The sequence below is a fragment of the Nicotiana tabacum genome, chromosome 19 (assembly GCF_000715075.1).
Source record: "Nicotiana tabacum cultivar K326 chromosome 19, ASM71507v2, whole genome shotgun sequence".
NCBI lineage: Eukaryota > Viridiplantae > Streptophyta > Magnoliopsida > Solanales > Solanaceae > Nicotiana > Nicotiana tabacum.
The window spans coordinates 116507426-116579514 of NC_134098.1; the positions used below are offsets into that span (position 1 = coordinate 116507426).

Here is a 72089-nt window from a genome sequence, read left to right on the forward strand (position 1 = left end):
TTCCTAAAGGTGGGGCTCCGCCGCAACCTCACTACCGGCAGGTCGTGATGAAGAAGCAGCCTCTTTTTGCGGTACGGTTTTGGAGGTTTTTGCCATTGATGAACAAGGGAAAATAGAATTAGGATGGTATGCGGTTTGATTAGAATTCTAAAAATTTGGGCGTGCAAATTATGAAACAAAGGGATTTTTTTGAAGAAGAGCTATGAGTGTAAAGTTTGAAGGAGGAAAGCTAGGGTTCTTATAGGTTGCTGGTGACGGTTTGGAACCGGTAATGGCCGACCAACAACTGACATGCATTTAATGCCTTGGTAACTGGACCGATGGGACGTTTCATCGCATACGTCATAATCGGGCTTGTCGCTTACGTCATCACTCATCGAGTCGGATTTTGGAAATTCATATCGTTTCTCGCCATCTTCTTTCCGAGAAACGAGGGGACTATCTGTATACGGTCAAAACCGAGTTTGCCCTTCGTATGACTAATCGAGACTGGAACATGCTAGACCAAGGTTCAACCTCGTGTAATATCGAGCCATGATGCGAAGTTAGGTTGCCGAGCCCGTAACCCAGAAATCGATCAAGATCAAGATCGGCCAAGATCGAGATCGAGCAAAATAGAGACCAATCAAGATCGGGATCGGCCAAGATCGAGATCGAGCAAAATAGAGACCGATCAAGATCGGGATCGACCAAGATCGAGAACGAGCAAAATAGAGATTGATCGAGACCAAGGAAAGTTTATAGAGCCCAAAAAACAGAAAAGCTGGAATAATCGCAATTGGGCGAGAATCTCGGCGAAAATTCCGGCGCATATCAAGGAAAGACCAATTAATTAACCTATCATGAGATTCCTTATTGTATTTAGAATTATATTAAGAGTAGGGCTTCCCTTACTATATAAGGGGGCCTTATCATTTGTAGAGAGATTCATTCATGCAATATAAAGCAATATACCGCCTTTCTTCTGGTTTTCAATATTTAGTCATTTTGTTATTGTATGAGTTTATTCTCCACTTGGTTTGAGAGTGATCAAACTCGAGGGCTAAGGCTAATTGATTCATTCGGTCTGCAGTTATTTCGTTTACAATTAATATTGAGAATATATATTTGCATTTATTTTTCTATTGTCAATTTCAATATTAATCTATCTTCTTAATTTGTGCCAAGTTATATCACGTATTCTTAAAACCACGTATAAATTCAATTGTTATCCATTTTTAGGGTAAACAGTTTGGCGCCCACTGAATTATAATTAGTTAATTAATACACATTTTAAAGTTTATTATTTCACCGTTATAAATTGAAGTAAACACCTAATACGTATAAATTTCTAACGGAGATAATCTATATCTGGAGTAGGGCCAGCTCGGCACCTTATCAGCTCCAAAGTGATAAGCGAAATGGAGAACAAGAAAAGGAAATAATAAATGGGGATTTGATAGACAATGACAATTACACTTGTTAATAACTAGAACAAGATAGGAGAGAATTATAGATAAGAGCAAAGACATTTCGTGTTGAGCTCTCTAACTAGAACTAGGATTTTTGTTAATTAAAAAACAACTTAGAAAAATGAATTGAATTGAAAAATCGAGGAATTGTTCAATAGTAAAGTTGTTATCTTGTATGCAATATTCGATTTTTATTAAATTGAGTGAATAGTATGCTATTAGTACATTTACGTGTCGTTTGATTGAAAAGAAATTATCCTATGATTAATTATCACAAGATTAGTTATTTCAACTTTTTATGGGGATAAAAAAATACTACAATAATTGGGCTCAAACACAATGGATTTTGATATGTACTTTGTTTATGAACTTGAATATATATGTTTACCCTTAAAAACAGATAACAATTGGATTTATACGCGATTTTAAGAATATGTGGATTAATTCAATATAAGTGATCAACGATGTTAGATTAAGCAACTAAAAGACGTAATAAATGGTCAAACCAATGATAAGAGTGAGTCTGAGCTTTGTTAATGGCTTAACGAGGAACGTGCCTTCAGTTCCGCTTGCACTTATGAAGAACTTATGAACAAAAATAAGAACTTTAAATAACTTTTAGAAACAAAGAGAATAGAAGTGTATTGCCTTGGTATCCATGTTATAATATGTCCAATAAATAATTAGTTTCTCCTTTATATAGTAGGAAAGTTTTACCCTAAGTATAATTCTAAAAAGGTACAAATCTTCTTTTTTCGCTAATCACTGATTTTCTGCTGATACGGGCTGAGATTCACGTCGTGATATCCAATTGGGTACGGATATCACGGCCCTTTGTTAGTCGTGTGCAGTGTTTGGTAATGTTCTCCGAAGTCTTGGGACCCGAACCGAACCTGGGGGACGTGGTCCCGATGGCTTCGAGGGTAGGTGTTTTGCTCGAGACCTGATACGAGAAGCTCCTGGTTTTGATTTCGATTCCTTACAGTCACGTCCTTTCTCCGTTTGCCTCACCGGGAAATCGGGGTGCTTGTTGGACACGATTTTACCCGTATACAGATAGTCCTCTCGTTTCTTAGAAAGTAGGTTTGCCGAAACGATGGTAGACGACATATGTTCTCTGGTTCCTTCCTTCGTACGTTACGACGAAGGAGCCGAAACGTCCCATCAGCCGCGTTATTCTGACTTCGAACACGTGTCGCTCATTGGCTGGTTACCTCCGAATGCGAAGCGTCGCTTGTTTCCCTATAAAAGCTTTCATCCTTTGTTCTTTTTTTACTTTTCGACCAAGCTATTACATTCGAGCTTTCCAGCTATCATCAAACCTCTTTCAAAACTTCATATCCTCATCTTTGTTCTTCAATTTTCATAGTGATTTCTAGGTTTCTACCCAGATTTCCTTCAAACCTTCATACTCTGTTCATCATCTCCAAAACTTGTTCTTTCAAAACTTCGCATTCTTTCTTCAAATTTTCAAATCTCCCAGATAACAATGGCTAAAACATCAAATTTTGTTCCTCAACAAGTTGCCTTTTCATCTTCCCAACCGGTCGTCGGTACTGAGGCGGTTGCCCCTGAAGTAGTTTTTTTCGAAAAGGCTTTCCCCAAGGTGGCTCTTGATGAACCAGTCCCCGAGCCTCCCTTGAAAGTGTTTATTCCCCAGGATGCTCAATTGCATACGACTTTAAGGTCGAGAAACCTTCATGCAAAAAGGACCGGGTGAAGGAGCATCAAGGTACATATGCTCCGTGACCGAAGACTTTCTTCCCATGGTCCGAAAGGACTGCAATTAGGAATAGGGATGCTTATCGGGCGGATCGGGAGGCTAATTACGCTTAACAGTTCGGCTTAACGGTTATCAGATTATAAATGTAGTAATCTGCTAGTCATCCAATAAGACAACGGGCGAATTGATATCGGATTAACAATTATCGGGCGGCTTATCGGCTAAACCAAATAGAAATTTTTTGAACAATCATTCAATCAATACCAAGCAGTTTCAAATCAATACCAAATTTTTAATACCATCTAAAATCTAACCAAATGGTATTTTTTAATTGAAGAGTCTTTAAGACTGCTCATACTGTCATACACGTATTAACCATATTTTTAATACCATCAAGACTACTCATGCAGACATACACATATTAATCATTGAGATTTCAATTTTTCGACTTCTCAGTTTTCAGTTCAAGAGAGAGACGAGACTGACGACTTCTCTACCTCTGGTGGCTGCAGAAAATTGAGAATTAGAAAATAGAAATTAGGGATTAAGCCATTTAGGGTTTTAATAGTACTTTATATACATAGGGGTAAAAGTATAAATATAAAAAATTTTAACGGGTTAACGGTTTACCCGATAAGAGAATTGAGTAATCCGCCCCCAAACCGTTAAGTCGTTAATTATAAAATCTCAATCCGTTCACCATCCATTACCCCGATAATCCGATACCAATAAGCCAATAAGCTATCGGTTCGGTTCGGTTAACGGTTTCGGTTCAGTTTTGAACAGTCCTAATTGGGAAGGCAAGGATGTAGCAGTCCCGATTACTGTAGCCTCGATCATTCCTTTTTTCGTTTCTCGCAGGGTTACGCCCAGAACCGTTACCCTTTCGGTCTCCATTATACGGTTGATACTGATCTATGTTCAGTCTCGGTTTGTGATCAACAATTCTCTTAGACCTGTCATTAGTTCTAACGGGATAAACGGACCCGGTGGGCCCCCTAAGTTGATTGTCCTCGACTCTGATTTTTGATTGGTACATGTTATGGACATCGGCCCAAGTTACCGCCGAGTATTCTATCAAATTTTGTTTCAACTATTGTGAAGCCAAAGAGCGTCAGGGGTTGAGCCCTAAGGTGAATGCCTGAACGGACCAATCGTCCGCGACCGGAGGCAGATCCATTCTTTCCATTTGAAACCTCGACACAAATTCCCTCAATATTTCGTTCTCCCTTTGTTTTACTTTGAAAATATCCGATTTTCTGGTCTCAATCTTGATGGCCCCGACGTGCGCTTTTACAAAGGCATCTGCAAGCATAGCAAACGAATCAATAATATTAGGGGGTATGTTGTGATCCCATATTATTGCTCCATTTGATAGGGTTTCTCTCAACTTTTTCAGCAAGACCGACTCGATTTTATCATCCTCTAAGTCGTTTGCCTTGATGGCACACGTGTAGGAGGTCACGTCTTCGTTTGGATCCGTGGTTCCATTATACTTCAAAATTTCGGGCATACGAAACTTTTTCGGTATTGTCTTTGGGTCTGCGCTGGGGGGAAAGGCTTTTGGACAAATATCTTGGAGTCCAATCCTTTCAATATCAGGGGCGTTCATGAGATTTGATCAACTCTAGAGTTATAGGTTTCTACTTTTTTGTCATTAGCCTCAATTTTCTTTTTCCTGATTTCACCCGCTTTGTCAGCTCCTCGATCATCTTAATGTTTTCGAGGTTGGGCCTGGGCTCAGCTTCACCCGGTCTCTCCATGACTTGCTCATTTCTTCAGGTGTTTTCCCGGGATTGTTCGGGCTCAACTCTGTTGGGCGTGCGCGGCTTTGGTTCTGTAGTTGTGCTATTGCCGCTTGTTGAGCTTGTAACGTTTTGAAGATCACCCACAAATTAAGCTCGCTGCCTTCACCTTCTGGCATAGCTCCAGTGGTTGGTCGGGCTCCCCCGCGAATGCTGCTCTCAGGGTTGGTTGGAAGGTTGGCGTCGATGGCCACATGCGAGTTGCCATCGATTGGGTCTGCGACTCGGGCTCCGTTGGGATCAGCAGGAGGTACCTCGTTGTTAGGTGCTACATTATTATTTTCGCTATGATGGCCAGACTCAATATCAACGTTGAAGTGAGCAGACTGAGAGTTCGACATCCTTGGGTAGATCTGAAATTAAAATCTTAAAGAACAAGCGTAAAATATAGTGTGTTATGGAAATTTGTATCAAACTACCACTATTATCCTTAGCCCCACGATGGACGCCAAACTGTTTACCATTAAAAATGGATAACAATTGAATTTATACTCAGTTTTAAGGATACGCGAATTAATTCAATACAAGTGATCAACGACGTTAGATTAAGCAAATAAAAGACATAATAAATGGTGAGACCAATGATAAGAGTGAGTCTGAGCTCTGTTAATGGCTTAACAAAGAACCTGCCTTCAGTTCCGAGCTTGCACTTATGAACAAAAATAAGAACTTTGAATAAATTTTGGAAACAACGAGAATAGAAGTATATTGCCTTGGTATCCGTGTTATAATATATCCAATGAATAATAAGTTTACCCTTTATATAGTAGGAGAGTTTACTCTAAGTACAATTCTAAGAAAAATAAAAATCTTCTTTTTCGCTAATTACAAATTTTCTGCTGATACGGGTCGAGATTCACATCGTGATATCCGATTGGGCACGGATATCACGGCTCTTTGTTATCTTGTGCGATCGTTTGGTAATGTTCTTCGAAGTCTTGGGGCCCGAACCGGACCTAGGGGACGTGGTCCCGATGGCTCCGAAAGTAGGTGTTTTGCTCGGGCCCTAATACAAGAGGCTCCTGATTTTGATTCTGATTCCTCACAGTCACATCCCTGCTCCGTTTGCCTCATCGAGAAACCGGGGTGCTCGTTGGACTCGATTTTACCAATACACAATATACAATATCAACACTTTATTTTTCGCAACTATTTATTATATCTTCTTGATAACTTAAAGAAGATAGTTGTGTTTTAGACAAATTGGTCCACTTAGGCCTCATTTGTTTGCACTTAATGAGGGTCTGAATCTGTATCAATCAAATCTCAGCCCATTAAGTGTATTTGTTTTTTTATTTTTAAAAAATCTGAATAGGTCTAATTGGGTCTGTTTCGGTTAGACCTTTAATTGAGTCTTAATTTCGTTCAGAGGCTAAAAATACAGAAAATACACGCCTCTTTTTTTCGGTGCTCCTTTTCTCTCTCTTGAAATCAGGCTATTTCTTCTAAACCCAAAACAACTTTCATCCTTCACGTGTCTCTCTCTTCAACGATCAAGCAGCCGCCGAATCTTTTTCTTGGTAAGATTTTTAAAATTCTACTTGGAATTCTCCATCTTGTTTCTACTTTTCTAATGGTAAATTTCAGTTTCGAGTTTAGGGTTTAAAAATACCCCTTTTAAAATACGTTTGACTTGTGGCAAAAATAGAAAGATGTATTAATAAAAATTATGGGTATGGATGGGATGGGTAAATCCCAATACAAAGAAAAGCATTGTTGTCCTTGGCTTCGTTCTGTTTGGGTTTGTTGGAATTTTGTTTGATGAGGAGTGGTGGAATCTTTGCATATATATGGTCTGTATTAAATTTTTAGGCTTCAATTCTTCTTTTCACTAAAGCAAAACTTTGTATGTATATATGGTCTTTACTTATGTTAATGCTGGATGGGAAGGGGTAGCACATGATGCACGTGTTCTAACGAAAATTATATCCAATCCATAAAATGGCTTTCTATTCCCCCAGCTAGTAAGTGATACAACTTAAGCAATTGAAATAATATTTTAACTTTTCAATATGATCACGTAACTCTTTTTTCTTAATGTCAGACAAATACTATATATGTGATGTGACATATCCTAACACTCGAGGATTTCTAGCACCATATCGTAATATTCGATATTGGTTAGGAGATTATCATCGCAGGCGTGCTATAACTAAGGAGAAAAAATTTAATCATACGCATACACAAATTAGAAATGTCATCGAGCGTGCTTATGGAGTGTTGAAAGCAAGATTCCCGATATTGGATAAGATGCCTCCATATCCTGTTGATATCCAAAGAGATGTTGTTATTGCATATTTTGTGGTTAATAATTTTATCAAAAAGGAGCGCATCAATGATGATTTGTTTAATCAGTTTGATTTGCCTCAAGTAATATTTGACGAAGAACAACAACATGAAGAAGTATAGGGTAAAACTTATGGACTTAGCTGGACAGTTGAAGATTCTCAGATGATGAATGATATGCGCGAGCAACTCGCACTCAAACTAGTACAAAGAAGAGGAAATACTTGAGAGTTTTTAATTTTTAGTTATTTAAAGTATTGTTTTTTCCGGTGTTTGAATGTTACAACTTGATCTGATTATCAATTAGTTCTTCAAATATTCTAATATTTGTGCATTTAAATTATAACTAGTTTTGAGTTTATTATTTTAATTTGTTGGATAAGTTTGATTAGAAGATAAATTTACGTTCAATATTTTTGTTTTGGTTACATTTCGTCACTACAATTGTTGTTATTGATATATAATTTTCATTTATAGTTCAAATAGTTTAACAATTGGATCAAACATAAAATATTGATTTATATCTTATAATATTTCAATTTATCTCAAATAATAACTTTTTTGTTCAAGTTAATATTTTCACTAATTGATACAGTATTTAATCACTTTTTTTTAAATGTATATTTTTTATGTTGAAATATAAATATATTATACGTATTCAGATATTGAAAAACAAACAATCTTAATTATTTAATGTTCAAATCTACATACCATATTTTAATATTCAGACGTGCATTCAGATTCATACGTGTTAATGTTAAAAAAATAAAAAACAAATGAGTCCTTAATTTGTTTACCTCCCTTGGATTGTCAACCAAACGAATTAGACCCGTGACAAAACGACAACTGGTTAACTAGAAGTTAGAACACGTCACTTGAATACTTTTTTCATTGATTTAATCATTTACTTTGACATGACACGAGACACCTCTTATTGTTTGTTTGGTTGGTGAATAAGAGAAAACAATCCCCGATAAAGTATTAATTAGTTATCACATACAGAAATAATTAATTAGTCCCGCAAACTATTTTGTACTAAAATAGTAGAATTAGTTATCACATAAATTTTTTAAAAAAAATATGTTTGTCCATAAACTTTGCAAGTTTTTGAATTTTTTTTAAAATTAGGTTTTAAAAAATCAAAAAGTGATTTTGATTACATTTTCAAAATTTTCAGAAAAAAAATTTTTCCACTCACAAAATTGCAATATTTTTTCAAGTGATAATTTTAAATTCCAAATATCATTTTTCAACTTAACTCCAAATATTATTTTTTTTCAAAAATTATTTTTAAGTCCAAACGCCTACCCAATGTCATAGAATATCCCAACCCTGTCTATTCCATCCCAGAGACCAAATGACCCCTTACAGTTTACATATGGCATAATATCATTTGATGTTATATTTGAATAGACACCCAATGTGTCATTTAACAAGTGACATGAGCTTGAATTTAAGGATGAAGTAACATCTTAAGGGGCCTAGGCCAATAAAATAAATTCATAAATGATTTGAACCAAAGAATCTTTTAAGTTGCGGTCTTATGGATCTAAATATTTTGGACCACAAACTTATTTCGGAGTAATATTTCTTGAGCTTAATTTTTGGAATCAAAATTTATATTAGTTTTATTAGATTATATTTAAATATTTACTGAATGATAAATCTTTTTTAATACTATGAGTACCTATGAATTAAATCATCTCAAGTGCCCGCCTAAAAGGCCATTCAACCTAAAAGTTTGACGCATTTGATTACAAAAGAGAAAAACCTAATATTATATACGCCGTATATATAGAGAGAAAAAGAAAAAGAAAAAGAGGAAGTCACGGTATTCCCGGATTTTTCTATTTCTCTTTCTAGAAATTTCACGCTTCTCCTGTAACCATTCTCTCTCTCTCTCTCTCTCTGCTCTGTTTTTTTCTCTATTTTTCTTTCGCAACAAAAATTCAAAGCAGAGACATTTAGTCTTTATTTCGCGGTTTTATGTTGGAGAATTTTCTGGCTTCAGAAAGTTTTCAGGATTCTAAGCTTTTGTCTGCTCTGTTTCTGGCCTTTCTGCATGCAATTGCATTCGTGAGTATCTTAACTTCCAAAACCCTGAATATTGCATTTTTTTTCCCCATTATTCTTATTGCCTTTTGTCTGTAAATCGTTTTGAAGTCTTGTAATTGAGTGGAAAATGATATAACTTTTTCGTGTTTGACAAAGAAAGTTCAGAAAACAAATGGAAACAAGCGGCGGTGAATTTTTAGGAACATGAACATTTTCATATAGTTTTGTCTTTGTTTTCTCTCCCTCTCGCGTGATATTAGGTTTTTCTTTGTTCTTTTTGCTTATCATTGCTGCGGAGAAATTTTTGATAAAACTAAAGTTAGAGAGAATTACACAGGATTTTCCATAAATGAAAGATTCTCGGTGAGAATTTGAAATTGGAAGAGAGGTGATCATTACTTGCTAATTTGACATAGAAAATCCAAAAACAAAAAAGGATACAAACAGTAGAAAATTATGGAAAATATGAAAATGTTATCTCTATTTGTTTTTGCATTTCAGTTCGTTAGATTGAACTGCGCAGACCTTTCAGAAAAGACTTTTTTCTTCGTTAAATTTGTCTCTAACAGAAGCTTTTTCAAAAAAAATTCTCTCTTTGTAATTATAGGTGGAAGGCACTGGAAGCTTTTCTCTTTGCATCGGTAAGAATCTATAATGTCATAGAAATGGTCTTGATTTCTGTTTGATGAAAGCTGCAGAAAATTTTCTGAAACACGAAGATTTTGTTTTTCCATTTACTGGTTTTTAATGGAAGTTGCTTACTTTTTTATGAAAGTTTTTTAGGCTTAAGATCAACTAATTGGAATCATGGCTTAGTTGGTGTTATTCCATACACATTAAGTTTGATGTTTCCCAGGAGTCCTATTAGAATATGTGTAGGTATAAGCATAAGAGTTGGAAACATCTCTATTGTCTTAAGAAATTATTTAATATTGAAATAATTGGCCTAAATTAAGTAAAAGAGGACCCTAATGTTGGGAATAAACCCGAAATAATATTCACAGTAATAAAAGCGGAATAATAACGTAGCACCGAGATACGGTAATTAACAAGAATAAAAGAGTGACAACGACACCAAGATTTTTACGTGGAAACCCTTTTGAATAAGGGAAAAAACCACGGCCCCGAGACGAGCAACTGATATCATTATAGCAGGGAATTTTACACTTTGTAGGTCCGAGTAAAATACTCCAAAGACCACTACAACACTCAAAAGAAATAACCCTCTTTTGATATTCCCACGTCACTACAATATCGTTCACTCTCTATCTTTCTCACAGACTATTTTCTTATACCCTGTCTGTGAAACCTCACTTTTTCTTTCTCTCTTTGTTGGTGTGTAGAAATGAGAGCTGGAGCTCTCCATTTATAGCCGAAGTCTTACTCTCTAAAGCCTACTATATTTGACAATTTGCACACACTTTTTATTCTTTTTCTTCAATGTTGACAATTCAACAAAGTTTGCTACCAAACCAAAGAAATTCAACAAAGTTGGCTCCAAATATTTTCTTTAGGCACATGCATATTACTTTGGCTTTTGAATGAGATGAATCCCATCAATCTACCCCTCCAGTCTCATTCATCTAAAGGAGGTAACACTGTCTTCTAGTTTGAGTGCATGCTGACAAGTTCTTTGCATAACTCGAACTTGTCTCTTGGTACCACCTTGGTCAACATATCAGCAGGATTTTCACTCGTGTGAATCTTTTTGACCTGTAAAGATTCGTTCTCCACCTGCTCATGAATCCAATGATATCTCGCATCTATATGCTTTGTTCTTGCATGGTACATGGAGTTCTTGCTCAAGTCTATTGCACTTTGACTGTCACAATAGACGACATACTCCTTTTGATGCAATTCTAGCTCTTGAAGAAACCGCTTGAGCCATACCATCTCCTTGCCAGCTTTTGTAGCGGCAATGTACTCTGCTTCAGTTGTTGAAAGTGCAACACACTTCTGCAATTTAGACTGACATGATATGGCTCCCCCTGAAAAAGTAAATAGATATCCAGTAGCGGATTTTCTATTATCAGTATCACCGGCCATATCAGCATCCATGTAGCCCTTCAAGATTGGATCAGATCCTCCAAAACACAAGCAATCTCCTACAGTACCTCTTAGGTACTTGAGTATCCACTTGACTGCTTGCCAATGTTCCTTTCTAGGATTTTCAAGGAATCTGCTAACAACACCAACTGCATGAGCAATATCAGGTCTGGTGCATACCATTGCATACATCAAGCTTCCGACTGCTGAAGAATAAGGAACTCTAACCATGTTCCCTTTCTCCTCCACTGTTGTAGGGCACATCTTCTTGCTCAACTTTAGATAGTAGCAAGAGGTGTGCTGACTAGCTTAGCATTCTTCATGTTAAAGCGTTTCAGTACACCTTCAATGTACTTTTCCTGAGACAGCCACAACTTTCTGCTTGTTCGCTCTCGAACTATCTTCATACCTAGAATTTGTTGTGTTGGGCCCAAGTCCTTCATATCAAATGACTTGGACAAATCTCCCTTCAACTTTGCGATCAACCCCTTTTCTTTTCCTACAATTAACATGTCATCCACGTACAACAGCAATATAATAAAGTTATTCTCAGAAAATCTTTTGAAGTATACACATGGATCAGAATATGTCTTTGTGTAAGTTTGACTTTTCATGAATGAGTCAAACTTCTTGTACCACTGCCTTGGTTCCTTCTTCAATCCATAAAGACTCTTATTCAATTTGCACACCATGTGTTTCTTTTCAGCTACTTCAAATCCTTCTGGCTGCTCCATATAAATCTCCTCTTCCAAATCTCCATGAAGAAATGCAGTTTTCACATCCAACTGCTCCACTTAAAGATCTAGGCTAGCTGCTAAGCTCAAAATTGTTCGAATAGAAGTCATTTTGACAACAGGTGAGAAAATTTTGTCAAAATCAATACCTTTTTTCTGTTCGAAGCCTTTAATCACCAATCGAACTTTGTATCTGACCAGCTTGCCATTTCCATCTTTCTTGAGTTTAAAGACCCACTTACATTTGAGTGGTCTTTTACCCTTTGGAAGTTCAACCAGCTTGTGCGTGCCATTTTTCTGCAGAGATTCCATCTCTTCTTGCATGGCTTCCATCCACTGGTTTTTTTCTGTATGGGACAACACCTCTTTTAGACTTTCTGCCCCACCCCCCCTCCATTAGTGATGAGGACATACTCTGTGGCAGGGTACCGACTCTACCCTTGGCCTTTCTTATCTCCTCAGAGGTTGAGGTTGTTCTTCTCCCTGAATGGGGTGCTTCACTTGCTCGACATCATCATCAAGTTGATCCCCCTGCTCAATAACCTCATCAGGTTGCTCCCCCTGCTTGGCAACCTCGTCGGTCCTACTTTCTGCACGTGTGGGATTGTTAGAAGTAGAAGGAATAGTAACAAGGTTAGGAATTATACCATTCTTTGCTTTCTCTGGCATATCATCAGCAGTTCCAACTTCACTTTCTCGGAAGACCACATCTCTGCTTCTGATGACCTTCTTCTTTACAGGATCCCACAATCTGTATCCGAACTCTTCATCTCCATATCCGATGAATATGCAGGGAACAAATTTATCATCCAGCTTTGTTCTCTGCTCCTTTGGTACATGTGAAAATACTCTGCAACCGAACACCTTCAGATGCGAGTAGGACACCTCCTTGTTGGTCCAAACACTCTTTGGGATGTCAAAGGCCAACAAAACTGATGGACTCCTATTGATCAGGTAACATGATGTCTAAACTGCCCAGAATGACTTAGGCAGTTTAGCCATTCTGATCATGCTTCTCACCTTCTCCACAATGGTGCAGTTCATCCTTTCGGCTACGCCATTGTGTTGTGGGGTTGCAGGAACTGTCTTTTCATGTCTGATCCCATGGCTCGAACAGTACTCTTCAAATTCCCTTGAAGTGTACTCACCTCCATTGTCACTTCGGAGACACTTTAGCTTTTGGTCTGTCTCCCTTTCCACCAGAGCATGAAACTTCTTGAAAACATGAAGCACCTGATCTTTGGTTTTCAAAATATAAACCCATATTTAATTTTCTTTCAGACGATGTCTGAAATGAGACTTTATGCTACTTACCAAATAAACAGAAGTCACAAGGTTTTACCGTTGTACCTTTGGCATAAGAAATGAGTGATTTCTTGGCAAGAATCTGCAATCCCTTCTCGCTCATATGACCCATTCTTTTGTGCCACAAATCTGCAAAAATTTCATCTTGTGCTGTGTTCAATTCACCTTGGCATATTTTTGCATTTGTCTTGTGTAACGTGCCACGAGCTAACTCCCTTTGCAATCACCAATGATCCCTTGGTGAGTCTCCGCTTTTGATTTGCAAAATAGTTCTCGTATCCATCTCGGTCTAAAGCAATTCCCGAGATCAAGTTCATCCGCAAATCAGGTATATGTCGCACGTCCTTTAGAACCAATGTGCATCCGACATTTGTCTTGATACAAATGTCACCGATCCCTGCAATCTTTGAGTAACTTGTGTTACCCATTCTCACAGTGCCGAAATCACCGGCTACATATCTACAAAAAAGACCTCTTACCGGTGTGGCATGGTAAGATGTTGTATCAACCACCCATTCCGACTCTGGACCTGACAGGTGCATGCATTCCTTTTCCTCATTTATAAAGAGGACAACATTATTATTGTTTTGCACCAAGGCGGTTGTATTGTCATCATTCTTCTTGCCACTGCTTTCACCTTTTCCCTTCCTTGGATTTGGGCAATCTCCTTTGAAGTGACATGGTTGATCACAATTGTAGCAATTTCTGGCTTTTGATTTGGATTGGTTCTTAGACTTCCCACGAGCTCCGGATCTACCATAGTTGCTCGAACTCCTTTGATAACTCCTGCCTCTGCCTTCTATGATGACAGCATGTTCTTGATTTTCAGGCTTCTTTCTCATCTTCTCATTGAGTAGAAGAGCCGATGTGAGATCTTTCAACTCAATGGTAGTCTTACCGTGCAGGATGGTTGTTGCCAAATTATCGTATGAAGATGGAAATGAGTTCAATAGCAAGATTGTTTTATCTTCTTCTTCGATTTTCACTCCGAGATTGTCGAGTTGTGTGATTAGTCCGTTAAACACATTTAAAGGTGACAAAAAATTCATACCTTTACCCATGTGTAGGACGTGTAGCTGCTTCTTCAGGTATAATTTATTTGTCATCGTTTTGAACATGTATAGGCTTTCCAACCTTGTCCAAATGCCACATGCGGTGTCTTCATCAATGATGTTATTTACCACATCATCTGATAAGTGCAACCTGATTGCACTAGCAGCCTTTTCATCCAAGTCAGCCAAATCCTCAGCTTTCATGGTATTAGGCTTTTTGGCAACAACATCTAGTACTTTGTGTAAACCTTGTTGGATGAGCAGATCCCCCATCCTTCTTTGCCATGTTGAGAAACCGCTATCTCCGTTAAATTTTGCTACCTCGTACTTTACTCCAGACATTTTTGTTTTTCACCAAGTATAATACTACCGACAGTGAATAGTATTTTTGTGAACGAGCAGAACATGTGCTCTGATATCAGTTGCTGGGAATAAATCCCCTACAGAAATAATATTCACAGTAATAAAAGCGGAATAATAACGTAGCACCGAGATACAGCAATTAACAAGAATAAAAGAGTGACGACACCGAGATTTTTACATGGAAAACTTTTTTGAATAAGGCAAAAAAATCACGGCCCCGAGACGAGCAACTGATATCACTATAGCAAGGAATTTTACACTTTGTAGGTCCGAGTAAAATACTCCAAAGACCACTACAACACTCAAAAGAAATAACCCTCTTTTGATATTCCACCTCACTACAATATCGCTCACTCTCTATTTTTCTCACAGACTATTTTCTTATACCATGTCTGTGAAACATCACTATTTCTTTCTCTCTTTGTTGGTGTGTAGAATTGAGAGCTGAAACTCTCCTTTTATAGCCGAAGCCTCACTCTCTAAAGCCTACTATATTTGACAATTTGCACAAGACTTCTCATTCTTTTTTTTCAATGTTGACAATTCAACAAAGTTGGCTACCAAACCAAAGAAATTCAACAAAGTTGGCTGCCAAACCAAAGAAATTCTCAGTCAAATATTTTCCTTAGGCACATACCTATTACTTTGGCTTTTGAATGAGATGGACCCCATCACCTAACTAGTTCGGGACCGAGACATAACTGATTGATTGATTTAATTGATTTTTTGTGGAAGCCTTTGGATTGCATGGGTGAGATTTAGTTAGAAATGGAGAATGTTATAATTATATTTGTCTGGTTAATAATAATTATTCTCTTTTGCTCCCTTTGTTCAAAGTCATAATGTTTTGCTTGACTAATTAGATTTTGATTTATGTGGGACATTCTATTTCATTGCATACAGTAATATGCATAAGTTTTTGTTTTTATCTAGGACAGAGTAAGTACATGAAGGGAGCAAATTTTGATGAAACCTGGCTATGTTGAAGCATCTTGGTGAACTGGAGTGGTTGTAATAACTAGTAGAAAGTGGCACAAAGATGGCGTCTGAGCTGGCTTCTATGTTTCCAAAACTGGGCTCTCTTGGTACTTCAGATCATGGTTCTGTTGTATCCATCAACCTCTTTGTGGCACTCCTTTGCGCTTGCATTGTCATTGGTCATCTGCTGGAGGAGAACCGCTGGATAAATGAATCCATTACCGCCCTCATAATTGTGAGTGTAACTCCTTTTGTTCTACTTAGGGGTTTTCATGGGAAGACACGTAATGCAGATGGTGAAAAAATATCAAAAGTTGAAGTACCCGAGGGCGGAAGGGGGTTCGCTTCGCCGAAAAATTACACTGTATATATAAGGCAAAATATGTTTTTTACCTCTATATATTAAGTTTTGAACCCCCTTGACACAACCCAAAAGTGTAACTTCGTGGTTAGGGGGGTTCAAAATCTTTGAAAGCTTATAGGTTCAATTCCCGCTAGCTACAATTTGATTTTTTTGAACCCCCTTCGCGGAGATTCTGCCTCCGCCATTGCCCGTCTCGCCTTTGAATGTGTTTTTTCTTTTTTCTGTCTTTTGTTATCTTCCCTTCAAGCCTTTTTCTTTCATTTCTTTTGTTTCAATTCTTTGAATGGGGCTCAGAAATGTGATTCAAATTGGCAGTTTGTCAGCTTGTCATTTATTTTTCTTACATTCTCTGATTTGCTTATAATGCTTACAGTTATTTTCATGTTTGATAATTGCAGGGCTTGGGTGTAGGAGTTGTTATCTTGCTCATAAGTGGGGGAAAGAGCTCACATCTTCTGGTCTTCAGTGAAGATCTCTTTTTCATATATCTACTTCCTCCAATCATATTTAATGCAGGGTAAAAATGTCATTATCTTCTCTTTTACTGTTTTTTTGGGTGCTTCATTGGATGTTCCGAAGATGGTTTTTCAAGAGCTTTCTACTTCATATATTTTCTCACTTATTTAAGTTTGCCTTCTGGATGTCATTTGTCTACTGACAAGGAGTCATCAAAAATATTTGTGTTGTCTCACTGTTATGCAGTATGATCTGATGAGATATCTACCCAAATGGCTATCTTCGTCTATAAACAATAAGGAAGGATACCATTTAGGCCAGCTAAGTTATCAGAGTAAAGATATAAACAATGGCAATGCAGTGTAAACCAATACTAATATGGAGCCAGATTATTAGCAATAATGGAACCTTAAGCATTACTTGAATGGTGAGGAAGTTGAACACTGCTTCATTGGGTGAAGATGGTTGAATAATGGAACCAAGAACATTTGCAATTTGAAACATCGAAGCAGTTCCTGGAAATCATATAGGAGCTTGTTGATTTTCTGGGTAGTATGCATATCCTCGGGTCTTTATCCACTAAGCTATGGTCTCGTTTGATTATACTTAATGAAGCCAGGAGTGCTGTACCTAAGAAGTTTCCATTATTTTGTAGCAAGGACTACCCTGTCCGGTGCTGATAAGTCTTTGATCGTGACATGAAAAGATTTATTCTATGTCATTTTTAAAAATAAGTAAAGATAAGGGGCAAAAGCCCATAGCTGAGACAAGATAATCCTCTTGTCCTTTCATTTTGCATATCCAGGGATCGTGTCTGCAGTGTCCAATCTGTAGGTTATACTTGCAGCTTCTGGTTAATACGTAAATAAGAATAATCAGGAGGACAATTTCATCTTGTTCCATATCTCTGTTATTGATCTTTGATGTGCCTATATGGTGCGAGAATTGATCCAAAAAATTTGATCATTACATAATGTAACTCTTCTCTCTTACAGATTTCAGGTAAAAAAGAAGCAATTTTTCGTAAACTTCATTACTATAATGCTGTTCGGAGCCATTGGTACACTGATCTCATGTGCCATTATATCATTAGGTATTATTCGAAACATTGTTTCTATCACATGCTTCAACGTTATTGCAAAAGCTCATTTTGTTTATTGGTTAGATAGGTCCTCTGCTAGAGAATTATTCTGCAACTGTTTTATCTTGGTTAGTTGCCTTCTAGTTTAACTTTTATTTGCTTAAATTCTCTATCTACTTCAGTGAAAAAGGAGGACTCCATGTATGTTTGATTGGTACCTTGTCAATAGGTTGATGCTTCTTGTGGTTTTATCATAATAAATACTAAATGTACTTAGTTTCAAGAGTAAAAATTACTCCCAAGCCAAAATTTATGTTTTTTCAATCTGCTTTGAGATGCTCTCTCCATGTTGTACCTAATCTCTTCTTATTTCCCAAGGTCTTCCCTACGAGTCATGACCTGATGAGGGATGAAATTGTAATGAGTTTAATGATTTGTAGTGTCTTTTTTCTCTAAAACATGTTTGTCAATGTGCTTGTTCTTCAAGTGGAAATTTTTGCATAATTGATTTTCATATACTTTTCCACATATCAAGCCGCCTACATAGCATGCATGATGTCTTGTCCATGTGCTTGAAAGTGATGGTGAATAAACATTTATACTCCAGATGTTCTGATGGTAAGGGAGAAGAAGGTGATTTCAAGATGTCTCGAATTTGCTTACCTTCTTTCCATCAAGCAATGTTGCAAAGCTGCTCTATTCATAATGAGTGTGACTAGGGTAAATGTGTTTGATATCTGCAGTTCTAAGCATTTTAGTACATTCACATAGAGTTTTTGCCGCAGACACGCTACTGTATCCTTGTTTTTGGTAATGAAATCATCCCTGTTATATTGTAATCTTTGAATAGAATTTTGATACTGTAGTATGTGTTAGTTTCTCTCAAGCTTCGATAATTATTATTTTCTGATATTTTCTCTATGTCATGTGTGAAGGTGCCATTAAATTCTTCAAGAAGTTGGACATTGGATTTCTAGATATTGGGGATTATCTCGGTATTACTCGAATCATTGTTCTGTTTATTCTGTTGCTGGTTGCTTCTGTTTCTACCTTTGACTGCTCTTATTCTTTCTCTCTTGATTTTGTTAGCAATTGGAGCAATATTTGCTGCCACAGACTCCGTCTGCACGTTGCAGGTACAGATGCAGTGACCTCAACATATGCTAATGACCCAATAGAATGCCCTGAAGTACAAGTTTTTGCTGCTGCAGGTCCTACATCAGGATGAGACACCCCTCCTTTACAGTCTTGTATTTGGAGAAGGAGTTGTAAATGATGCTACATCGGTGGTGCTTTTCAATGCTATTCAAAACTTTGACCTTTCGAGTGTGAATCCCAGTATTGCCCTTCATTTCATTGGCAACTTCTTATATCTGTTCCTTGCTAGCACTTTACTGGGAGCAGCAGTAAGCTTCACTCTCTTTGTGTGCGCGTGTGGGAAAAATGATGTGTCCACGATGCTTTATTTTAATCTTTGATATTGACTTCTACTCAGGCTTTACCCCTCTAGTTGACATCTTATTCTTACTGCAGACTGGTCTTCTTAGTGCTTACATTATCAAGAAGCTGTATTTTGGCAGGTAATGCCTCAATTAAGGGTTTATGGCAGCACATCGTTTCTGGTTCTTATAAAACTGTAAACTGGATCATATAACATGTTTCATTAGAGTTTCTTATTTAGTGAAAATTTGCTTAGTTCCTCTCTAACTTATTGGGATAAAAAACTTCTTGGCCCATATTTCCTTACTTTTTTTCCTTTTCTTATTGCAATAATAGTAATGACTAGTTACTTTTACCGTCTCCAGGCACTCCACAGATCGCGAGGTTGCACTTATGATGCTCATGGCTTACTTATCATACATGTTGGCTGAAGTAAGATCTTAGTTTTAGCTCATTGGCACTTGTATCCAATATACATGTTTCTGGTATTAGTTACTAAATCATTCATCCTTTGCAGCTATTCTATTTGAGTGGGATTCTCACTGTATTTTTCTGTGGTATTGTAATGTCCCATTACACTTGGCACAATGTGACTGAGAGTTCAAGAGTCACTACAAGGTATTTTCCTTTTTTTCTGCCGTGAGGTTTTCAAATTTATTCTGCCTGGGCAGAGTTTTTTGCACTTCTTATTACAACATGGAATAAATATATTTCATCTGCAACCTGCAACCTATTCTGAAGGTCATACCACAGAAGCCTTACAAATACTAAAAGCAATAAGCTGTCTGATTAGCTTTTACAAACAGACAAACTCATTTATGAAGCTTATGCAAACAATCATTTATATATTATCACGTGCCACAATAATAAGCTATTACCTGTGCTTAAGAAGTGACATTTTTGTCCGCATAATTCGAGTTAATGTTATCATTCTATGTTTCTGTAGGTACGCTTTTGCAACTTTGTCATTTCTTGCTGAGACTTTCCTCTTCCTCTATGTCGGTATGGATGCCTTGGATATCGAGAAGTGGAAATTTGTTAGTGATAGGTATGCTGAACGAGGGTAGGATAGATATTAGTATTTTCTCTTACAGTGTTAATGTTCCTCCCTTTTTGACTTATTGTCAAACAGTCAGCAGTCTTTATCTGGTGCTTCTGTTATTTCTTGCAGTCCTGGATTATCTGTTGCAGTAAGTTCGATACTGATGGGACTAATCTTGCTGGGGAGAGCTGCCTTTGTTTTTCCATTATCATTCTTATCCAACTTGATGAAGAAATCCTCTGAGGAAAAAATAACCTTTAGGCAGCAAGTAAGCAGTGGCTTCATCAAATTCTCTCTTATTATCCATTTCATATGGATATGGATTGCTAACTTTGTTTTGTAGGTGATAATATGGTGGGCTGGTTTGATGAGAGGTGCAGTGTCCATGGCTCTGGCATATAATAAGGTAAAATTGCTAAGCCATTATGCTGACTCTTGTGGGAATATCAGCCCTCATATGCACACTTCATGTTCCTTATTTTCACATCCTCATATTCTTTTATGTCATGAATCATTTATCATTTAATCACGCAGTTCACTCGTTTGGGACACACTCAATTGCAAGACAACGCAATAATGATTACCAGCACCATTACCATTGTTCTTTTCAGCACAGTGGTATATACCTCCTGCCTCTGCCTTGACATTCTTTCCTGCTAGAACCTGCTCATACATAATTATTCAACTGTCCATTCATGCATGAAATTCAAAATGGTAAACTTGTTTTTTTTCTTTTCCAGGTATTTGGTTTAATGACAAAACCTCTTATAAGTCTCCTGTTGCCCCCACAGAGGCAGTTAAGTACAGTGTCATCAGATGCAAATAGTCCAAAATCTCTTACAGCTCCACTCCTAGGCAGTCAAGAGGGTTCTGAAGTCGATTTAAATGGTCAAGAACTTCCGCACCCACCTAGTTTGAGGATGCTACTTTCCGCGCCAACCCATAAGGTGCATAGATACTGGCGCAAGTTTGATGATTCATTCATGCGCCCAGTGTTTGGTGGTCGGGGTTTTACACCTGTTGCCCCTGGTTCTCCAACGGAACAGGAACCATGATGATGTGCACGAAAAAAATTATATTGTAAGTTAAAAGTGTGGGCCAAGGGACCTCTGCTGGATCTTAAAACTTAGTGTTGTCCAGATTGCTGACAGCATTATGAGCTTCAACCAGGTCCTCTGCGTTTGATACTGCTGTTGCTTACACTGCTTTAGCAAACTATATATGCATCAAAGTCCGCTCTTTTGGGGTGGAAGGTTAGCAAAGGTGAAATTCTAGCTGACCACGGTGAGCGCGTTTGTAAGTTAATCCTGAAAATGCTTTGGTAGATGGTGATACGTTTGTTCAAGCATGTTGTAAATTTTGACTGCTGAATTATTTCCTGTCTGTTCTTCCTTATGTATAGATTTCTGGTGTTTCATGGTGGTATTACATTCCAAATTTGTAAACATTTTATGAACTTCAGAAAGAAATAATTGTCGGAAAGCAGTAATTTGTGAGTAGTATGGCAGGGAGAGCTTGGTTAGCTTTGTATTTGCATGTGAAATTTGTGTGGGTTACAATCTCTCTATGTTAGAGGTGCGGTATGTAGTTTAACCTCTACGTTGATTTCAATTCCCTAGTTTTATCCTGAGAAAGAGACTAGGACTCTGAATCTACAAAATTTTCAGTGTTTATTCGGCTGGTAAAATTTCATCTTCTAATGTGTGTTTGAATTGGGGGACTAACTCATCTAAAGACATGTTTGGATATTATTTTCTAGTTTCAAGATTGTGAAATTTTTCTAGGTATTCATTAAAAACTTTTTTTGTTAAAATATATTAATTAACTAATTATAACTGGGTAAACTAATACTATATTGAATAAACTTGTATCTTTTACTAAATAATATTTTAATATGAATTAATTAATAATAGATTCAGTGGCAAATTTAATTTTTTTTGACCAACTCATCTGAGTAAATCTAAAAATTAAGGATTTGTTCCATCTAATGTAATAAAACAATGAACATGAGACGTAACAAAATCTTTTGTAACAAATGTTTAATTGATAAATAGAAAATAGGACTGGTCAGATACGATATTATTTTTAAAAAGTTATCCTAATAAAAAAATTCTCATAACAGAATAGGAGAAGCAAATTAGGAGTATGTTTAGGGAATAATCGCTTACATAGTACATACGTGAGTGAGTTAATCGAGAGTTAACGTACATTGATCTGTGTAACCACCTCATTTAAGAGTTTCATAAGCTAAAGTGTACTGTTTAATCAATATTATCATCAACACTGAAACCAATTAGTCTCAGCTTCTTCTACAGCTGCCCGACTGCACTCTTTTTACCTATAAGAATCGATCCTTTATTTTTTTGTGGAAGGATTTTACGGACGAGGTTTGTGGTTTGTTAGAAGAAGAAGAGGATAATCAATATGACAAAATCATTTAAGGGGTAAACGGCATCAAGTGTGGATTCACTCCGAGGTGGCATTATAGTAAAGTAGTGCTAGAGAGGAGAAAGTGAGTAGAATAAATTAAAGGAAGATGAAATTCACCAACTCTCGGATCTCTCTTATTGAATTTGCACACTCTAATCACTGCGAGTACAAACATATAAGTGCTGCAATGGGGAAAAAAATGCTTATCAAAAAAATATTTCCATGATAGAAAAGCCTTTCTGATCTTTCCTGGTAAGTATGTTTCACCAAATGAAAGAAAAAGAAAATGCAAACATTGTTTTTTTTCCCATTGGTATTCATAAGTAATCGCCAAAAACCTCCCGTACGTCCAATGTCGACCCTCCACTACTATCAGTCTATCACATGCACAACAAAATCTTCTTTGCATATAAATGTAAACGCATTCTCACAAAATCCACCAACAAAATCAGCACTATCAGCAAAAGGATATTCCAAAATCAGCACTGTCAGGTCTCTCAGAAAAAAACTGCTGGGATGGTGTAGCTGCCTACATCCCCAAACAACTGCAGCGATGGTGCAGGCTCATGCTATGCGTGAAGACATAGAGCGAGGCAGTGGCGGACCCACGTGGTGGCTAGCGAACCCGATTCACCAAAAAATAATACTGTGTATATGTATAAATTTGGATTAAAGCTGTGTAAATTTTGTATAAATATTTTATTTGAACCCACTTGACAACTACTATTTTACGACTAAAGTTACGTACTTCTAAGATTGAACCCGCTTGCACAAAATCCTGGGTCCGCCACTGGAGCGAGGGGAAGATTATTATATTTTATTCCATCCAAAACAGCATTTACAACACTAGATATACTCCATTACTAGTCAGTACAACAACATATCTGATCCCCAACTTTAGATAGAGCAGATAGGGCTTTATGAAGGAAAAACTGTCTACCAAGATATAGACACAGTAGCCTTCCAGTCATAGCAGCGTATTAAATGCTTCGATCAGTAATGCAAAAGGTAACCGAACACCATGCTAATAAAGGCTACAGTAACTACATACAGGAAAGGAAATCCAACCCGGACTTTTCTTCCGCCTTTTTTACTTGTCAACATGACCTGCAAAGCATATCACCACAAAAAGAACACGAAAACAGGGTTAACTAGGGACACTTCTTATTGAGATCATGCATAGGAGTGTCGTGACAGAAATACAAATTTCTCCCTTCCTCACTCGACTGTGCACATTTTGTAAGACTTAAATGGATTGGACCAATCAAAGGCAAGAACAATTTGCTTGAGCTAAAGCCAAACTAACATGAATTCGGACAAGTTATACAGCATTCTGGCTATTGTTAACCCAACAGAGATTTATTTAAGATAGCATCCCAAAATTTTGAGGACTTCTACTGATGTCATGATCTTAATCTAATAATATTAACAAAAAATTGTATAACCCATATTGCAACAAACGGAATTACCAATTCTCTCTGTAAGCTCTCTCTTTCTTGAGCTGCAAACTTCCTCTCCTCCGTTAGCCTAGAGATGGTGTCTTTGGCCTGCAAGAGGGTAAAAGAGAGTGAGAAACAGCACTACCCCTAACAATTACGGACACTAAAACAAATCAACTCATGCTTGAACAAAATTCCATCTGCGGAACTCTTATCGAATGCTCCAGAAGACTAGAAAAATCATCAGCGGTAAAGGCCTTTAACAAGCAGTTGATTTAGATTCTAGTTTTTACCCTTTTATCCTTGAAACAGAAAAATGACTAGAGAATGCCTCAAATCAAACATAAACCTTTTCATAGGTGGACCAACTTGACCAATAAATCCAAAACTTTTACAAACCAAAACCCTATGCTTAAATGAGGCACACTTAATAAGAAAAACTCATTTTGCCTGAATCCCTTTTGAAATTCCATAAGGTCGATCTTACTCCTGGAAATACTTTGAACCTCGTCATGTACTGGACATCAAATATGATGAAAGTGTTTCTACAAAGTCTGAGCGACGATTATCAAGATTCTGCTAGGAAGAAACCACCCTTCATAATTGCAGGGAGTCTGTTTTCTGTCATAAGTTGATTCCCCAGGGCACGTCTCTTTATGGAATGGAAGTTCTGGGCCATTAAAGTCCTCTTAAAGGAAAAAGAGATAATGGAAAAATTAAGAATAAATCAAAAGCTTCTATGGAACTGTTTCAAAGTTACTAGGTAAATCTATTTTATGTGGATCACAAAGGAATTAAAGGGATCCTGTCATTAAGAGGAAACTTTGCAGAATACAGCACCTAGTCTGATGTTCTAGAGGCCATTAGAGGAAAAGCAGACTCTGGTGCTGAAAACTTTCTGAAATTGTGAGTCAGTCATTTGTTGGAAGTGACTCAGCATATTTTTGTACGTTCCTTACATCCCCTTGCTTGATTGATGTAAGGTACGAACTGATTCTTCTTCATTAATGAGTGGCTTCTTTCTATTTTATTTATTTATTTATTATTTTGGATAAGGAGTGGCTTCTTTTTGAAATGTAAAAATTATATTTACTTCCAAGGCAAATGCTAAAAACCACAAATACTCTCAATTTTCGTTCATGACAGAACAAAGTTGTTCCAAATACAATTGACACAAAAAAAAGTAAAAGAAAAAGAAAGGTAAAAAATTCTGACCTCATTTAATTTCCGTTCAAGTTCACTTATTTTGTACTTCATGCTCTCAACATCCTTGACTAATTCCATCTCTTCTCCATGTTTCCTCGTCTCCAACTGCACATGCTTTTCTTCCATTTGCATGTTGGCATTTTCCTTTTTGAACTCCTTGACATTCTCATCCAGCTGGAGAAAGTAGATAGATATAACATATTACCAGAAAATGTAACTCAAAGTTCATCAAATAGAATAAACATTGGAAAATTCAATCTGAATCAACTGGAACTGTTGAAATTACTGAGAATTAATCTAGCTATAGGTTAGTATATTCTACACTCATACTGTGTGCTTAGATTAATAATATAGAATATTCTTCATAGTTCTGTCAAAATTAGGAATCTCAAGATTTAAGTAATTTTCCTTATTTAGTAACTTTCTTTATTTATGTGCAGTCTAAACTTGTACAGAACTCCTATGTAAGGAGCCTTCTCGTATATTGTGTACAATCAATTTAAGACATATTTGCTTTTTCTAATTTCTCTAGATTTCAGATGGTTCAGAGCCTCTACAATTGTGGTAGACCTAATTAACAACCATCATCTGGTAGGGGATGTTATGCATCCTGCTTGGCCGCAGTTTTAGAACCAAGCCCCAAATTGACATATATGATAAAACCTACCAATATTCATTGGTATTTTTTATCTATAACCAGTCTTTAAGTTCTGGTTCAGAATAATAACTTACTTCTTGCGGTGGATTTCGATTTGCACGGGGGGTTACTTGATCTCTTGTGAACGAATCTTCGAAAAATCCACCACTGTGGCTGTGTACTCCATTGACATCTCTCTGAAAAAGATTACTATTATTTAGCTAGACGGAATTACATATCAAACCACACGGTCAACAGATTCTGGTTTCTGAACAATACTACTTACTTCTTGCTGTCCACTGATATTTTCGTTGCCACGTACTTCATCTTTTCGCGGTGAATCTTTGTAACTTGGAAGATCAATATGTACACCATTGATTGGTGATAAAACAGGCGAACTGGATGGACTGACAAGGATCACTCTCATCTTATTTTCTTGAACATACTTGCCATCATCTTTGGAAAACTACAATCAAAGCAGTCAGAAATTGCATCAGAATGCAAAAGTCAACAGCGTCTAGTTTAGCCTTGAATGACGGCTACCTAAAATGATAGAATAATCCATCGAGAATATACCATGGCTGATGTAATATCCTCCTCAACAGTCTCCTCTGCCACAACAGTGCTTTGAACTAAGAACTTGTCCTTGCATGCCATATCAGGAGGAGGTGCCTTTTGTGCCTGCATGGTTACTACATAAATAAGATGTGTTAAAGACCTTACAGCGGTGCCTATGATAAATTTATTACTATGGCTAACAGAAACAGTATATCTAGTTAGCAGATCATCGTAATAAGATTTTTCACTCTACTAGGGAGAATTGTCACGTCATTGTATCAGTGATATATACATTGTATATCGTTTCTAAACAAGAAAACTTCTTGCAGAAACAGTCTGTCTTAAAGATGATCAAAGCAGGTATATCACAAGTTACAGGTTGAATTAAACTTGAGCGAAGAGGATACTCTATTCCAAAAATTATGCTCATGCATCATCATCAGTTAACAAACAATATAAGATGCAAAAATAGGTGAATGTTTCAATATACTAGCATGAAGACATAACCTAACCCATACCCATGATTGAAAGCGTTAAAAGGAAACAAAGTAGTCCTAAAATCATATGACGGCAAGTTGTCTCGAAAGACCTATGATCACTCAAAATCAAAATCCATGCTAGAGCAAGAAAGTGACTATCTCTTGGAGCTTTAAGAGACTATTTCCAAAAATGCATGCTTCTTCGAACTAAAGCACACAATTACATAGGAGACAAAAATTACCTAACATACCAATGTAGCTTATAACATCAAAAACATTACCAATTTTGCTATCCAATGTACAACCATTATAGACCTTCATCCAGACAAGTGCTCATATTGAAAAGGTTTAGCTATGCTGAAGTGCAAGCCTATCTCCACAGTACAGTGTACGAAGCAAAGCCATGCAATGAGCTACTTCTTGTACCAAGAATCATAGGCGGACCCAGGATTTGAGTGCGACGGGGGCACCACCGCTTTTAGATATGCAAATTACTAGCGACAAAGTTCGACGTACAACTCTTTGAAAACATAATAATTATGATAACATATCAACAAAATACAAATTCAATTTTGCAGAATATCATTAAGTTGATACTAATATAAAAAAATGTATATATCATCCGCTCATACTTGAACTCGACGCATTAATATGTGAGCTTTGCAAAAATTTAAAATGTTACATGTAAATTCTTATATAGAATGTCCCAATGTAATTCTAGCTAATCAGATATGAGTTAAATGTTTAGGTATCACAAATTAAAGTTGAGAAAGTATATCTTGCTGATGCATAGAAAACCATAAGCCGCTTGTGAATTTTCATATGGAAGAATCGCATAGGATATTGTCCAAGTTATTTTATATTTTACAATCTTCAAAAGGTAAACTTTATTAGCCATTGTGTGGATCCAACTGCACTCCCATTCTTGTAAGAACAATATTTACTTTTTTATCATGCTTGGTTCTTTAATTTACCTCTTTCTATTTTCCTCTCAGATAAATAGGAGATAAAGCTTTTAAAGTAAGAAAAAGTTCTAAGCAGAGAGTGAGGGAGGGATTGAAAAAGAATAAAATAAATTTACTATTATGTACTAGTAATAAACTAATTCAGAAAAGATAAAAGAAAAATAAACTAATTGACTAGTATGGGAGTAGTAAGTATCCTTGAATTTTAAAAAAAAAAAAAAAAGTAACCAAAAAAAACAGAAAAGAACAAAAAGGTAAGTTGCTGGATGGGTTTCAAACCCAGGTAAATGGGTACGCAAAAGAAATTTCGCAATCCACCAAACCAGTTTATCCATTCGCCTTTTATGTTTGAGGGGGCCAAGGAAAATATATTAGGAGTCCTCAGTGTATATACAAATATATATATTAAATGTATATAGGAATTTTGCCGAGACTAACGGGGTCCCGTGACCCCCAACCCCCAATGTAGGTCCACCTCTGCCAAGAATACTAGTCGAAGAAATTTAATTGATATGCTATACCTTTATCACATTCAAAACTATGCTGCCATCACGAAGAATTCTTCTTACCAGTAAAATCACAGGACGAACTGGGTTTAATAATTCCAGTATTGGGTCGAACACAGTATTTCTTTGGACTAGTAGTCTTGACCTGTTATAAACTCCACAATGATACTAATCAGCCTCTATCTGAATAAATACAATTCCAAAACAGTACTTTGCTGAAAAGAAAAACACCTTACCTTAAAAGCAACATGATTTTGGGACTTATTGATTAGACGAATAGTGCAAGAGCTTTGCTTCTTCGGTTCAACTATAAGGAAAAAGCCAATATAACTAAATATCAGTTCAGTTATGACATCCTTCTCAGAATTTATACAGCAATTCACTAGACCATAACAATACTAACAAATTTAATAAATGCATAAATCAAACCAAAAGCCTCCGCCTCATTTATCAAAAACTCTTGTTAGAATAATTAAATTTGTCTCTTGTCCATACGAAAGCTTCAGTTTGATTAAGTTGTAGCATGATAGCATTATTCAAAGTCATTATTTTTTTCCCCAAACTTATATACATCAGACACAATTAAGCAGCAGTAAGTGGAACATAGAAAAGCGTACATGTGAACTTGAGTTCCCGTGGTACAATTTCCACAAGCTCGAAATTCATGGCTATTTCTTTATCTCAAAATTCAATCGAAAACACACCAACTGTAGCAGATATCACCTCCTGCAAGCAAATGAAACAAAGTAGCTAAAACATTGAGTAATATTTAAATCTACAATATGCACGCATCTTTATTCACCTAAAAGTACCTAAGTACAAGAAGATGCGCAATAAAACTAACTATTACAGCATGTATCCTTGTAAAATCTGATAAATATTGCCAGAATCACACAAATAAATAAATATTAAATACCGATAAATTAGTGATATTCAACAAATTGAAAAAGTTGACCGGCGATTTCATCTCGGAAAGTGCAAGCATGATTAATCACGCTCACGAATCCACGTGGATAATGACACATACATAATATATAAACAATGAAGAAAGAACGACATCGTATTGGAAATCGGAATTGAGAGAGCTTACCGGAGCTTCAAATGGCAAAGGCGACGAAGAGAAGAGAATTTAATAAGACAGAAACGAATGCCCTGTTTTTTGTGAAGATGAAGAAGAAGAAAGGATGTAGAAATTAAAATGGGTTTTTTTGTAGGAATCTTGGAATTGAATAGCGTAAAAGTGCCGTTACTTTCGGTGGTTAAAGCTCCTCATCCTCTTCATCTTCTGATGTATGTATCAAACTATCAATGTGTCACTTCTCTCTCTCTCTCTCTCTCTACAAAAAAAAGTACTATAAACAAAGGATTGCAGAGAGAAAGGAACGTGCATGTATATGTATATTATAATTCGATGAACCCTAGAAAATGAATATATGGATTTTTGTGTGTGTGTGTGTGAGAGAGAGAGAGAGAGAGAGAGAGAGAGAGAGAGAGAGGGAATTTTTGGTTGTTAGGTGTGATCAGAAGCACAGAATGGGACACAGAGAGAGAGAGAGAGAGAGAGAGAGAGAGAGAGAGAGTGTACAGGGAAGTGTGTAAATGGGTTCACCGAAAGGATCGGAAGTGGGCCGGTTGGACTGGACCGGCTGTCTCTGTCTATAGATTCTAAACTAGACTATGAAAAAACTCATGTACACCCGCGATTTACGCTAACACCCTATATATATATATATATATATATATATTTACCATAATAATTTGTTTATAAGTATTTTTATCTTAGTTTATTACTATTTGTGTATTACAAAAGTATGAAGACCTAATGCAAAATTCAAATTCTTTTGCTTTTCGTTAGTGTATTTCATGTTGGATAAACTTAGAATTGCAATTAATATTTAATAATCTATATCTATCTATATTTATCTATCTATCCATCTATACTACTACATATTAAAAGCACGAAAGTCCTTAGTGAAATATCGTTTGCCTTTTTTACCCTTTATAATCTGACTTCATACTGGACAAAATAGACATTTAAATATTTTCCTAATATTTAGGATTTTCTACATAATGAAATATCGAATAACCAAAGTTAATTTTGTCCTAAATATTAGGAAAATAATTATTGCCTAATAACTAAAATTTTGAATTCAAGTTATTCAATTATGATTTTGTTCCTTTAAAACTTGAATTCAAGTACGTATATTTTTATTCAGTAAAAAACGACAATCTAATAGAAAATTAATCCGGGAGAAAGAAACTACAATAAAAAGGAGAACACTTCAAAAAGCTATGTTTCTGATTCAAACACCTATTGAAGTCACAACCGTCCTATTTTTTTTTATATGTATGCTACATCAAATTGGTTGTATGAACTTAAAAACATCATCAAGTGCAAAAATCAACGAAAGCAAATTACCATAGGATTTTGTAAGTTACTATCTAATCCTTATGCCTCTTTTGTATTTTAGATTATGGTGTTCGGAGTTGTTAGAAACTTTGGGATTTCATCGAAGCCAACACCGCAACACATAGTTTTAATATGTTTTTATTTTATTTTATGTTCCTCACTCCTCATAATCTATGTTTTGCAGCTATATATAAATGCCTTTTTTCAATTTACAATATGAAATTTACCAAGACTTTGTTTATTAAAATGGCTTAAAATTACATAGTAGAATGACAATAGCACATAATTGCCAGACATAGTTATATGATATTTAGTCAATTTTATATACTCCTATTTGTTTAGTAGGATCATCACCTTTAAGCACAGTAAATTAAGTTAAGTCTTAATTTCAAAAGTTTTTTCTACTTATATAAATATTTTTGAAACATTGATAAAATGAAGTATGTCAAAATTTCATTTCACGTCATAGTATTTTATAAAGAATAATATAAACTCTACGGACAAAGCAACAAAAGTGTAATTTGTTGAAAACCATGAGGGATTTTGTCCAAGTTGGAAAAATTACATGTAAAAAAGAAAGCTTTTTATTATCTGTTATATTTCTGATTGTGGACAACAAATAATTTTCAAAGAATAAGGTGTTGTTTTAGAAAAGAGGTACAAAAATACAATAAAATTAAGTTTTAAAAAAGAAACCTAGCAATCCGAAAAATTATGTATATAAATTTATTTGCAAGAAGTGGGGGACATATATTCTAATCGAGGGAGGAACCAAAGATTCAAATTTTTACTATCGTTCTTTCTAACTCACTTACTGGTTAGTGCATGTTCTTCTTTTTAGGTATAATATATAATCCCTTGCAAGTGATGTATAATTCTTTTTACGTTCACCAATTGAAGGCTAAAGTAACAATAATATATGCTGGGCACTAATTTTAAGTATACATCGACTACCATAAAAATAAAAAATACAATACAAGACAAATTTACTGATTTTAGCTCATTTTTCCTTTAATTTTTTTTTAAATCCACACAGTTTTTATTTATGTAAACTTTTTAAAGCTTATATTCATTAATATAGGGTTGCACGCTTGTGGGTACTCTAAATCTAGTTTAACTAAAATTGTGATAAGGAGGGCAACACCAATGATTTTGCCTAAAGTAAGTCAAATATTTTATGATAACTAATCATCAAATCTTGTAAGTTAGAACAAAATATTTGGTAATAATGGAAAAAAGAAAATATTTTAATAACAATCTATTAGCCTGACACTTAAGCTAATCTAAATTTTTAATCCATGCAGCTTGCATACTTATGACTTAAAGACATATAGTGATGTATGAAAAGGTCATTAGGTATCTACACCATACCCAAAATGCCAAAAGTAAGAAACTCATCAAAGAAACAACAACGTTAATTCATATTGTTTACGTTGATACTTAGAGGAATAGTAAAATACGAGATAAAATAAATCTAATTATATAAATGTAGTAATGTAAAAAGGGAAAAAGTTATAGTAATACCACAAACCATATCTAAGTAAGGTTTGAGGTGAATGGTGAGTACAAAATGATCTGAACATTATAGTTTGAAGAAAATATAATAATATTGCATTTAATTAAATAGTCTCTTCACATCATGCTACTATAAGAAAAAAATTATTTTCACCTCTAAACAAAGAATACCTCAAATGAAGATACACATACGAAATTGTGGGAGTCCGTAAGCCCCAACTACATTTTTTCTTATAGGTGTTTTGATAGTTCATTCCAACAAGTCTGATCAATGCATATCTTCTTAGGAAATTATGTGCAAACTTGACTAATTAAACTATTTTTCTTTATTAATAAGATCATTGGTTCATGAACTACACAAGATTTATTTTAAATAAAATTTATTTTTATGAATATTGATGTAATCCGTCACGTGCAAATGAAGCACTTTAGAAAAAAATCATAATTAAAATAAGATATAAACTGTTGAGGTTTTATTTTAAGATGTAATATTCTTAAAATGAGGGTGAATGGGAAATGGAGGGAAAATGAAATTTTGAGTAAAATTTTAAGTTTCCCCCTCTTAACAATAAGACATTGTCCCATATTGGAAGTGGAAGACATTTTTGGTGGGTATATATATGATTGCTCTTCTTGTAGCTCTTAAAGAGTTAAGAAGAAAGCAAGCCTCGCGCCGTCGTCGTCGCTCGCTCGCTCGGATTCGGATTCGGATTCGGATTCGGATTCGGATTTGGATTTGGATTTGGATTTGGTCAAATGATCGATTGATTGATTAATTTTTTGGACCAAATTTATTTGTTAATAGTAAATATTAACGTAAGATTATCCGTATTTGTAACGGATATTTTCCAATCCGTGTATTGATAATTGGCAGCCGGATAATGGTCTTCCCACCATGAAGTGCTTGCTCCACACACCATGAAGTGCTTGCTCCACAAACACTTAATGCTTGCTCCACCATGAAGGGTGGACGTTTTGGTCTTGCACTCCTTCTTGGTTGCTATATAAATGAGCAGCAATGTTGAAGGAAGATACAAAAGAACTCAACAAATTGGCTATACATTGCATTCCTTCCTCTCAGCATTTCCATTCGATTTTCTGAGTATCTCCTCCTTTGTTCTGCATTGTTTTTAAACTTCAAACAAAGCAACTGTAAGTGTGATTTGCTACCGAACTTTGTGTTCGCCGAAACACTGGGGTTTGAAGTACCGCTACACCAGTGTGTAATTCGTTCTATCCTGGGAGGAAATAATCCATTACCTTGGGTACTAGGAGGGGATTAAATTCCTTAAGGAAACACTGTGAATTCAGTGGGCTCGAATTCATTATTATTGTTTCATTACGTTAACTTATATTTTGCAGAATTAATATTTACAAATACAGGAATATTGACCGGGAATAACATAAACGAGTTTAAAAAATTATAAAGGACTAATAGCATTTGCCGAGTACGCATACCTATGCGATTACTAATGGGATAAATAGGACGACGATACAAGTTTTAGCACTATTATAAAATGAGTAAAATAGGGATAAAGAATTTCTAATTGTTCGAAAATTATCATATATAAATTACATAATAATTAACACAAAATATATATGCAACACACTTGCTCAAGTGCTTTTGAAATATTGAACAATTTTTCTACCCTTCAAATAAATATATTTTCTGTAACACTACTTTTCTATCCTTCAAATAAATGTCTTTCTTGTAACACTAAAATAAACAGGAGGAAATCAGAATTATACAGTGGACCCAAACCCCTGAACATGACCTAATATTTATTATATTAGAACTTTGGGAAATCTTAATTTTGCTGTCTTAATTAATTTGAACTATTAATGATGTTGTACCTTTTAGTTTTCTATTTCTTTTGACACTTTTTCACAAGAGAGGAAGAAGTGTTTACTATCAACTTGTTAGACAAACAAATGAGCGAACCTCAACATCACATTTACTATTTAGAGATTGATGACGCCAAATAATATAAAAAGAAAGACTTTTTTTTCGTTAGCATAGAAAAGAAGTAGCAAAGGTAATATCGCTATCAACATACATTAATTAATGTTATTTTTCTTTCTTTACCTTTTCTTAACTTCATAATTTTTTCCTAAAGTTAACTAATGAAAAAATATTTAGGTAATGATTATTCAAAAGCTGATGTATATACGTGTCTCATTTTTGAACGTCACAAGCAAATAATTGGATCTCATATTTTTTCACAAATTCTAAATGTGGAACTCAAAAAGGAAAGAGGAGTTCAAAATATATCAAGAAAAAGGTATCACACACACATTGCAAACGTCTTGTTTAATTAATGCTGTAAAACAATACAGGTATATCCGTAAAGCAATTGATAATACACCTTAAAGTAATACATTTATTAAATATAAAAATAAATTGTTGATATTCAACAAATATAATAGGGTAGGTATAGAAATAATGCAGTCCTTCTTTTCTTCGTTTTCTTTTTCATTTTGTGTTCTCCACAAAGATTACATAAACGAATTAATTTGTCTTAAAACATCTGAAGAAAGAAATTCTCATTTCTCAAATTGTCCTATAACCTTTTCGTCAGTTTCTAATAAGCAAATAAATAATTAAGAACAGAAAATTTATATGCTATATTGGAGTAGTTGTGGATCGGACCTATTCTTAATTAGGTTTGGTTGGACATGAAAAGTAGAAATTAAATCTTTTTTACATCATGACTCATAAAATTCTTGCTAATATATACTTCTAACCAGTCAGTAACAAATGATCAAGCAAGAGACATATATTATTTAGTTCGAATTTTGTCTGATACATAAATTAGGGTGATGATACGAGTTTTAGCATTATTATAGTATGGATAAAGAATTTTTAATTGTTCGAAAATTATCATACATAAATCTTGTAATAATTAACACGAATTATATTTTTACCATCAAATAAACATCTTTCTTGTAACACTAAAATAAACTGGAGGAAAATCAGAATCACACAGTCAGTGGCGGAGGCAGGATCTCCGCGAAGGGGGTTCAAAAAGAAAAAAGTTAAAAAAATTTGTAGCTAGTGGGAATTAAGAGACATATATTATTTAGTTCGAATTTTGTCTGATACATAAATTAGGGTGATGATACAAGTTTTAGCATTATTATAGTATGGATAAAGAATTTTTAATTGTTCGAAAATTATCATACATAAATCATGTAATAATTAACACGAATTATATTTCTACCATCAAATAAACGTCTTTCTTGTAACATTAAAATAAACTGGAGGAAAATCAGAATCACACAGTCAGTGGCGGAGGCAGGATCTCTGCGAAGGGGGTTCAAAAAGAAAAAAGTTAAAAAAATTTGTAGCTAGTGGAAATTAAGAGACATATATTATTTAGTTCGAATTTTGTCTGATACATAAATTAGGGTGATGATACGAGTTTTAGCATTATTATAGTATGGATAAAGAATTTTTAATTGTTCGAAAATTATCATACATAAATCATGTAATAATTAACACGAATTATATTTCTACCATCAAATAAACGTCTTTCTTGTAACATTAAAATAAACTGGAGGAAAATCAGAATCACACAGTCAGTGGCGGAGGCAGGATCTCTGCGAAGGGGGTTCAAAAAGAAAAAAGTTAAAAAAATTTGTAGCTAGTGGAAATTAAGAGACACATATTATTTAGTTCGAATTTTGTCTGATACATAAATTAGGGTGATGATACGAGTTTTAGCATTATTATAGTATGGATAAAGAATTTTTAATTGTTCGAAAATTATCATACATAAATCATGTAATAATTAACACGAATTATATTTCTACCATCAAATAAACGTCTTTCTTGTAACACTAAAATAAACTGGAGGAAAATCAGAACCACACAGTCAGTGGCGGAGGCAGGATCTCCGCGAAGGGGGTTCAAAAAGAAAAAAGTTAAAAAAAAATTATAGCTAGTGGGAATTGAACCCATGATCTTAGATAGATTTTGAACCCCCTTGACCACTAAGCTACACTTTTGGACTATGTCAAGGATATTCAAAACTTAATATATAGAGTTAAAAAATATATTTTGCCTTATATATATAGCGTAATTTTTCGGCGAATGGGGTTCGGATGAACACCCTTCCACCCCTAAATCTGCCCCTGCACACAGTGGATCCAAACCCCTGAACATCACCTAATATTTATCATATTAAAACTTTTGGAATTCTTAATTTTGCTGTCTTAATTAATTTGAATAATAATAATATTGTACCATTCTTTAGACACTTTTTTCTTACACAAAGAGGGAAAGAAGTGTTTACTATCAACTTGTTACCCAAACAGATGAACGAACAACGGAGCTCAACATCACATTTACTATTTGGAGATTGATGATGCAAAATAATATAAAAAGAAAGACTTTTTTTTTCCCATCAACTTAGAAAAGAAGTAGCAAAGGTAATATTGCTACCAACGGGCATTAGGTAATGTTATTTTTCTTTCTTTTCCTTTTCTTAACCTCATTAATTTTTTCTAAAGTTAACGAATGAAAAAAAATATAGATAATGATTATTCAAAAACTGATCTCATCTTATTTCACAAATTCTAAATGTGGAACTCAAAAAGGAAAAGGAGTTCAAAATATAACAAGAAAAGTTATTAATCGCACACTGTCAATGTGTCTTGTTTATTTAATGTTGTAAAGCAACAGTAATTCGTAAAGCAATTGATAATAGACCTTTAAGTTATACATTTAGTAAATATAATAAAATTATTGATATTTCAACAAATATAACAGGGTAGGTATAGAAAATCATACATTCCTTCTTCGTTTTCTTTTCCATTGTGTGGTTCTTCACAAACATTACACATAAACGAATTTGCCTTAAAACATCTTAAGAAAGGATTTCTCATTTCTCAAATAGTCGTTTAACCTTTTCGTCAGTTTCTAATAAGCAAATAACTACATAACAACAGAAAGGTGTTAAATTCTTCAATATTTCCAATAAAAATAATTTTTAGTACTTGTTTACGTGCTGCCAGTTTAAAGGACCTTTTTAGATAAAATTCATAAAAGTACAAAAGAAAATTAGAAAAAGCAAAAGTCACTTTTTTCACTATTTGATGACTTTATAATTTGTGAACTTTGTGTTCCCACTTTGCAGCATTCTAACAGTCCCTTTTGTATGATTGTCCTTTCAATGTTGTCTCATTGACCATCTTTTTGAGTTGAAAACCAAAAAATAAAACACATAATATGAAATAGTTGCCTTTGATTGAGAACTTTTTGTGACATGGTGCTTACATTAACCTAATCCCTTAACTAAAATTCAAAATGTTCCTACCAAAAATTATTAAACTTTTCACCAAAAGAAAGGACAAAATAAAAAAAATATTAAAAAGCCTAATATGACCTTTTCTTATATCATAAGTTTGACTTCTGAACTAAGGGATGTGGTGAAGTGGTAAATACTACTTCATCATTAACCAAAGGTTTCAGGTTTGAGTCCCTAGGTATGGAGTTGCCTTTGTTAGGGAGCGTTTTACCCTCAATGTGGGACTTATCAGTGCAAATCCGAATTTAATCGGGCTCCAATGTGGGTATCGAACATCGGATGGAAAACAAAAAAAAGTTTGACTCTTGAAGGTGCCTTTTTTTTTTTTTTTGTGTGTGTGTAAAGACAGTTAACATTATCGAGCGGAGCTCCTAAACCCGCAATAGGTATTGGTATGGTCAAATATCACTTTTATCCCGCTGCCGAAATTATTTTTATTCGGTAGCTGTAAAAATATTTAAAATTTATATATTTTTTATATATAATATACAGAAATAAATAAATCTCAAAGATATATATTTTAAACTATTATTTTAAAAATGGCTATACCGTGTCATTTTTCCTATTGATTATACCCATATTGGATTCAATATTTGGGCTCAAGTTCAAATTAACTGAATATTAGTAATAGAGAAAATGAGGATCTAGGACAAGAATATTATACAAGATACTTAAATGATTACTTCAATTGAAAATATACCTTTTTAGTAGCATTATTTGCATTCCGTATTTAAAATTCTATCTTAATTTTTTTTTCCTGTTTTTGATAATAGTCGACGTCTATATATATTTTCGATATTTTGGTGAGGGAGATACGGGATAAAGAAGGGAAGAAAATGCTCGTCATTTTGTATTATTTTGGCATCCAATTTTTCTACACTTGGTTCAAAGTGAAATTATGGATTGAGAAAACCAAACTAACTTCTATTTTACCTATTCACGTTTTGTGACTAATTTGGTCCAATAGCAACTCTTAAATGAATTAGTTTTTTTCTTATTTAAAACAACTAAGGTAGTAAAGCAGAAAATTCACTATCATAACACGCTTAAAGGGACAACTTTATGTGCATTAATTATATATCAACTACTTCCTCGTTTACATTGTGACAAGTGATTTTTGTCTGTTTAGACAACCTTTTATAAAGTTTATACTAGTTAATATCATCTTAATTTGTTTTTGTTTTTATTATTGACTTAAATTAATTATTCTTTTAATGTTCTTTTAGAATTTTACATAAAATGTTATTCCTTTTTCTTTTTCCCTAAAGTAGTATTCCCAAATTTTCTTTGAAACGTGATTAGAGCTCATTTTATTAGAGCAATTGGGTACTCCTAAAAAATAAGGCTGCATGCAAAAGTTTAATAATAATGTAGGTTCAACGAAATTAAAGCAGCGTTAAATTATTCACTCCTCCTTATAAATTAAAGATTAAGAAACAAATACTTTCTCTCCGTATGATTTACTAATCAAAAACCCTTTTGGAAAGCAGCTAATGCAATTATGTATGATCATAATTGCCCACCATTTACTTTGATGCAAAGCACTACTTGTAATATTTATTTTTGCTTTTCCACTTTCCATAAACACATGAAGCAAATGTGTGGGGTAACTTAACTTTAAATTTAATAATGATAGTGAAATATCACCAGTGGAGGCGGTAGGAATTTATAAGAGGAAAGGCAAAATACAAAATAAAAATAAACAACTTGTTATAAAATAAAAACTGTAAAGTAAATAAACCGAATACAAGTATAAAGAGAGATTAATATATTATTCAAACTTCAAACTTATGTACATAATGAACTGAAAACTCTTATATTTATAGAAGAAAGGAAGCAGTTGCGAGGCTTTTCAGGAAGCAGCTGCAAGGCTTTTCTTTAGCTGCTTGTAAACTGTCTGCATGAGTTGCTTGCAACCTGCCTGTTTAATAAGAAGTTGCTGCAAATCATTTCATTGAGCTGCTTACAACCTGTCTGCATTAGCTGCTTGTAGATAAATTTCAACAGAGTACTAAATGGACAATCTTTTTCAGGAAGATTATCTATAGCGGAGTAATAAATGGATATCCACAACATAATTATTTTCATAACACTTCCCCTTGGATGTTCATTAAAAAGTATTTTGCCTCGTTAAAACCTTACTAGGAAAAATTCAGTGGGAAAAATCCTAGTGAAGGAAAAAGAGTACACATATTTAGTAATACGCATTTCTAGTTGCCTCGTTAAAAACCTTATAAGGAAAACCCTGTGGGAAAAAAATCTTAGTAAGAAAAAAATAGTACATCGCGTATTTTACTCCCCCTAATGAAAACCTTATTTCAAATATTTGAGTCTCCGCATTTCAATCTTGTATACCATCTTCTCAAAAGTTGAAGTTGGCAAAGATTTAGTGAATAAATCTGCTAGATTGTCACATGAACGGATTTGTTGCACATCAATGTCATCATTTTTCTGAAGATCGTGTGTGTAGAATAATTTTGGTGAAATGTGCTTCGTTCTATCTCCTTTTATAAATTCTCTCATCAATTGGGCTATGCATGCAGCATTGTCTTCGTATAAAATTGTGGGTCTTTTCTCATATTCCAGACCATATTTTTCTCGAATAAAATAAATTATTGATCTCAACCATACGCATTCCCTACTTGCTTCATGAATAGCTATTATTTCAGCATGATTTGAAGAAGTAACAACAATAGATTGCTTTGTGGTACGCCATGATATGATAGTACCTCCACATGTAAACACGTACCCGGTTTGAGATCTAGCTTTATGAGGATCAGATAAATAACATGCATCTGCATAATCAACAAGATCTGCACTATCTTTGTTGGCATAAAACAAACCCATATCAAGAGTTTCCTTTAAATATCGCAATATATGCTTAATCTCGTTCCAATATCTCCGTATAGGAGAAGAACTATATCTTGCTAGTAAATTAACAGAAAATGCTATGTCAGGCCTTGTAACATTAGCAAGATACATTAATGCACCAATTGCACTAAGATAGGATACTTCGGGACCAAGGAGTTCCTCATCCTCTTCTGGAGGTCGGAACAAATCTTTGTTCACTTCAAGTGATCGAACAACCATCAGTGTACTCAATGGGTGTGCTTTGTCCATGTAAAAGTGTTTTAAGACCCTTTCTGTATAAGCAGATTGATGGATAAAGATCTCGTCTGCTAAATGTTCAATTTGCATATCAAGACAAAGTTTTGTCTTTCCAAGATCTTTAATCTCAAATTCTTTCTTAAGATATTCAATTGCCTTTTGGAGCTCTTTTGGAGTTCCAACAAGATTTATGTTATCAACATAAACAGCAAGTATAACAAATTCTGAAGCCATTTTCTTTATAAAAATATATGGACAAATAACATCATTTATGTAACCCTCTTTTAGCAAATATTCACTGATGCGATTATACCGCATGCGCCCAGATTGCTTTAAACTGTACAAAGATCTTTGTAATCTGATTGAGTACATTTCCCGAGATTTTGAATATGCTTCAGGCATTTTAAATCCTTCAGGTATTTTCATGTAAATTTCATTATCAAGTGACCCGTATAGATAAGCTGTAACCACATCCATTAGATGTATTTCAAGCCTTTCACGTAAGGCTAAACTGATGAGATATCGAAATGTTATGGCATCCATAACGGGTGAATATGTTTCTTCATAATCGACTCCAGGTCGTTGTGAGAATCCTTGTGCAATAAGGCGAGCCTTGTATCTTTCAACTTCATTTTTATCATTCCTTTTTCGCACAAAATTCCATTTATGACCAACTGCTTTATACCAGCAGGTGTTTGGACTACTGGTCCAAAGACCTCTCTTTTAGCAAGTGACTTCAATTCCGATTGAATTGACTCTTGCCATTTTGGCCAATCAGATCTTTGTCGACATTCTTCGACAGATCGGGGTTCAAGATTCTCACTATCTTGCATAATGTTAAGTGCAATATTATATGCAAAAATATTATCCACCACTATTTCAGATCGATTTAAATTAATCCCATCACTAGTAGAACTTATTAAAAGTTCCTCACTCACTTGAGTCTCGGGTTTATTGATTTCTTCAGGAATCTCAGAACTAATCAGATCTTGGGTCTCTTCAGGATATCCCTTCATACTATCATTTTGATCATTTGTCGATTTTCTTTTTCTAGGATTTCGATCCTTAGAACCCAAAGGCCTATCACACTTCAGGCGTGCTTTGGGTTCACTAGCTCCCATGCTAGTATATGGTCATGCTGGATCATCAATTCAGATAGGCACATTCTCTGCGGGGATATGTGACTTAGTTATCCTTTTCAAATCAGTAAATGCGTATGGCATTTGATTTGCTATATTCTGTAAATGGATGATCTTTTGGACCTCCTGATTACTACATATAGGGGTACGTGGATCAAAGTGAGATAATGATAAAACTTTTCACACAATTTCTCTTTTGATTTCCTTTTTCTCTCCCCCTAATTGTGGGAAATTTATTTCATCAAATTGACAATCTGCAAATCGAGCAGTAAATAAATCTCCCGTCAATGGTTCAAGATAGCGAAAAATAGAGGGTGATTCAAACCCAACATATATTCCTAACCTTTTTGCGGGCCCATCTTACTGCGATGTGGTGGTGCTACTGGCACATATACAACACATCCAAAAATTCGTAGATGGGCAATATTTGGTTCATGACTAAAAACTAATTGTGATGGAGAATATTTATTATAATAAGTCGGTCTGAGACGGATAAGTGATGTTGCGTGCAAGATAGCATGGCCCCAAACAGTAGTGGGCAATTTTATTTTCATAAGTAGTGGTCTTGCTATCAACTGTAGGTGTTTAATAAATGACTCTACAAGGCTATTTTGAGTATGAACATAAGCTATAGGATGTTCAATTTTTATCCCAACTGACAAACAATAATCATCAAAAGCTTGAGATGGGAATTCTCTAGCATTATCAAGGCGAATAGCTTTTATTGGATAATCTGGAAATTGTGCCCTTAATCGAATTATTTGGGCTAATAACTTTGCAAACGCCAGGTTGCGAGATGATAGTAGGCACACATGAGACCGTCTTGAAGATGCATCTATTAGGACCATAAAATATCTGAACAACCCACTTGGTGGGTAAATAGGTCCACATATATCCCCATGTATACGCTCTAAAAAGGCAGGGGACTCAATGCCAACCTTTATTGGTGATGGTCTAGTGATCATTTTGCATTGATAAAAAGAATCACAAGGAAATTCATCATTTGTAAGAATCTTCAGGTTTTTTAATGGATGCCCACTCGAATTTTCAGTAATTCGTCTCATCATTATTGATCCAGGATGGCCCAAACGGCCATGCTAAAGCACAAAAGTATTTGAATCAGTAAACTTTCGATTTACGATAGAGTGTGTTTCAACTATATTAATCTTTGAATAGTATAAGCCAGAAGATAAAGTTGGTAACTTTTCTACAATGCACTTCTGGTCAGCAACATTCTTTGTAATATAAAGATATTTCATATTCATTTCATCTATCGTCTCAACATGATACCCATTTCGGCGGATATCCATAAAACTCAATAAGTTTCTTCGGGACTTGGAGGAGAATAATGCATTCTCTATAATAAGTTTTGTTCCCTTAGACAGAAATACAATAGCTCTTTCGGAGCCTTCAATCAAACTTATATTACCAGAAATTATAGAAACATTTGCTTTTTCCTTATACAAATAAGAAAAGTATTTCTGATATTTGAATATGGCATGAGTTATTCCACTATCAATTACACAAATATCTTCATGATTGGTCTTTGATCCAAACATAATTTGAGGATTATCTATATTCTTCAAAATGATATAAACAAAATAAATATGATAGTAAACATTATTAGCGCACAATAGAAATAGAAATAGAAGTCCATATTATCTACTACAAATAACAAAAATTAAAATATTTACATCTCTATAGATTAATCACCGATCACATGACTTGTTTCTCCTTTCAGGAGTGCAAAGTAATCAGCTACATCCAAGTGCATGAAGTTTAAATTATCTTCAGAAATAAAATTTGTTTCAGCATTTCTCTCAGTCTTCTTCATGGAGGCTTGATACAGCTCAACCAGGTGCTTTGGCGTACGACATGTATGTGACCAGTGCCCTTTTCCTCCATATCTATAGCATGCATTTTCTACGTTTGCTGCTTGCACCGCTTCATGCTTTTGTTCTTTCCTTTTCCACTGCTGGTGGTGAGTATGGTTCTTTGGTGCATTATTATTACCATGATTAGTGTTTCTTCCCCGACCACGGCCATGACCACGACTAGGGCCACGTCCTCTTCCACGCTTAGTTTGGTGGAAGTTCGTCTCATATATCATCTCTCGATATTGCTGTTGCAGGAGCATGTTCAAGGTATGAAAAATGATAAAAGTTTTCTCCAACATATCATGATCAGTAATATTATCACCTCATAATTTTAATTGGAAAATAATTCTGAACATAGCAGAATTATACTCACTGATAGATTTAAAATCTTGTAGCCTTAAATGAGTCCAATCATATCGTGCCTGTGGAAGAACGACCATCTTCAGGTGGTCATATCTATCTTACAAATTATCCCACAATATGACTGGATCTTTAACAGTAAGATATTCCATTTTCAGGCTCTCATCAAGGTGATGACGTAGAAATTTTATTGCTTTGGCACAGTCTTGGATTGATGCCTGATTTTTGTCCTTGATGGTGTCTGCCAGACCCATCGCATCAAGATGAATTTCGGCATCAAGCACCTAAGACATGTAACTTTTGCCTGATATATCCAGGGCTAAAAATTCAAGTTTAGAAAGATTTGACATTATTTAGAAAAAGAAAATTTGTACCTGTGATACTTTTAAAGTATTTGCTCGAGATGGCAGAGTCTCGTGCTGATAACGTGTTATAAAATAAAAACTGTAAAGTAAATAAACGGAAGACAAGTATAGAGAGAGATTGATATATTATTCAAACTTATGTACATAATGAAATGAAAACTCCTCTAACTATAGAAGAAATGAAGCAGCTGTGAGGCTTTTCAGGAAGCAGCTGCAAGGCTTTTCTTTACCTGCTTGTAAGCTGTCTGCATGAGCTGCTTGCAACCTGCCTGTTTAATAAGAAGCTACTGCAAATCATATCATTGAGCTGCTTGCAACCTGTCTGCATCAACTGCTTGTAGATAAACTTCAACAGAGTACTAAATGAATAATCTTCTTCAGAAAGATTATCTATAGCGGAGTAATAAATGGACATCCACGACATAATTATTTTCGTAACACAACTGACTTTTTGCACAATAGAATTGATTCTTGAAGTCTCCTCTATCTCTATCTTTCCAACAGTACTAAGGATTAAATTGTGTATGGGCCACCAAACCTTGAGATGCTGCATTTTCTTTTTCTTTTTTTACCACTTGGTATTCGGAATAATCCAGAGCCCACTGTACATGGAGATTTTATTGTGCCCTACCAAAGTGGACTCGTTCTCAAATTTCGAACCGAGACCTCTGGATAGGCAACATTTTTTGATAAGTTAATAGGTTTAAAAAGTTTTATGGCTGTCCACAAAGTTTGTGTTCGTTAAGATGAATTTGTTCGAGATAGTTGAGTGACTATAAATTAAATTTCAAGCAATAAAACTTAAATTTGGATGAATAACACTTTTGCGGGTCTGAATTGGCATCCTTTAGAAATGCTTAAATTAGGCACGTGTAATATGATGTCTATGTGAATGTATAAATGAGGTGACTTATCAAAATTAATAATGCCTAAAGAGCAAGGTATAGTAAAACTCCTCTGGATCTTCAAATTTGTGGGAGTTTATTTTGTAAGATTGCACTGCAATGCTCTGTGAGCTTGACATTGATGTCTCTTCTATCTTTCTCTTCTTTGTAAGGATTTCCTTCAAGAACTTGGCATAAGCTTGCATTTGGGAGAACACCTCTATGAATGGAAAATTTATATTAACTTGTTTTAGCATATCCAGAAATCTCTCAAATTTCTTGTCCAGCTTCTCTCTATAAAGCTTTTGGGAAAAAGGTAAAGCAGGCATGTGCTTGCTCTCTTCAGATTCATCCCTTCTTGAATTCTCTTCCTTCTTCTTTTTCTCAGTTCCCTTCTTACCTTTTTTCTTCTTATCAACTTCATTTTTCAGCTGCTCCCCACTTTCTTTTCAGGTACCACCTCTTTTTGGATAGGGATGGGCTCTTTCAACACTTTCCCGCTTCTCAGAGTTACAACATTCACTGTTTCTTTGGGGTTTCTTTCAGTATCAGCTGGTAGAGTACCTGGGATCCTTTCAGACAATATGGTAAAAATTTGTCACACTTGTTTCTCTAAGTTTCGTAGCCCCTGGATTATATATTCAAAAAGGTATGTTCTTGACCAGTCCACGTTGTTTGACATAGACGTGATTACCTAAACTGGATTTGGTCCCCTCTTCACTATCAGCTTCTGGATTTAGTTAAATCACATACTCAGATATATCCTAAGGTTGGATGCAACTTAATTAGGTTTAGGATTCGTCTGAAGAAAGCAAATTCCAGACATTGGCTTCACAGCATGTGAAGTTCAAGATAGTACATGATTTGTGTGAAGAAAGAACGTAAAAATGAACTAGCTTGCAAAAGTGTAAATACACGGTCCCATTGTTATCATCTATGATCTAACAAATCTATCTATGCACAATCCAAAACAGATAAAATAGTATTGAGAGATCACAGCACATAATCCATTTCAAGATATAAAAATATGCTGCAACAACAACCACCACCCAGTATAATACGCAGACCTTGCCCCTACCTTGGGGTAGAGAGGCTGTTTCAGATAGACCCTCGGCTCCTTCCATCCAAGAACTCCCCACCTTGCTCTTGGGGTGACTCAAACTCAGAACCTCTTGGTTGGAAGTAAAGGGTGCTTACCACTAGAGCAACCCACTCTTGTCAAAAAAAATATGATGCAAGTGCTAATGAATTTTTTATTCTTTCCAAAAATTTTGGGTGTTAGTCTTAATATCGAAATAAACAATGAACATCATTCTACAAAAGTGTTGGCATCAATCATCATAACTTTAGGAACTTCTTCCACGTATGCATGTGTTATATCTTTTTGCTCTAGAATATTTAGCATAGAGCGAATAGTGGTAGAATCCTCGCGAAGTTACTTAACTTGAAGGAAAATTAATTTTTGATTTTCTGAATTTTCTAAAATGTTACTAATACATATTTACACATTTACAACACCAAATTCACCTCATTATTCAGAAGTACTTGCTGAATTACTCCCAATCGACATCAAAGAAGCCAGCATCTTTCATTTCTGAGTAGTATACATTCTCCAGATGCAAGTCATCCTCCTGCACGCATGATTTAGACAAAGCAGGTAAGCTTTTACAAATATCTCTATGTAGAAAGATTTTGGATATATTTGTTTAAGAGTTCTGTTTGCGCTTTGCAGGTCAAGGACATAAAGATCGGAAACCAGCGAGGATGAATAAATGAATTGACGATACCTGGAAAAAGTCCGCGAGAAAAGTAACATAAAGAAGAGGAAGGTACATGGCATGGTAACAGATGACCGTGATATTGTACAACCTATGATGCAAAGTGAGGATCACTCAGTAAGCTAAAAGTAACTTAAGCATAAACCATTTAGTGGTTTTAACCAACTTCTGATTGCAAGATCGTTATTATTATAGCATGAAAAAGACAGTGCAATTTGTTCAAGTTACAGCTGCTTCATGCATAAAACTAGGTTTACGTAAGTTGAATATAACCTTTTGGACGAGACAGCAACGAGAAAAAATGGATTTCTCCACTAACAATTTTTTTTACAAACTTTTTTTTTCTGGTTGTAAATCACATTTCTTGTCATACCGTTCCCTGAGTTACATTAAAGATGCAGCGAAGGAGCTTAAAAGCTACACCATTTTTTATTTTTATTTTTTGTTTAAAAAAAAAAATCTTTGCGCCCAAGTTTAGTTCCACTTGGCAAATTGCAGGTAATATCCCCAACCTCTGAACTCATCCTACATTGGTTCCAATATGATAACGATTGCCCTCAAGTAATTTTTACGAAAAATGAATGTCCTTTTTAATCACATTAGAGAACAAAGAAACATCAAATGACAAAGATTATCAAGTGAATTCACTAAAGATGGCATACCATAATCCAAATCCAGCCCCATGTGCTGCAAGTGCACATGCAAGCAAAGCAGTCGCATTTAAGCAAAACATGATGGAAATATACTTCTGGAATGCAGGTCTTGCTGCAATGACAGAAAGATATTAATAGTAAGGATGCAATTATGTCAGCTCATAGAAAACCCAACATAAATTCATAAGGTGAAACTCACCTGGCAACCTTTCTCTCCATCTAGATCGATACATAAAAAAGATGAGGCCATATACTCCGGTTAGCAGCAGCTTGTGGACAACCCATAAGGCCCATTGCGAGCCATTGGTGCTAACATCAAACAACTGAATACCAAATCCAAATAGGTAGATCCCCTGGAAGAATGAATAGCATGCATCAATACCTCTAGTATAATATAATTCACAAGAAAAGGGTGTACTACTCTTAGCACAGATGAGGCACACAAGAAGCATCACAGAGGTGCTGAATGCTGACATGAATCCTGATCCTCATGAGGCACACAAGAAGCATCATAGAAGATATAACCAGCACAAGCTACTGAAACTTCTGACTTTCAAACTCAATTTGTGCCAGATGCCTCTTCTTTCTTTAAAGGAAAAGTGCTGTTTCGACATATTTATAATTAATAATAATAAGAATGACTCCTCTTTATCAACTTAAGCTTTAATATGAGGCGCTCACACACTTTAGCATGGTGTGAAAGCGATAAAAATCCTGGTTTTTATTAGTTTGGTAGTTAAATAGTTACATGTAAATAACCCTAATCTCATATGTAGTAGGAGTGGAACATGTATTATATATATAGGACTCATTGTATCATCGTCAATACATCAATAATATAATTTTTCCGTGTCATATTTCTCACATGGTATCAGAGCGGCAGTGAGAAAACATCCGGGAAGGAAAACCCAGCCGAAATAGTTGTTGTGCTTCAATTCCGGCGACCTTTTAGGGCTGTTTTTCGTAAAAACCAATTTTCATCGGTGTTGTGCAAAAACCAACACAACCACAAGGTCCCCCAACCCCGGCGACCAAACCCCAACAAACACCTCCGGTAGACGACCTCTCACGCGCTGCCATGCGCCTCCCGGAGAAAAAAATTTCCGGCGAGATATACTCCGCGCGCCGGCGCGTGGAGCCCTTTCCGGCCACTTTTTGAAAATCCTTCTTCAGAACAATCGGACCTACTTGTAATTCCGAGCCTACCCGTGCTTTTATTTTTTGATGCCGAGCACTTTGAAAATTTCCCAGCAACTACAATAGTTTTCCGACAGCTACAGTATTTTTCTGGCAGAAGTACCCACATTTCTTCTGTTATTTGCTGATATTTTTTGCTACACTCTCTTCAATCCAACCATGTCTCTCGGACTTGATGCTTTTGGTTCCAAAAACAGTGGAGTTGGAAATTCAGTCTTGATGATTACTTCTGAACCCCTACTTGGGAGTTCAAATTATTTATCTTGGGCCTCGTCTGTTGAGTTATGGTGTAAAGGTCAAGGTGTTCAAGATCACTTAACCAAACAGGCGAGTGAGAGAGCTGAAAAGGCCAAAGTACAGTGGGAAAAGATTGATGCGCAGTTATGTAGTATCTTGTGGCGATCTATTGATTCCAAATTGATGACTTTGTTTCGCCCACTCCAGGCATGTTATTTAGTTTGGGAAAAAGCTCGTACTTTATACACTAATGATATATCTCGTTTTTATGATGTGATATCGCGAATGACAAACTTGAAGAAACAGGAATCGGATATGTCTACTTACTTGGGACAAGTACAAGCAGTCATGGAAGAATTTGAGAAGCTGATGCCAGTTTCTGCTAGTATTGAAAAGCAACAAGAGCAACGACGGAAGATGTTTCTAGTTCTTACGCTCGCTGGACTTCCTAATGACCTTGATTCAGTACGTGACCAGATTTTGGTTAGTCCGACTGTCCCCAGTGTTATTAAAGGCGAAAAGCGCAAAAAAGCTCTAAAAGGTCTATTGGGGCTTTAAGCGCAAAGCGGAAATAAAGCGTGGACTTTAATGAAAAAATGCGCAACTGGAGAAAAAGTAAAAATTTGTATATGTAATCCAAGACCAATAATTATAAGCATAAATAACAAATATATGGACAAAGAAATTGAAAACAAATTACGACAAAGTGAAATATCAATTGCTTAGTGTCGCCTTTTCAGGATCACACTCATTGGCAAGGAAAAGTATGCCTTAGAACCTTGATGCGGCACTGAAGCGCTCGCAAAGCGAGGCGAAGCGCTCAACATGTTTTGAGCCTCAGTTCAGGGCTTAAGCGCGCTTTAAGCGCGTCTTTGACAACACTGATTGTCCCTACAGTTGATGAATTATTCTCTCGATTACTTCGCCTTGCTGCAGCACCAAGTCACCTAGTGATCTCATCAAAGACACTTGACTCCTCTATTCTCGCATCCAAACAGTGGAAAATCGGGCATCTCAATCTATGGAGAATAGAGAGGGGGAGGTCGTTTTGGAAGATCTAGACCTAAGTGTTCTTATTGTCATAAATTTGGACACACTCGTGAAGTGTGCTATTCTTTACATGGTCGACCACCCAAAAATGCTTATGTTGCTCAAACCGAGACTACAGGTAACCCGGGATTTTCTTTATCTGAAGGGGAATATAATGAACTTCTTCAGTACCGAGCATGTAAACAGACATCTCCACAAGTAGCCTTAATTGCTCAGACTGATACTTTTGTTGCTGGTAATTCTTTTGCTTGTGTTTCCCAGTTGGACCATGGGTCGTGGACTTGGGCGCTTCTGATCATATCTCTGGTAATAAATCACTTTTGTCAAATATTGTGTATTCCACAGTCTCTTCCCACCGTTACTTTAGCCAATGGGTTTCAAACTAAAGCAAAAAGGAGTTGAACAAGCTAATCCTTTATCCTTTGTCACTCTAGATTCCGTTTTATGTCCCTGGCTGTCCTTTTAGTCTTGCATTTGTTAGTCATTTGACTCGTGCCCTCCATTGTGGTATATATTTTATTGATGATTTTTTTATTATGCAGGACCGCAGTACGGGACAGACGATTGGCACAAGACTTGAATCAGAAGGCCTTTACTACCTTAACTCACTCAATCCCTGTAAGGCATGTCTAGTTACAAATCTTTCGTACCTAATTCACAAACGTTTAGGACATCCAAGTTTATCCAAGCTTCAGAAGATGGTGCCTAGTTTATCTAGTTTATCTACATTAGATTGTGAGTCGTGTCAACTCGGGAAACATACCCGAGTCTCCTTTCCTCGTAATATTGAGAGTCATGCAGAGTCTGTTTTAGTAGAGTCAGTTCAACCTTGGGATTTCGTTATTTTGTTAGTTTCATTGATGATTATTCAAGATGTACTTGGTTTTTCTTAATGAAAGATTGTTCTGAGTTGTTTTCTATATTCCAGAATTTTTGTGCTGAAATCAAAAATCAATTTGGTGTTTTTATTCGCACTTTTCGCAGTGATAATGCCTTGAATATTTATCCTCTCAATTTCAGCAATTTATGACTTCTCAACGAATTATTCATCAAACCTCTTGTCCTTATACCCCTCAACAAAATGAGGTTGCAGAGAGAAAGAATAGGCACCTCATTGACACTGCTCGCACACTTCTCATTGAATCTCTTGTTCCGTTGCGTTTTTGGGGTGATGCAGTTCTCACAACTTGTTATTTGATTAATCGGATGCCTTCATCTCCGATCCAGAATCAGATTCCGTATTCAGTATTGTTTCCCCAGTCACCCTTATACTCTCTTCCCCCTCATGTTTTTGGGAGCACTTGTTTCGTGGAGCACTTGTTTCGTTCATAACTTAGCCCCAGGGAAAGATAAGTTAGCTCATCGTGTTCTCAAGTGTGTCTTCCTTGGTTATTCTCGTGTTCAGAAGGGATATTGTTGTTATTCACCTGATCTTCGAGGTACCTTATGTCAGCGGACGTCACATTTTTTGAGTCTAACCTTTCTTTACCTCTTCTGACTACCTTGATATATCTGAGGTCTTACCTATACCGACCTTTGAAGAGTTTACTATAGCTCCTTCTTCACCTTCCGCCACAGAAGTCTTACCCATTCCAACCGTTGAGGAGTCTAGTGTGGCTCCTCCTAGATCCCCAGCCACAGGAACACCACTCTTGACTTATCATCGCCATCCGCGCCCAGCATCAGGCCTAGCTGATTCACGTCATGCACCTGACCCTGCTCCTACTGCGAACTTGTCTCTTCCTAGTACACCGATTGCACTTCGGAAAGGTATACCGACCACACTAAATCTTAATCCCCATTATGTCGATTTAAGTTATTATCGTCTGTCATCACCCCATTATGCTTTTATATCTTCTTTGTCCTATGTTTCCATCCCTAAGTCTACAGGTGAAGCATTGTCTCATCCAGGATGGCGACATGCTATGATTGACGGGATGTCTGCTTTACATACGAGTGGTACTTGGGAAATCGTTACTCTTCCTTCAGGTAAATCTATTGTTGGTTGTCATTGGTTGTATGCAGTCAAGGTTGATCGACTTAAGGCCCGTCTTGTTGCCAAGGGATATACTAAGATATTTGGGCTCGATTACAATGATACATTCTCTCCCGTGGCTAAGATAGCATCAATCCGTCTTTTTCTATCCATGACTGTTGTTCGTCATTGGCCTCTCTATCAGCTGGACATTAAGAATGCTTTTCTACATGGTGACCTTGAGGATGAAGTTTATATGAAGCAACCACCTGAGTTTGTTGCTCAGGGGGAGTCTCGTGGCCTTGTATGTCGCTTGCGCCAGTCACTTTATGGTCTAAAGCAGTCTCCTCGAGCATGGTTTAGTAAGTTCAGTACAGTTATCTAGGAGTTTGGCATGGCTCGTAGTGAAGTTGATCACTCTGTGTTTTATCGGCATTCTGCTTCAAGTCTCTGTATTTGTCTGGTGGTCTATGCTGACCGGCAATGATCAGGATGGTATTACTAAATTGAAGTAACATCTCTTTCAACACTTTCAGACTAAGGATCTAGGCAGACTAAAGTATTTTCTGGGTATTGAGCTCAGTCTAGCTCAGGTATTGTGATCTCACAGGGGAAGTATGCCTTAAACATTCTTGAGGAGACATGAATGATAGGTTGTAGACTGATTGACACTCCGATGGATCCGAATTCTAAACTTTTACCAGGACAGGGGAAGCCGCTTAGCGATCCTGCAAGATATAGGCGGCTGGTTGGTAAATTAAATTATCTCACAGTGACTAGATCTGACATTTCCTTTCCTGTGAGCGTTATAAGTCAGTTTATGGATTCACCCTGTGATAGTCATTGGAATGCAGTTGTCTGCATTCTTCGGTATATAAAATCGGCTCCAGGCAAAGGTTTATTGTTTGAGGATCGAGGCCATGAGCAGATCGTTGGATACTCAGATGCTGATTGGGCAGGATCACCTTCTGATAGACGTTCTACGTCTAGATATTGTGTTTTAGTATGAGGCAATTTGGTGTCTTGGAAGAGCAAGAAACAGAATGTAGTTGCTCGGTCTAGTGTAGAAGCAGAATATCGAGCAATGGCTATGGCAATATGTGAGCTAATTTGGATCAAACAATTGCTCAAAGAGTTGAAATTTGGTGAAATCAGCCAGATAGAACTTGTGTGCGATAATCAAGCTGCCCTTCGTAATGCATCAAATCCGGTGTTCCATGAGAGGACTAAACACATTGAGATTGATTGTCACTTCGTCAGAGAAAAGATACTCTCGGGAGATATTGCTACAAAATTTGTGAAGTCGAATGATCAGTTTGCTGATATTTTCACCAAATATCTCACTGGTCCTCGTATTAGTTATATATGTAACAAGCTCGGTACATATGATTTATATGCACCGGCTTGAGGGGGAGTGTTAGTTTGGTAGTAAAATAGTTACATGTTACTAGCCCTAATCCCATATGTAGTAGGAGTAGAACATGTATTATATATATAAGACTCATTGTCACTACATCAATAATATAATTTTCCCGTGTCATATTTCGCACAGTTTCAAATCTCGCCGCCACCAATCATAAAGAAAAATGTATCTCCACATGCTTGGCCCGGGAAAAAAAAAAGGTGTTAAGACATAATTACAAACCAAAAAAAAAATCTCCTCTCAAACAGCTAAAACATTTAGATGAGATGATAACACACCTTCAACACATTTTTTTTTTGATAATGGTAACATGTATATTAATAAATAAAACAACACTAGGGCAGTGCCAAACCATATTTACAAGGAAAACAAAAACTAGCTATGTCAACCTAAGATTACAGTGCACCTGTCAGGTCTACTAGAGATTCTGCCTCCTGCCAAGCCATATTTACAAGGAAAACACAAAACCAGCTATGTCAACCTAAGATTACAGTGCACCTATCAGGTCTACTAGAGATCCTGCCTCCTCTACACAGCTTTCTTTACACCAGAAATAAAACAAAAGTAAACACTTCATCTTGATGTTCTGTAAAGAATTGCTTCTGTCTTCACAAGTTCTTAAATGGAGATAGATGCCTTTTTTTTATTAGAGCCTTCAAACTCGTTATGTGCGAGGATCTATTAATTCTTTTCAACTAAGTAACTACCGGGAACTCTTTGTGAGCCAAATATACACAAACGTGAAAACGCTTTTCATTCCTTCAAGCACTCCATGTAGTAGGTTCATTTTTTTAATCCCAAATTCATTAGAATTTAGGATCTAGAGAAATCCATCTTGCCCACTAACGGGTAAAGCTACGTAGATTTTTCCAGAGAAGGGAAGAGTTTTACTTGGACACATTATAATCCACGACATTGCATCTGCTGACGAATATAGGTGTAAAGTTTGAAGATAACAACGTATATTATCATGCAAATAATAATAAAGGATGAATGCCTTTCTCAGCCATTTGGCTAAGATCAAGTGTAGGAAAGGATGAATATATGTTTCTTATTTATGGTTCTGTGTGTTCTCTCTAATATATACACCATCCTCAAATTGAATATCTTGTTTTGAAGTTTCATGGCATTTCCAACAAATGCATAAAGAACATGAAGGGGACGACAACGCAGTTTGGCCTTGGAAGCAGTTATGGAAGGCGTAGGCGCTCTATAAAGTCAGCTGTTTTTTTGTGGCTAGTCTCACAGGATGCCTGTCTCACTCAAACCAACCTACAAAGAAGAGGTTTCGATATTGACAGTAGATGTTTTTTGTGCAACAGCGCAGAGGAGAACAGCAGCCATCTTTTTCTTACAATGCCCCGTGACAAGGCAGATTTGGGCCCTTTTTTCAACCTATTTAAAGTTCATTTTGTAATGCCATTCACCGTGAAGGTTTTTTTGACAAGCTGGGGGTTGAAGGATTGAAGAAATCGGTGAGAAAAGTATGGAAGACAGTGCCAAGTTGTGTGTGTTGGGTTATATGGAAGGAAAGAAATGCTAGATGCTTCGAAGGGAAAACAGACTGTTCCGGAGATTAAATTCAAGTGCTTATGGCTTTTGGCTTTTTAGTGTAACTTAAAAGTTGTTAAAGATGAACATAGTATGTTAGAGTTCATAGATTCTCTACAGGAATAGGAGCTTATTCTGGTGGAAACCTTCCTTTTGTTTTGTCTTTGTACAGAAGGGTTTTGAGCTTTGTAATTAACCAGGCACAAGCTTTGTGCCGGGATTCTAATTTTGTGCTATAATACACCACTTTACCTATTAAAAAAAACATGATGAGAAATATAATGATATGCTTCTTATAATTTTTTCCTAGATACAATAATCCTTAAGTTATATCTCGTATTTCATGATTGAGTGATTTTTTTCTTTAATCCTCTTATGACTATCTTCGAATGTAAATTGCATCTTGGACTCCCTATAACTCAGACTGTACATGCATAATCAACTCCGGCACAACCACTATCCTGCAACTAGACCATCCTTCTTAACAAGGGGAAAAGGAGATCCACAAGTTACTCACTTACTTTAAGGACTAGAGAAGAGAATAAGTTGTACTGATAAGTGACAACTCAGTCCATAACCTTTTCTGTTATATAAGTTCCACGATTTTCCTTCACTGAAGTGGACATTTTCAAATACAGTCTAATAAGGACAGTTAGACATTCAATATTGAGCCATAGGATGTTATTTTCATCAAGCTTTTTAAATCTCTAAGCTTATTCTTTACAAGAGAGAAAGTATAGCTTCCAACTTCAATTTACTGAAGAAAAACAAAAAGAAGTGAAGGAAATAAAAAAGAAATTAACTTATACATTTCAAAGGTTTAACAAATTAACAAATGAAAAACAAAGTTAAAATAAGGCATTCAACTGAGAAGAGTAACCCTAAATAGATTACATATTTGTCTGCTGCTATTGTCAATTTACCATGGCACCGGTTTTTCTTAGACGAGTATACTCTCATTCATCGTGCTTTCCGTGTCCCCTCTTCCCTCTCCCTGCAGTTTTCCTATATCCTCACACTGGACACATCAATTTCCGCGTCCCCTCTTCCCTTTCCCTGCAACTTTTCTATTTTCCCACACTGGACACATACTTTTTCCTTATTACATGATAAAAATTGAACATCCAATTCTCTTTTTCTACTTCTTACATTATCCTAGTAGAAATACCATATATGTGCCTCTGAGCCGACGAACTTAACCTTAAGCTATTGCATGGACATGGTAACTGCAACAACTGCAACAATAGGCAAGCAAAAGTTCAGGGATTAAACAGAACAAGATCATACCTTGAGAAACATGTCTAAACCAACTGCAAGTGTTGAGATAAGAAAGGTCTGTGTTAAAGCCTCACGTCCACTAGCATGGTTCCCTCGAAGTAGAAAGGCTATCAAGCTTACTTCAAGAAATAGCATGCCGGATGTTGTGAACAAGGAGAGGACACTCCACACAAATTGTTTTGCTGGAGCACACTCCCAAGCCTGTGGGAAAAACAGGTTAAAGAAGAGAATGATAGACAGATAAATCAATTTAGCTTAATTACAGGTAGATCTTTAGGCAAATGTGTAACGACCACTGCACATCAGACACCCAGAAGCATCAATACAAAATCGAAAATGATAGATATTGTATTAAAATGGAGATTTCCTCTTCACGAGAACCAAAAGAACTCATGTTTTTAACCATATGTTGCCTTTGATAGCAACTTGAGAAAGGAAAAAAGAAGCTCTCTTACACGGTCAAGCCCATTAAGAGAAGCATATAATACATTAAGGACCAAAAAAAACTCAAAAAGTTGTCATACTAAATATAAAAAGACATCATAGACAGCACCAGCATCCAGTCAGTTCTCATTTCTCAGGTTTTCTTTGGGATAATAATGTATAGAATTGCTTTCAAAACCATTTGTAGCCCATGCTGGAAACAGAGATTGGACGATAACAGCCATCAATATAACGTCTTTTGTAGTAAAATTATTCAACATGACCCCATATGCAAAATTACTAGCCTTCTGCTTGTTGTTTCTTTGTTTTGTCTTATCATTCCACAGGAAACACCACTATTAGAGTTGTATCTTTCCACGTTAAAGGAAGCAGGAACAGACATTCTTATAGAAGAGGCTACCATAAATAAGTGCATCAAAAATCTGTAATTGTCATGAAATATTATATTATGTAGTGGATGTCTATAACTCCTAAAGAAGTTACTCTCACTACTCTTCTCCATTAACCTCCCACTACTTCTTATCATTATGATTGTAACTCTCACACCTCCATAACCTCCTCCATGATCTTCCCCCATGATCTCAATAGTTAATACCATGTTCATGGAATCCCTTTGTATTACCTAAATATCATCCTATAAATAGAGGGTTTGGACATCACATTGTAGACACTTGAATACATGAATGAAATAAGAATCTCTCCTCTCTTTCTCTCTATGTCTCTTGTTTTTCCTTGTTTTATATTGTTACTCTGAGCTAAGTTTTTTAACACGTTATCAACACGACTTCTCACGACTTCTCCAATTTTACTAAAGTTGAATTTCATTTCTCGCAAGTGATTTATGGGATGTTCACGAAAAGAATACTTTTACTTTTTAAATGGCAAACTGGAACCACACAGTACATAGCAGGGATGGACAAGTTTTTCCACGACGGTGTAGTATGTACTAGACAATTGCTACACCAACATGGTACATATATTCTCTTGATAGTATTGCGGTAAACCTTTCTTTCTCTAGAGATCCAGGGAGGTATAATCTTTATATTCTTCGTGGTGCACTCATACCTCTATATGTCAGATTTGATTCAGCAAATGAGCATGTAATAATTACTCTCTCTCCGTGAGTTTCTATGAAATTAACATGCCAAATAGATTTGAGCAAAATAGTTTCAATCTGGTAGAGTGACTTACTAATTTATAATACTTATGTCACATGAATATGTTGGTGTACCATATTACTTGTTGGAATTAAAATCACTTGTAAGCTTTATAGAAATATTGGGTTAGCATAATTAAGTTGCTAATGGGTTGAACATATATATACATACTTAGATATTTATATTATTTCATGAAAAGATAATTCTTTTGAACCCTCAGTTATATCAAGCCAAACTTTGCAAAGCTTTCAATTTTGTTCATGCTTGATGAATATAATTTTGTTAGTTTCTACAATTGTATGCATAATACAAGTGATCAGTTTTTCTTTTAACAAACTTTTGATTGATTTTATGCATGCTAACTGACTTAATTTGCTTGTAAAAAATACTTTCAAACATTTTGTCAGTTATCGTTATTAAATACAATTCGGTGGAGCGAAAAATAAGCAAGTCACAGTACTTGTATTTATTATTTCTAACTTAGTTATTTTCTGCGATAGTGATTATGGCTTAAGGGTGAGATCTAACATGCTTTGGCTTATTATGCCATTAGTTAAGGGCAAGACAATGGACACAAGTCCCAACACACCATGAGGGTAAGACATCAAGTTAAAGTCTTAGATGCACTATGATGATAAGACGTTGGGTCTGAGTCCCAATATATTATGGCATAACATGCCTTTATATGGGTAAGGCATTGGGTTTGAGTCCCAATGCACCATATTGATGATATAATGATGACTTATGAAAATAATGTATTTTTCATGAAAAAGCATGAAGTTTGTCCCACTTGATTTGCTCCATTCTTGAAGTGAATGTGATAGCGATGCATAATAAGTCTAAACGAAGACAAGTGGTTGACCAATGAACGTGGGCGTGCCAAAGATCAAAATAATAACAATCATCATTATAGTAATTGTAAAAAGGAGAACAATAAGGGTTCTCAAACTAAGCCTTCAAAGATGAAGGAAATGTGTATCAATGTGGCCTGTAACTATGAGGCACATTCAAATGATTATGGTCTATTCCTTGAAAATGTGACTTGTGATAAACATTGTAAATGCAGACTCATTCCTAGAAGAGAATGTGGAAATATATATGTGATAAAACATTATGAACAAAAGCGTGTTCATGCATGGTTAGATAAATACCACAACTCACCTCTAAGGGAGGTTTGAGAAAGATTATAATTTTAATGTGTGATTACATGAATATGTATTCGGTCGCGTACTTATGGTACGACAGATATATTTTGTCAGGCCTTATCAAATATTATTAAAGGCAAAAGTAAAGCAAGAAACAAGTCTTGTCTATAATGATTTTGACCGTGACACTGATAATATAATTTCTGTGGAGGAAAAATTCACCACTTAGATGGTGTTATAAAAGATCTTATAGTACAAAATTATTGAGAGCTACGTAAGAGCGAATTTGATACTAGCCGATAAATAAAATTATTATGGCATTGGTGTTGTAGTAAGTCTCAAAAGAAACTTTTTGAGTTTCAAAGATATTAGCCAAAGTGGTTGGCATTTGAGACTATAAATGAAAGGAAGATTGAATATCTTAATATTACTATAATCATAACGGGTAAATATGAAAGGTTACCCGATTTTTCTTCTATCTGTACTACACAAGTATAAGCATGATGCTGGAATCACATGCCACAAATAAACTAGAGGTTTACTGAAATAAATATTAGTTGGCATGACTGGTTGGCCATCCCGGATCAATTATGATGCGAAGATTGATTGAGAATTCACATTGGCATATATTGAAGAAATAGAAGATTTTTCAAGAATTCCCTTGTGCTGCTTATTCTCATGATATACCAGCTAAGGTTGGGAGTGAATCCCTTGATTTTTGGAACGAATAATATATATATATATATATATATATATGTATATATATATATATATATATATATATATATATATATATATATATATATATATATATATGTATATATATATGGGCCCAGTCACCTGCTATGGGGACCGTTTACTATTATATGATTTTAATACATGCATCCATTGTATGGTCACATGTGCGTTTGTTATCAACTTGCAGTCTGGATTTTGCAAGGTTGCTTGCTCAAATTATTAGATCACAATTCCAGAATGTAAATTATGATGATTTATCTTGATAATGCTGGTTTAAATCCAAGTTGGTTTAGCAGAAATTGTATGCCTCCGATTATAGCTAAACCATTGGTTATGAGAACAAAACTCCCAAAAAGAAATTTGGTATGCGGTGTATTATTTAATATACAGCACCACTTATATGCATCTAGCCAACAAGTTATGATAAATTCTCCATATCACAATTGGTACAGGGTCAGGAACCAAATAATTTTCATCTAGAAATATGGATGTGCTATATCATTTAATTGTTCCACCACAATGCACAAAGATGTGTCCCAAAATAAGGTTAGGAATATGTGTTAGTGATGCCAACATTAGGGAGAGAAAATGGGCAGTTGAAAATAATACATGAAATGAATTATTATGAGTACATCTAGATCCTCGTACAAGAAAATGTGAACTTGAAGTTCAAGTGATAATTCATTTGCAAAATATTGCCAGACACATCTGCTGACCCAAAGCTAAATGTCATATTTCAACTGCTAATACTCCGGATAGAATAAAATTCATGATGGACAAGTTTATGGCCCACATGAAGCGTAATAGACTAATCGGTTCCAAAGATAAAGTTCCTTGAAGAAGGAGAGGAGCAAATGATCGCGATGGTCATAATAAGGAGGCAAGTGCTCTAGAAGAGCACTACAACATAACACACGTCAAAAGACCTCATGGGAGAGGCTCAGGTACCTGAAAATAATGAGATAAGGAGATCTCAATAAGTTATGTCTATATTGGGTAACGATGGAACCGATATAAAATGAACGTCGACAATATTGTTGATATAATGTAGCGCTCAATATTATTAATATTGATGAGGATCTTTAGCTCAAATCTATCATGGAATTCGGACAGATAAATGATTGCAAAAGGATTAGTGTTATATTGCAAAAAGAATCTTTGATATAGATTTGTTTATTCTAACAAACATTGCCAAGGTTTTGTTGATGTTGTGCAAATGCAGGGCTGAAGTTCGTTCTTTAAGCAACCTATTTGCATGTGAGGGTATTATCATATTATGATATTCTACAAAGGCTGTCAATTATTAATTCAGGTCATGCCAAGCAACTTATAAAGCAAGTGACTCAACACACAACAAATGTGTTATTTTTCTTTGAAAAAGAAGATTTCAATAATATTGAAGATAATGCTGCTTGTTTATCTCAATTGGAAGAAGGATATATTGAAGGCGACAAAACAAAGCAGATTCTTTTTAGACATGATCTTCGACAGATTGGTGATATAGATGTTCAACAAATTTATTTGATTGATAATTTGGTGGATCTGTTCAATGAATCATCTCCAATTTCAACATTTGAGAAGCTGATATACGACATTGGAATGCGTCATTTCCGAAAAGTAAAGTCATTTCCGAAAAGTAAAGTGATGTTTTCATCAGGGGAGTAAGATACGCGATGCACTCTTTTTCCTTAGCTAAGGTTTTATCTCACTGGATTTTCCAGACAAGGTTTTTAACGAGGCAACAAACAATGTGTATTACAAGATATGTGTACTCTTTTTCCTTCACTAAGATTTTTCCCACGAGATTTTTTCGTAGTAAGGTTTTAACGAGGCACATTATCTATAGACATCCAAGGGGGAGTGTTATGAAATATTATATTATGTAGTGGTTGTCTATAACTCCTAAAGAAGTTACTCTCGCTACTCTTCTCCATTAACCTCCCACTACTTCTTACCATTATAATTGTAACTCCCACGCCTCCATAACCTCGATCTTCCCCCATGATCTCAATAGCTAATACCATGTCCATGGAATCCCTTTGTATTACCTAAATATCATCCTATAAATAGAGGGTTTGGGCATCACATTGTAGACACTTGAATACATGGATGAAATAAGAATCTCTCCTCTCTTTCTCTCTATATCTCTTATTTTTCCTTGTTTTATATTGTTACTTTGAGCTAAGTTTCTTAACAGTAATATTATTCTCTGACAATTAGCATAGCAAAGATGATCATTGCCACATTTCCGAAAGAACTAATCACGTGTTTTTGGACAATCATTTTCTAATCATAGCCAGAAACAACTGACAGGAAACTAATTGTAGCTAGAAACAAAGGTTCCATTTTGTAATCGTTTACTAGACTCAAGCAATTAAAAACAATAATTTCACCATGTACAAACATTATTCCAGGAAGTACATATCTCAAAACCAAAAATTTAATAAATTACATACTTAACCGCTTAATTGAACATACAAACCGCACAAAAGAAAAAGGTACCTGAAGAGAGGACCAAGCCAAATTGAAGAAGCTAACGAGCCAGAGAATGGCATATAGAGCAGTGACTACATGCGATCTGCCATTGGAAACTTTCGAGAAGCTTCTCTTGGCTTGGGAAGCCAAGTATACAACAAATAGTGCTGAAGGCACTATCATCAATACATTATGCCATAAACCGTGACACTCTACTAGCCAACCGTACAACCAACTACCGCCGCCTCCTGCTCCGACCACCGCTCCTGCGGAAGAAGACGGTGGTAGCTCCGCCACTATGGATTCCACAGATCTCATTTTTCCATCAATCATCAAAAAGCCCTAACCTTTAGCTGATCCGTGCGATTATCAGATGAGATAGAGGTCATGTTTAGGTAGAAATTATAATTTGGACTCTTTCTATGCTCCGTTTTAAAATATAAAATAAAAAAGAAATTTCAACTTATCATGTGTATGTTATTTTCTAGTTGGCTGCCACGTAAGCACTCATATGTCTGCCACTTCATAATTGAAATTATAACTTATATTAAATTATAATTTACTCATTAGTCATTTTGAAATGTTGAGTGCGAACCCAACTTGTATGTTACCGGCATGAACACTTTTTAGATAAAGTTAAATTATTAAAATGTCATTCAAAAATTGAATGACCAAATTATCCTCTACCTAAAATTAAAATAATCTCACATTAAATGATGTTTTATACTTAATATTGCGGTAATAAATAATTCACAACATTCATAAAAGAAATAATCACAATAACAGGTTGCCATACGTTCAGCCGTTATTGTATACGCTTTAGAGACGCTGCAAATTTTAATCAATTCATTGTATATTATATGCTTTCATCTTGGATTGAAGACAATTTTATAGAAAATTATAGACGTACTCTGTGCAATGTCATTTAAATTATCCAAATAAAATTACTTTTCATTAATTTATTAACTATCGATCATTTTCAAATTATTCTTACGTATGTACTTAATGGGAAGAGCTTTTCACCTGATAATTAGTTATTCTAAACCTCTTGATATGCCAATTTCGTTTCCACCAATATAGTCATTAATCATTTCACATAAATGCACACAAAATAAAGTTGGTTATTAAATTGTGAATCCTATTAAATGATAAATAATGATTGTGGTAAATTATTAATTGGAAAGAATATTTTATCACTATCTAAGCCTTTTGACTTCCACCAAATTAATAACTCTTCATTTCTCTTAAAACGTAAAGATTTTTTAGGAAATTAATAAGAATCCAACACACCAGGTTCATTTTCATGATAGAATAATTTTATATTATCAATACATTTATCATTCTCTTTGAATAAATAATCGTATAAATGACATAAAAGGCACTGTAAATTCTTTGTGGCAACTCACATCCAATGTAACTGCTCTAGAAGATGATAAGGACAGTCAGCAATTTGCTTTTTATTAGAGACATGCGGTAAGATCATTGCATCAACTTTACTAATCTAATCATTTTCAAATTTAGCACAAAAAAAATTATCATTGTGCTTGACATATATGCAAAATGTAGGACATTGTTGTTGTTGCTGCTCGATTTTAAATGCTACTTTTATTGTTATAAAGTTGACGAGACATCTATTTGGAACGATTTGGGCAAGTATCAAAAAAATAATTCTTAATTAATATTTTTTTCGTAATGGTTACTCCGTCTATTTGGAAGTGAAACGTTCTCTTTTTTTTAAGTTTTCTTGCTTTTGCATTTTCTTTGATAGATTTAAGGACATCTAGAAATCATACATTATATTTCTTGTACTTGCAAAAGGATATGTGATTCATAAGTCTTTTCAACCTATTTGCAATTTATTAATCAAGTGCATCCCTAAAAAGCATATTTTTCTTGATTCTTTATTATACATTGAGGCATGATGTCACAACCCGAAATTTTCACATTCAGGACCGTAATTTCGCCTAACATTTTACTTTATAGGCAACCCAACGTTAGAAAAATCTTAACCATTTTTAAACAAATCAATTTAAGCGGAAGTCAATTACTGAAATAAAGTGCGAAAGACCACAACAATCGAATCATCAAAATACATTCCGAATCCGGTGTCACAAGTACACGAGCTACTAGGATAATACAAATAATGGTCTGAATAAAATTCAAGTTATTTAAAAGATAATACACAGCTAAGATAAGATAGAAGGGGACTTCAGAATTGCGGACGATGTACAGTTATACCCGAAGTCTCCTCTGGGTAGCTGAATCCGAGCAAGTCTATGGTACGTCGATGGGACCAACTCTAAAATCTGCACAAGAAGTGTAGAGTGTAGTATGAGTACAATCGACCCCGTGTACTCCGTAAGTGTCGAGCCTAACCTCGACGAAATAGTGACGAGGCTATGACAAGACACATATGTAAATAACTTGTACAAGTATATACAAATATGAAACAACAATAACACAATAAATAATAATTTATAAATTGGGAGGGAACATGGGAAGGGAAATGATATAGAAATTTCAGCAGGATAAGTGTCACGTAGCAGCCAATTAATTCATCAACGATAAAATGAGCAGCTGATAATATAAAAATGGCACGGCACCACCTTTCGTGCTTTTACTCTCATTCCTCCTATAATTTGATAAATACATAATAATATTTGGCACGATATCACCCTTTGTGCTTTAACTCTATTTTGGCACGGCATCACCATTCGTGCTTTTACACTCTCTGAAAATGGCACGACATCACCCTTCGTTCTTTTACACTCAAAAATGGCACGACATCAACCTTCGTACTTTTACACTCTTTCTCGCCATGACAAGGATTATATAAATAATATAAATGGTACGACATCACTCTTCGTGCTTTTATATTCTTTCTCACCATATTCAACAATAATTAAAACAATAAAATTTCATGAATAACGATCAAATAACCAATAATAAACTTAAGCATGAGTATCTTAATTAAATAAATAATTATTTAAAATGAAATAAATTCCTCCAGCATGCTTTGACTCAACCACAACGCATAAGTACTCGTCACCTCACATATACATTGTATCCGCACATTAAATCACGTAGCAAATAAACAAATAAATCATACTCCCTTAAGTCAAGGTTAACCACGACACTTACCTCGATTTGAAACCAAATTCAAGTTTCCAATAAACCTTTGCCTCGCGAATTCGTGTCTGAAATCCTCAAATCTAGTCATAAATAATTCAATGTACTCAAAACAAATCGTAGGAATTGATTCCATACGAATTTATTAATTTTTCGGATTAAAATCTGAAATTTATTTTAAAAATTGACAGTGGAACCCATATCTCGAATCCCTTAAAAACTCACGAAAACCAAACACTCGTTCCGATACGAGTTCAACCATATAAAAATTATCGAATTCTGACATCGGACTGACTTTCAAATCTTCATTTTATATTTTTTAAATATTTTATAAAAATTCCAATTTCTTCTATCTAAATCCGAAATAAAATAATGAATATAGACATATATTTATGAAATACAATCACTATATGATAAAGAACACTTACCCAGTTCAAAATCGTGAAAAACTCCTTGGAATCGCCCCTAAACCGAGTTCTAATGGAGTTTTTGTGAAAAATGGGAAAAATTCCGTTTTTGATCTGTTTTAATCACTGGGCAGGCCTTCTTCGCATTCGCGAAGGGCCTCTCGCGTTCGCGATGCAATGACTCAAATAGCCTACGCGTTCACGAGATACCCTTCGCATTCGCGAGCCTTGTGTTGCGTTCGCGAAGAGCACTGATCGGTTTCCCCTTCCCCAGGTCCACAAAGCTACACGTTCGCGATACACTGTCCGCGTTCGCGAAGGGCAGCCCCTCATCCACTTCGCGTTCGCGTACAGCCCTTCGCGTTCGTGTAGGGTAAAATCCCTCCCAGTCCGTTCGCGAGAGTACCTTCGCGAACGCGAAGAAGGAAACACCAGAAACCAGTTGAAGCACAAAAAACCAGATTTTTTAAGTTTCAAAACATTCGTAGCCTATCCGAAATTCACCTGAGTCCTCGGGACTCCAAACCAATTATGCACACAAGTTCAAAAATATCATACAAACTCGCTCACGCAATCAAACACCAAAATAACGCCTAGAACTACGAATCGGACTCCAAATCAAATAAAATTTTCAATAAAACTTTAGAACTTCTATTTTTAACAACCGGATGTCCGAATCACGTCAAACCAGCTTTGTTTCTCACCAAATTTGGTAGACAAGTCATAAATATAATAATGGAGCTATACCGGGTTTCAAAACCAAAATACAGATCCAGTATCAACAAAGTCAAACATTGGTCAATTCTTTAAAGTCATTAAGCCTTTAAACTTTTATTTTTTGGCAAAAAGCGATAACTCGAGCTAGGGATCTTTGAATTCGATTTCGGGTATACGCCCAAGTCCCAAATCACGATACATACCTAATGGAACTGTCAAAATACTGATCAAGGTCCGTTTGCTCAAAATGTTGACTGAAGTCAACTCAGTTGAGTTTTAAAGCTCCATTTCACATTTTAATCTATTTTTCACATAAAAACTTTCCGAAAAATTATACGGATTATACACGCAAGTCGAGGAATGAAGAATAGTTCTATTTGAGGTCTCAGAATACATAAATAATTTATTAAATTTAAAGATGACCTATCGGGTCATCACACATGACTGTGCTTAGTTTTTATTTATTTTTTTGGGATTGTTTTCTTTCAATCTCATAGCCTGGCTATAAAACTAGAAAATTCCTAATTAATTTATGCATCTCTTTCAGTGTGAACTGAACTTCTGTAATGAGCTAAGAAGTTGACGCAATGAAGAATAAGTACTCAGCGTGAGATTTCTTGTGAAATATAATATTTTTATATATACTCAAGGAAAGCAAGCATTATATAAATGAAAGCGAATGTGTTAGAAAGCTTTTAACTGATGGATCATGAAATATTAGTTTGGACATAAGTCGCACAACTCATCGATGCTCAAAATATGGAGTAAGATTGTTATGTTATGATATCAGTATATGTCTATGCTCAATAGTTGTCATCACTTACTACATGGTTAGGATGAGAGGTTGATAGGATTAATATACTGCATAAGTAAATTAAACGTCCCATCATAAGATATTTTTTCTTTTTATGTATCTTGATTTTAGTTTACTCTTTTAGGTGGGAGGCAGAGGAGATTTCTGTTGCTTTGTTGGAGCAAGTTTATTGAAACTTTTTAATGTTCGAAGATTACTTTCCAAGACTTAACCACGTCCATAGGTCATAACATAAAATAACTGCAATTTCTAAAAAATATCTAACACTAAATTCAGAAGTTGTTCAACTTATTTTTTGTGAAGAAAAAGAGATCTTGCTTATATTACTACAAGTGTATTTTAAAATATAAGCTATATAACTATAAATTGTCACGACCCCAAATTTTATCCGTATGAGGCCGTGATGGCACCTAATCTCTAAGACTAGGTAAGCCTATCAATGCGGAATAATAATAGATATTTGAAATAAATAAACTACAATTCAAATAATTACAACTCTCAAAATTCGGTAGAAATAAGTCACAAACTTCTAAGAATTTATCCTCAATGTCTCTATATATCAAGGTTTAAGGAAAAATAAAAAGGTAACATGATAATGATAGAAGTGGATTCCGAAGTCTGCAGATACTGGCAGATATACCTCGAAGTCTCCGTACACAGGTAATTCACCGATGTCTGGGCTGGTAAGATGTACCTGGATTTGCACAAAAAAATGTGCAGAAGTATAGTATGAGTACACCACAGCGGTACCCAGTAAGTGCCAAGCCTAACCTCGGTAGAGTAGTGACGAGGTCAGGTCAGGCCCTACTGAAAAATAAATAATGGTATGGTAAAATGTTACAATATAATAAGATAAAATGACGATGGAAATGAATCAAGTAATATGTCACCATTTAATTACACCAAATAATGGCAATTAATACCTCATGAAAACAAAACAGAGTTCTTTTCAACTTTAAGGAAATCACAACAATAATCAAAGGCAACTGCGGCCATAAATCAATATCAACAAGGGCACTTTCGAGGTACCGCCTCGTAGTCCCAAATCATAGATAAATTCACAATATCTCATTTCCTTATATCACCGCGGGAGCCTTCACAATTTATTTTAAAGAAAATATTTTTTCCGAAATAGCATCCCGCGTTTAACCACCCTTATCACACCGCATAACTTCTAGTAGTTTCCCTACTAGCCACGCGTATCAAGCCACCCTTATCTCACCGCATGCGTTTCAAGACCCAGACCTTATACCACCACATGCGTATCAATATCACAATATGCACCTCAAGTGCTCAAATATTTTAATTTGCCAAAATAAACAATATCAACAATATTTTCCATAACAGGGAGCTCACAGCTCAATCACAATGAGTACAAACAATCTCACAAAATATTCGGAAATAAATAACTCCACAAAAATAATATTTCAAAATTTTTTAATACGTTGCTTCAATACCAAATTTTAAAATGTCAAATACTTCATATTAATAATATTTAAATTAAAGAAAATCAACCTTAAAATAATGCACAAAATAAAAGAAATCAAGTTTCAACTAAACATGTAAAACAATTAGCAGAAAGGGTCAAGCAAATTTAAAATATAAAAATTAAATCAATGATGAAGAATATAACAAGGTAAAATAATTTAATTAATATGCAACAGTGATCTACACAATTTAAAGACATAATCTTTCACTTTTAGCCTGTGTACACGCTCGTCACCTCGTGTACACGACTTTCATCATATTACAATTATCACATTAATACTAATCATAGCGAAAATTTCCCCCACACAAGGTTAGACAAGTCACTTACCTCGACTTGCTCCAATTTAATCAAGTAGTATGCCTTTTCCTCGAGTTTCAGACTTCGGTCGACTCGAATCTAGTCATAATTAATTCGATACAGTCAACAAAAATTATAGAATCAATTCCATAAGAAAATACTATATTTTCAATAAAAACCCGAAATTAACTCAAAAATCGCCTGTGAGGCCCACGTCTCGGAATCCGGCGAAAGTTACGAAATATGAACGCGTTCAACCACGAGTCTAACCATACCAAAACGACTAAATTCCGGTAACAATTCGACCCTCAAATCTATCCAAGAGGGTTTTTCAAAATTTTCCAACTTAAATCACCAATTAAATGTTAAAAAAAGGTATGGATTCAGGTAATCTAACCAAAATTGAGTTAAGAACACTTACCCCGATATTTTTTCTGAAAATCTCCCAAAAACTGCCTCAATCCGAGCTCCAAATCATTAAAAATGGAAAATGGGATGAAGTCCCATTTTCAGAACTTAAACTAACTGCCCAAGCTTTTACTCTTTGCGATCGTGAACATCCACACGCGATCGCGAAGCACAATTATCCACTGCCTAGATTTAACCTTACGCGATCGCGAACTCTTTCACGCGATCGCAATGCATAACTTTACAGACCTACGCGATCACGGACTTGTCCACGCGACCGCAAAGCATAAGATTCCAGCTCTACGCGATCGCAACCCTCTTCACGCATTCGCGAGTCACAGAATCCTAGAGCTACGCGATCGCATCCCTCTTCACGTGATCGCGTAGAACAAAAACTCAGCAGCCTCCAATTAACCCTACGCGATCGCGGATATCCCTACACGATTGCATAGAACAAAACTCCACTGCCCAACTAAGCCTAGCGAAGAAGGTTTGAAATATCATAAATCAGCAGCTACCAGCACTGCAAAAATGAAGGAAAATAATCTGAATACCATACGAAACACGCCTGAGCCCCTCGGGACCTCAACCAAATATACCAACGAGTCCTAAAACATCATACGGACTTATTCAAAACCTCAAATCACATCAAATATCGCTAAAATCACAAATCACACTCCAATTCAAGCTTAATGAAACTTTAGAATTTCCAACTTCTACATTCGATGCCGAAACCTATCAAATCAAGTCCGATTGACCTCAAATTTTGCACACAAGTCATAAATGACATATCAAAGCTATTAAAATTTTCGAAACTTGATTTCGACCCCGATATCAAAAAGTCAACTCCCCGGTCAAACTTCCAAACTTAAATTCTTATTTTAGCCATTTCAAGCCTAATTTAACTACGGACTTCCAAATAAAATTTCGAACACGCTCCTAAGTCCAAAATCACCATACGGAGCTGTTGGAATCATCAAAATTTTATTATGGGGTCGTTTTCACATAGGTCGACATCCAGCCAACCTTTTCAACTTAAGTTTTAAACTTTGGAACTAAGTGTTCCAATTCATTCTAAAATATTTTCAGACCCGAACCGACTACCCCGGCAAGTTACATATCGGTTATAAAGTACATAATGAGCATTAAATAGGGTAATGAGGCTACAACTTTTAAAACGACTGGCCGGGTCGTTACATCCTCCCCCTCTTGAACAAATATTCGTCCTCGAACAGGTTTAGAATTATACCTGGAGTGGTAAAAAGATGAGGATAAAAACTGTGCATATCATGCTCGGTCTCCCAAGTCGCCTCCTCGACCGGATGACCCCTCCACTGAATCTTCACGGAAGCAATGTACTTTGACCTCAGCTTTCGAACCTACATGTCCAAAATAACCATTGGTTCCTCAACATGAGATAGATCCTTGTCTAACTGAACCGAACTGTAGTCTAACACATGAGACGGATCGTCGTGATACTTCTGAAGCATGGAAACATGGAACACTGGATGAAGTGTAGTGAGATTAGGTGGTAGTGAAAGTCTATAAGCTACCTCTCCAATTCTTTCAAGAATCTCAAAAAGTCCGATATACCTCGGGCTCAACTTGTCCTTCTTTCCGAACCTCATAACACCCTTCATGGGCAAAACCCAGAGTAATACCCGCTCACCAACCATGAACGCAACATCACAAACCTTTCGATCCGCACAACTCTTCTGTCTAGATTGGGATGTACGAAGTCGATCCTGAATCAATTTAACCTCTTCCAAGGCATCCTGAACCAAATCTGTACCCAATTGCCTAGCCTCGCCCGGTTCGAACCAACCCACTAGAGACCGGCACCGCCTACCATACAAGGCCTCGTACTGAGCCATCTAAATGCTCGACTGGTAACTGTTGTTGTAAGCAAACCCTGCAAGTGTAAGAACTGGTCCCAAGCACCCCCAAAATCTATCACACACGTACGAAGCATATTCTCCAGTATCTGAATAGTGCGTTCGGACTGCCCGTCCGTCTGAGGGTGAAATGATGTACTCAACTCTATCCGAGTACCCAACTCACGTTGTACTGCCCTCTAGAACCGTGATGTAAATTGCGTACCCCGGTCAAAGATGATAGATACAGGTACGCCATGAAGTCTGACAATCTTGCGAATATAGATTCGAGCCAACTGCTCGGAAGAGTAGGTAGTCATCACATGAACAAAATGAGCTGGCTTGGTCAGCCTATCTACAGTCACCCAAACTGCATCAAACTTACGCTGAGTCCGTGGAAGTCCAACAACGAAATCCATAGTGATATGCTCCCATTTCCATTCTGGAATCTCTAACTTCTCAAGCAATCCACCTGGCCGTTGATG

At 35.7% G+C, this 72089-nt stretch overlaps 3 protein-coding genes and 1 long non-coding RNA gene across 15 annotated transcripts; 2 read left to right on the forward strand and 2 right to left on the reverse strand.

Annotated features, from left to right (window-relative positions):
• Positions 1 to 6043: 6043 nt before the first annotated feature.
• LOC107760266 (uncharacterized) lies at positions 6044 to 7629 on the forward strand. Its single transcript, XR_001642362.2, has 2 exons — positions 6044 to 6499; positions 7024 to 7629. It is a non-coding gene; the product is annotated as an uncharacterized LOC107760266 (long non-coding RNA).
• A 1443-nt stretch (positions 7630 to 9072) lies between these two features.
• On the forward strand, positions 9073 to 21663 carry LOC107760263 (sodium/hydrogen exchanger 1). 12 transcript variants are annotated; one of them, XM_016578291.2, is made up of 16 exons: positions 9073 to 9341; positions 9928 to 9961; positions 15754 to 16033; positions 16561 to 16679; positions 17614 to 17711; positions 18635 to 18694; positions 18789 to 18835; positions 18911 to 19105; positions 19233 to 19279; positions 19505 to 19571; positions 19657 to 19757; positions 20086 to 20187; positions 20311 to 20449; positions 20525 to 20587; positions 20716 to 20799; positions 20922 to 21663. In XM_016578291.2, the coding sequence occupies exons 3-16, from the start codon at positions 15860 to 15862 to the stop codon at positions 21234 to 21236; spliced, it is 1611 nt and encodes a 536-aa protein (XP_016433777.2). In that variant the 5' UTR covers positions 9073 to 9341; positions 9928 to 9961; positions 15754 to 15859; the 3' UTR covers positions 21237 to 21663. The 12 variants fall into 12 exon arrangements, with proteins under 12 accessions (XP_016433777.2, XP_016433773.2, XP_016433774.2 ...); XM_016578287.2 differs by having other exon boundaries at positions 9080 to 9341; positions 20086 to 20202; XM_016578288.2 differs by having other exon boundaries at positions 9080 to 9341; positions 15759 to 16033; positions 20086 to 20202.
• Positions 21664 to 23402: 1739 nt separating this feature from the next.
• Positions 23403 to 29975, reverse strand: LOC107760264 (vesicle-associated protein 2-2). The gene is made up of 10 exons (XM_016578292.2): positions 29492 to 29975; positions 29019 to 29127; positions 28638 to 28708; positions 28465 to 28546; positions 26470 to 26585; positions 26180 to 26359; positions 25989 to 26090; positions 25266 to 25430; positions 24081 to 24158; positions 23403 to 23718 (listed from the first exon to the last, which is right to left on the reverse strand). The coding sequence occupies exons 2-10, from the start codon at positions 29065 to 29067 to the stop codon at positions 23605 to 23607; spliced, it is 957 nt and encodes a 318-aa protein (XP_016433778.1). The 5' UTR covers positions 29068 to 29127; positions 29492 to 29975; the 3' UTR covers positions 23403 to 23604.
• A 16662-nt stretch (positions 29976 to 46637) lies between these two features.
• On the reverse strand, positions 46638 to 62914 carry LOC107760265 (protein CANDIDATE G-PROTEIN COUPLED RECEPTOR 2). Its single transcript, XM_016578293.2, has 6 exons — positions 62497 to 62914; positions 56520 to 56711; positions 47999 to 48152; positions 47809 to 47911; positions 47156 to 47237; positions 46638 to 46999 (listed from the first exon to the last, which is right to left on the reverse strand). Exons 1-6 carry the CDS (start codon positions 62800 to 62802, stop codon positions 46922 to 46924), a joined length of 915 nt encoding a protein of 304 aa, XP_016433779.2. The 5' UTR covers positions 62803 to 62914; the 3' UTR covers positions 46638 to 46921.
• Between the last annotated feature and the right edge of the window lie 9175 nt (positions 62915 to 72089).

Coding starts and splice junctions, on each gene's coding strand:
- LOC107760265 (XM_016578293.2), bottom strand. CDS start 62,802: ATGATTGATGGAAAAATGAGATCTGTGGAATCCATAGTGGCGGAGCTA. Junction 56,712..62,496: donor TGGCTTGGTCCTCTCTTCAG/GTACCTTTTTCT, acceptor TTTTTCCCACAG/GCTTGGGAGTGTGCTCCAGC. Junction 47,000..47,155: donor TTCTCGCGGACTTTTTCCAG/GTATCGTCAATT, acceptor TCATGCGTGCAG/GAGGATGACTTGCATCTGGA.
- LOC107760263 (XM_016578287.2), top strand. CDS start 15,860: ATGGCGTCTGAGCTGGCTTCTATGTTTCCAAAACTGGGCTCTCTTGGT. Junction 19,280..19,504: donor AAGAAGCTGTATTTTGGCAG/GTAATGCCTCAA, acceptor TACCGTCTCCAG/GCACTCCACAGATCGCGAGG. Junction 20,588..20,715: donor TGGCTCTGGCATATAATAAG/GTAAAATTGCTA, acceptor TTAATCACGCAG/TTCACTCGTTTGGGACACAC.
- LOC107760264 (XM_016578292.2), bottom strand. CDS start 29,067: ATGAATTTCGAGCTTGTGGAAATTGTACCACGGGAACTCAAGTTCACA. Junction 26,360..26,469: donor AGGATATTACATCAGCCATG/GTATATTCTCGA, acceptor CTTTGATTGTAG/TTTTCCAAAGATGATGGCAA. Junction 25,431..25,988: donor ATCGAAATCCACCGCAAGAA/GTAAGTTATTAT, acceptor TACTTTCTCCAG/CTGGATGAGAATGTCAAGGA.